Genomic DNA, 72089 nt, shown 5'->3' on the forward strand with positions numbered 1-72089 from the left:
CCAGCTGTACAGTTGTGTCAGCTGATTGTGACATCACAGCCATTGTCTGTTGACTCACACACTCCTTCATGATTTTTCACCACACTTTCACACATTGTGATTCACACGGTCATATGTAGTCATAGTGTGTGTGTGTGTGTGTGTGTGTGTGTGTGTGTGTGTGTGTGTGTGTGTGTGTGTGTGTTTGAGGTGTATGTGCTGATGGAGAGGATGGTGGATTCTCTGTGATTCAATCGATGACACTCAACACAGTCCTCATTATATTATATACTCATTATATACTTATATTAAACTTATTAATACTTCCATCTGTCTTCAGTTATCTAGTTACATGTTGTCTAAAGTGTCAGTAAAAGTAATTTTGCTGTCCAGAAGAACCTTTGATATGTTTCTAGAGTGTAAGGTAAGTTTTAAACTAGTTTAATAGTAAAATAGTATGAAAAGACTGAAATCCTTACATATAACTATGAAATTATTCATTTTTTGATTTGTGAGTTGGTTTTGCCTGAATGTTTAGCTGGTTATCATTACTATAGTCTTTTGGGGTATATATCCATTCGCGCACTTTCCACTAACCATTTTTCTTACACTAATTTGTCCTGTTTCGAAAATCTGGCCCATAGTTTATATACAAAATATGCAATATGCAGAAAGTTACGTAATTAAAATAAAGATATTTTCTGTTAGACCTAATCTTTAAATATATTTGCTGTAACCCCAACCATTGGCTATGCTGGGTAATTATATATATAAATATAAATATTTACAGGTGCTGGTCATATAATTAAAATATTGTCAAAAGGTTGATTTATTTCACTAATTCCATTCAAAAATGAAACTTGAATATTATATGGATTCATTGCACACAGACTGATATATTTCATATGTTTATTTATTTTAAATTTGATGATTATAACTGACAACTAAGGAAAATCTCAAATTCAGTTTCTCAGAAAATTAGAATATTGTGAAAAGGTTCAATATTTAAGACACCTGATGCCACACTTTAATCAGTTAATTAACTCAAAACACCTGCAAAGCCTTTACATTGTCTCTCAGTCTAGTTCTGTAGGACACACAATCATAGGGAAGACTGCTGACTTTACAGTTGTCCAAAAGACGACCACTGACACCTTGCACGGGGAGGGCAATACACAAAAGGTCATTGCAAAAGAGGCTGGCTGTTGACAGAGCTCTGTGTCCAAGCACATTAATAGAGAGGAGAAGGGAAGGAAAAGATGTGGTAGAAAAAAGTGTACAAGCAATAGGGATAACTGTACCCTGGAGAGGATTGTGAAACAAAACCCATTCAAAGATGTGGGGGAGATTCACAAAGAGTGGACTGCAGCTGGAGTCAGTGCTTCAAGAACCACTACACACAGATGTATGCAAGACATGGGTTTCAGCTTCGCATTCCTTGTGTCAAGCCACTCTTGAACAACAGACAGCGTCAGGAGCGTCTCGCTTCAGAAAGGACTGGACTGCTGCTGAGTGGTCCAAAGTTATGTTCTCTGATGAAAGTCAATTTTGCATTTCCTTTAGAAATCAGGGTCCCAGAGTCTGGAGGAAGAGAGGAGAGGCACACAATCCACGTTGCTTGAGGTCCAGTGTAAAGTTTCCACAGTCAGTGATGGTTTGGGGTGCCATGTCATCTGCTGGTGTTGGTCCACTGTGTTTTCTGAGGTCCAAGGTCAACGCAGCCGTATACCAGGAAGTTTTAGTTAAGTAATATTCAAATTTTCTGAGATACTGAATTTGGGATTTTCCTTAGTTGTCAGTAATAATCATCAAAATTAAAATAAATAAACATTTGAAATATATCAGTCTGTGTGTGCATGAGTATATTATACAAGTTTCACTTTTTAAACAGAATTAGTGAAATAAATCGACTTTTTGATTATATTCTAATTATATGACCAGCACCTGTATGCATGTATGTATGTGTATGTTTATACTTTAGATTTACTTTTCTCCAGAGAATGAGTTAACTCGCTAACATTCAGAGACACCTTTGCATACACGGTCACAATATTTAGTCATGGATTTCTATTTTTTGTATTATCAATGTACTAGTTTATGATTTGTTAATTTACGTAATTCTGAAATGTATGGGACATCAGTGTGATAACTCAATAATATAAATAAAATAAATAAGATAAACTGATAAACTGATATTTTGGGCTTGTCGAGAGACGATCCGGCAGTGATGCGGTTAAATGCTGAGCATCTCTCTCTTTCTCTCTCTCTCTCTCTCTCTCTCTCTCTCTCTCTCTCTCTCCGCATGTGTGAGAGTGTAGTAGATGGATCATCTCACCCACATCACTGCAGCATTCTCCTGATTATTCTCGCGCAAATCGACATTAGGGCGGACAGAGATCTGTCTGTCCGTGTTTCTCGGTGCGTGTCAGTCCGTCTCGGTGGATTGGTGTCGGTGTAGAGGATCGCGGCTGCTCGGTAAGATGCTGCAGGTAACGTAAGCGCGTTCATTATCTAGCGTTACCTCATTGACCCCGCAGATGATACGCGCGGATCTGTCACTTTGTCGTGTGTGTGTGTGTGTGTGTGTGTGTGTGTGTGTGTGTGTGTGTGTGTGTGTGTTTTAAGTCAGAACTGTGATCTGTGTCAGAAGCGTTTCTGGGATGCTGAACACAGCAGCTGAAGGCCCAGTCTCAGTCCAGCTCTGTGTGGGAGCTGCATGTTGGATATATGGTTCTCTGGAGATTCAGAAATGTTCCTGAGGTTACATTATTGGCCATATTAGTGCATTAGCTGTAGACGTCATCCTTAGAGCATCAACAAATAGATGCATTGTAAAGAACCACTGAACATCAAAAATGTTCTTTTGTGATATATCTTAAAAACCCAGAAGGGTTCTGCTATGATTTTATTAGGATGATATGATGGGAACTTAATGGTACATTAGCAACATAACAACTTTAAAATGTTTCCACTATGACTTTTTTAGAACTTAATATGTTCTTGACACCGTGGAATCAAAAAATGACAGTGGCGTAATTAACATTTTAAATGGTTCTATTAGAAATTGGTAAGTGTAACTAAAAACATGTATATAATGTGATGTTTTAGGTCTGCTGAGTTGTAATGTTGCAGTAGTACACCATATTGTTTAATATACATACACACAGCTTCCTCTATAGATTGTCCATGTTATTTAATCAATGATAACAACTTTGGGGAAGAAAACATGGTTTCCGCATTTCTGAGGTGTTCTAACGTGTAGTGCACAGAATATTGCAAGAGCTCCACAACTGTCTTTAACAAATGTTCAAACAATGTTAATAATGTTAACATAAATAACAGCACATTTTTTATAACATTGTGGAATTCAAAACAGTTCAATGACATCACAAGAACTCAAATCTCTCCTATAGGCCCCATCATACAGTAATACCAGTAAGTTATCATAAAATTACCCTAACAGCTGTACCAGTAAATTAAAAAAAATGTGTTCACACCAGCAACGACGTTGTGGTTTTTTTTTACTGGCTAAGCACCATCCACACATCCATATCAAAATACCAGTAAATTCTGTGACATCACTGACCAGAGATGACCTCTAAACGGCTGTGCCTCCCGGTGTTGTGTTTGTAAACATTAGGGGTAAATACAGTCAGTGTTTCTGTCGATGTTTTCACTTTTGCGTCAATTGTTCAAATACATGCAGCTATTGCTGGGATGTCGTATTACACAAGTTTACATATTTCTGTGTCCAGTAAACAGTGCAGAGTAAATGCATCATCTGCGGATGAATGTCATGATTGGCCCTGAGTAGACGTCTTACGTCAGCGCCTTCTGAACTCGTATGTGCTCGTACGGTAATCTTGTGCTGCGTTCACACAGAGTGCATTACAGCAATTTACTGGTAATATTACAACATCACATACCAGTAAATTTTCAGTACAAGTTTATCGGTATTTTTGAAAAGGTCCTGTTCACACATGATCTCTTAACGGTAAATTAGCAGTAATTTACCAGGAAAGACTGTGTGTGTGTGTGTGTGTGTGTGTGTGTGTGCGAAGAAGCTTATGACTTTATTAGGATGTGTTCTGTAATAATAAAACACAAAAATGTGAAATAGTTGTATAGAAACTTCAGGTTTTCTTAAAGCATCTTGCATGCTTTAAAATATTCTGTGACATCACTGGAGACCTTTTTTAAGTTCCCATCACATCAGAGGTTGTTCTGTGGCACCAGGCCGCACCACTATATTTGGCTGTTTAATAGCACTGTGAGTGAGATGAATGTGTGATCACCGCTGGAACATGGAGTGGAATAATTCAATAAGGACAGCATAAAAGGCCATTGACAGAATTAAACGTCTCTGTGGGGATCTGCTTGATGAAAGTGTGTCGTGTTGCGGAGCAGATGTCTCCGCTGACATCACACTCATCAGAGACTCGTCCCGGACTCACACACGGCTTCACAGTCACGGTGGGTCTGCTGTTTTCTTCTCATGACCACAGCAGATGAACCAGGCCTGCGTTTCATGGTTAGTAGAAAAGCGCCAGTGCTCTCTATGATCATCTCAGGTCATTTATGTTCCAGAAATGTTTCATTTTGGTTGTGAGAACGTTAAAATGTGAATCTAGTAGCAGGTTATTTAAAGCATTAATGGTTGACCATTATGTAGAGAGCAGGGTGACTGATGATCACGCTGGTATGACACAATTTAAAGGGACCGGTCACCCAAAATTTTTAATTCTGTAATCATTTACTCACTCTCATGTTTTTCCAAACCTGTAGGATTTTTTTTTAAAAAACCCTAACCCTAACCCTAACACAAAAGAAGATATTTTAAAGAATGTTGGTAACCAAACAATTGCTGGTAGCTGTTGACTTTAAAAGTATGGGAGGAAAATACTATGAAAGTCAATGGCTACTAGTAATATATCTGTGTTCAGCAGAAGAAAAAAATCACACAGGTTTGGAATAACTTGAGATCTGCGTCTCTTTAAGGATGTTTGTCCAAACATTTACTCATTTGAACATTTTTGAAATGTTCCCTGAAGGTTACATACCTAAAGTTATTTAAATACACATTGAATTAATGAGTGATAATTTAGTTTCAGGTGCATCAAACTAAAGGAGTATTTGATTTCTTCACATCTTCATTAATTCTGTTGAGAGTGATCTACTTTTGTTGTGTTGGTCTAGTTTTCAAAGTGATAGTGAAAGTGCTGATGTTAGCGGCTCCTGGTTGAAAGCCAGCAGGTTTAGGGACAGACGCAGATCGGATCTAAACTCATTGAGTTTCGCCATGTTTTGGAGCAGATGAACCCTGAAGCGTGGGATTTCCAGCGCTGTGTTTAGAGAGGCTCTGTGAAAGATGTGTAGGATTGAGTTCTGACACACACAGAGATACAGAGACGAAGAGCACAGCCGTGTGAAGGACAGAGATGTTCAGACAGATCAGCTGATGCTGCAGTTTAACAGTTAAAGACTGTGAATATGCTAACGCTAAAGTCTGTTAAGTGCTTAACAGGAAGTTCTCTTAACATACATGATTAAAAACTAATAGGTTCATCAAATTCACAGTAAACTACTTTTATATTTAGTTTTTGGAAGTAAAATAGAATAAACCACCCTCTGTATATTATCATCAGTGCTGGGGGTAATGCATTACAAGGAATGTGAGTTAAGTAATCAGATTACTTCTGAACTTTTGGGTCTTTTCTTATTAAAAACAAACACAACAAATAAGCAAGTCCAGCCCACGGCGAAAAGTAATGCTTTACTTTTCATAAAGAATAAGAAAGAAATGCAATTAGTTACTTTGTAATGGAGTAACACGATATAACGCACCGCTTTCAAAGGTAACTTCCCTAACACTGATTAGCATTCGCTTCAGTTTGTGGATACGCTTCTTCTGTTCATCCAGTGGTTTTCTCATTATCATCTGTGTTGTGGCTGCTGGTGTTTAGAAACAGATTTTAGTACTTAAGTACTTATTAGCTAATGAAGTACTGATTTTTTTTTACTGTAAACTTAAATTCAATCTAATTACTACTGTATTTTTTTAATGGTGAGGTTCTGCTTCCAGCTTTGTGCCATTGATTTGACAGAACGTAAATGTGTTTATATTGTTTTCCTGTGTAGCTGTCCTATAAACACAGTTTGATGGCTTCTAGTGAATGAACTCGTGAGCTCGGCTGCTGCTGTGAAGTGTGATTAGCAGCTCCTCCAGATGAAGCCGAGTTAACCCTTCGTCCTCCAGCGCTGTGTGACTGATACACACACGGCGAGGGTTCACACGTGCCGCTGTGATTCAGTGTGATCTGCTGGGCTCTGTGTCTGTGGGCTGATGGGTAACAGCGTGAGCTGAGTCAGTGATGCATGGGTTTTCTGACTCACAGCTGAGTCAAAGATGCATTTATTAATTTAGCAGGTGGTTTGAGCAGCGTTTCAGATGCATCAATCATTGGGGATCGAACCCATCACCTTGATGTTGCGAGCGCAGGAACGGTGTCCTTCTGAAGGGTGTTTGTGTTTGAGATAATGCATGGCTCTCTCTCTCTCTCCACCGACCCACTTCTTGCGGCTGTGTTTTTTTGAGATAAGTGCAAACTGGAGCCGATCTGAATTATTGATGATGCTGGAAACGGTCACCGCTCTCCTCTCGAAGAGGGAGGGGGGCGTTTTAATTAGAACTGCATCTGTTTATGCGTTCAGAAGCTTGTTAACTCTCTACAGACCGCAGAAATGACGGGAAATGATGTTTAGTAAATGACCTTTGACCTCTTCAGTGTCTCTTCTGCTCACCAAGGCTGCATTTATTATTATTATGATTTACTAGTCACGAAAAAATTCTGTAAATGTTGAAAACATTTGTGCTGCTGAATATTTCTGAATATTTGTCACTTATCTTACTTGTGTATGTGTGTGTGTGTGTGTATATATACTGACACCTTTGGACTGTTTAAGTACAAAGGTGTCAATGACAGCTTTTGTTCCTTTCTTTCTGAGAGTGTACATATACAAACTGTGATTGCATAAAACTGTGTTTGTGTGCGTGTCTGACACTGAGAAGCGTGTACTAACAGGTGTTTGCGGTGTGAATGTGTTCCTCTCAGCTCTGGCTGTTGTTAGCTTGAGCGTCTGTCTCGTTGCCGCGGGAGGCCAGAGCTCCGCCCCCTCACTCACACTCGCTGTCGCCATGACGACCTCGGCCCTGCGGCGGCAGGTGAAGAACCTGGTGCACAACTACTCTGATGCGGAGATCAAGGTGCGCGAGGCGACCTCTAACGACCCCTGGGGCCCGTCCAGCTCGCTGATGTCAGAGATCGCCGAGCTGACCTTCAGCGTGGTGGCCTTCAGCGAGGTCATGGCCATGGTGTGGAAGCGGCTCAACGACCACGGCAAGAACTGGAGACACGTCTACAAGGTGTGTGTGAAGACTGGACGTCCCTCCTCACCTAACACTGATACACTGAGAAACACTAGACCGGTTCACTTCAAGCTATTAGTGAAAAGTGAATTATGATTTATTTATAGACTAACTAGGGATTTTTATCTTATTGTTTTAACCAGCATTGGTTTTAGTTTATTTATAGTCTAAATAGTGATTCCTAGCCTAAGTTTACAAAAAGTAAAAAATAAGATTTTTTTTTTTTTCTAGTCTGATTAGATTTCTAGCCTCTAGGACTTTAAAATCATATTTTCAGATAATTTTTAGTTTGTCTAACCTAAGTAATTATTTCTGGCTAAATGTTTTATAAATTATTAATTTAGTTTATTTCTACTCTAATTAAGGATTTTATGTGATTTCTAGGCTAATTACTTTTAATTTATTTTTTAGCCTTGTGATTTCACATTTGAGTGTATTTCTTATAAATAATTAATATTTTTAATTATAATGTCTAATTTGTGATTTCAATATATTTCTAGACTAATTAAAAAATTATATTTTTAGTTTATTTCTAGTATAATTAGTGATTGCAGTGTGATTTTCTGGCATAAATTAAAAAATGTGTGATTTCTAGTTTACTTCTAGTCTAATTACAGTTTTCAAGTTATTTCAGGACTAATTTAATGCAGTATTTTTTTAGTTTATATCTAGTCTATTCAGTAATTTAGTCAGTCCTTTTTTTTCATTATTTTCATTTTTATTATTATTATTATTATGATTATTATTATTTTAATTAAATTTTCATTTAAATGATTGCAAAGTGATTTTTAGCCTAATTAAAAAATATGTATAATTTCTAGACCTTAAGAAAAGTCATGTAAATGAATGAAATTTGATAAATAATATGCATTTAGTAAAATGTTTTTTTTTTCCAGTAGAAATTTTGATTTTTTTTTTTTTCTGTCCTTAACTTTATTCCTGTAAACCAAATGAATCGAAAGTCATGTAAATTCACTGGTTAAAAAAGCAGCAAAAATATATATTAATTTACCTGTGAAAATTCCTGGTTTCTGTAAATTACAGCAGATGAACCAGAGGAAATCTTTTGGCTGTTAATTTCATTTGTTCTTTGTGGACAGCAGTGTCCAGGAGGCTGAGAGTTGAATGCTGAGCTCTGGTGTGTGTGTGTGTGTGTGTCATGTGTGTGTGTGTGCGTGTGTGTGCTCAGGCTCTGACGCTGCTGGACTATCTGGCCAAGACGGGTTCGGAGCGGGTGGCTCAGCAGTGCCGTGAGAACGCCTTCACCATCCAGACGCTGCGTGACTTCCAGTACGTGGACCGGGACGGGCGCGACCAGGGCGTGAACGTGCGTGAGAAAGCCAAGCAGCTGGTGGCGCTGCTGCGGGACGAGGAGCGTCTGAGACAGGAGCGAGCGCAGGCACTCAAGACCAAAGAGAGGATGGCGGGCGGCGGCGGGGTGAGCAGCGTCCCTCCGGCGTGTCCCAGCAGACGCAGCAGTCAGCCCAGCATGGCCGCGCTGTACGGAGAAGAGTTCACCCACTCCAGAGGATCGCCCGCTTCCTTCAACTGTGAGAGTCTTTACCTCACGCTAGCAATTCACCACACAATACAACACAAGACCAGTCAATTACACAGCAGATCAACAAACAGTCTGCTACAAATACAAGCTTTTGGTTTGCATTGGAACAAAAATTTGATTTGTATCATTTCATTTCATTGACAAACATTTTTATACTTTCTAGAAAACTTTGATGCTGCAATTAGCTAAAACTACAAGCTTATTTATATTACTCATAATTTATTTTCAATTTAAATTACATTTAAGCTATTTAAGAGCAATGTCTCTTCAAATATAGATCTATAAATTATTTATATTCTGGCATTACAATGAAGGAGATCTGTTAGGATGACCAAATTTGAATAATAACAAAAAAATCAGTGAATGAATGAAATAAATGGAATAAGATAAAAAAAATAAAAAAACTTAATTGTATAATAAACATTTTTTAAATGATTTTGCATGATGTCACTTGCAGACTCTTTCTCTCTGTATAAATATATGTGTGTTATTTTTTGTCAGAAAGTACCATCCTGATATTCCTCATAGCTAATAATAATGAGACATGGTTAGTGGTTTCTCCTCACAGCTGCTGCTGCCATGTGCTCGTGTGTTTGTAGTCTAATGAGGACGTGTCACACACACACACACACACACACACACAGAGCGACACTATAACCAGATCTGAAGTGAGATGATGATGCTGATGGATTAGGACAGTATTCGAGAGATGAATGATGCTCTGTCTGTCCGTCAGCGTCCTCCTCGTCTCCTCGAGCGTCTGATCTGGAACAGACTCGACCGCAGACGAGTGGAGAAGAAGAGCTTCAGCTGCAGCTCGCGCTGGCCATGAGCAGAGAGGTACACTTTATCTCTGAGTGGGGACGCGTGGAGAAGTTATGCTTCATTACAGTTTATTTATTCATTTTTATTTATAAAAAAAAAACTTTATTTAAGTTTCTTAAAATATTTTCATATATCGTTAATATTTTTAATGATTGTAATATTTATTTAGAATTTCTCCTTTTTTAAAGATATCTTTTTAACCTTTTTTTTTTAAAGTTGTAGTTTTCATTATTTGAATTATAATTATATATTTGTTTTAATGCTTTATATTTTATTATATTACCAATTATTTTGTTTGGTTAATATTTATATTTAGTCCTTTTTTTATTTATTTTTTTATTTTATATTTCCTTTATTATTATTATTATTATATATGTTTCTATCCATTCATTATCCAAACTACTTGTCCTTGATTTTTGTTTGATATACTGGAATATTTTAAACCATTTTAGGTTTCTGAATATATGTACATACATTTAAAATATGTGTGTAATTTTAGTATCTTCTTTATATTATATTTTATTATATTAGTCATTTTAGGTCATTTTTAGTTTTTTTTAAAAAAAAGTATATACATTTTACATTTACATCTTACATTGTACATTTTACAATGATTATGTCTTTCATAATTTTATATTGTATTTATTAATATGTTATGGCAGTAAGAATACTTGTTCAGCCATTTTAGGTTTATTAGTGTCTCTTTCTTTTCTTTTCTTTTCTTTCGTTTGCAGTCACAGTTTCTGTGTGTTTGAGTGTTTTTTCATTCCCAGCATGCAGCAGCCGGAGTGTTTCCATCTTTGAATCCCCCAGGCACGAGCCGGTCGAGTGTGTGTGTGTGTGTGTGTGTGTGAGCACAGAGGAGGTAACGTGAGGAGAAAGACGAGCAGGAGGAGTTTTCCTGTTGACCTTTCCTGCTGTTTCAGGAATGTTTGCGTTCTCACAGGAAGTGGAGGAAGAGCAGAACCACGATCGCTGCTGAAAATAACCTTGATTAACCCAAATCCAGCGCAGCGTCCGGCTCCGGTGCGAGCGCTGACACGCCCCTCCACAGCAGCCAATCACGGCCTGCCGTCCGTGTGTCCTTCAGCTGTTGTCATGGAGACGCAGCAGCACGTCCAGTGTCTCTGTGCAGGTATCTGAGGAACCGCGGCGTGTTTCAGGGTTCTCAGGATGAGTCCGAAAAACATGTCAAATATTCAGGCTATGCATTGAAAAAAGTCAATTTCAATTATTACAATGTATGTATTTCCAAATTTCCACTCAATAACTGTTGTTTCTAATTGATAAACACAGATGTTGAAACTTATTAAGTCACAAAATGAACCACAGTTAGTATAATATGACATAATACATCAATAGTCCAAGTTTCTATTGATGAAAAGGTTTGAAAACAAGGCATCATGGGGGACGAAGAGCTTGAGAACCACTGGTTTAAACCATTAACAGGGCCTTTTGAGTTGTTGTCTTCATTTCCCACACGTCGTCACTTCTGTGTTTAACACGTACTAACTGATCTTCCTTCTCCTGTGATGAGACGTTCCTCCTGCAGTGTTTTCTGTGGACCTCCTCTTCTGTGAATGTGACGGCGCTCATTAACCTCCTAATGAATGCTTCCACTAACGCACAGCATCAGCTCCTGTTCTCGCACTGAGCTTGTTTTGTCTCCTGAAGGAGCAGCGCAGCCGTCAGGGGGACGACGCTCATCTGAAGATGGTTCGGGAGGAGAGTGAGGGCGAGCGAGACCCGCGGCCTTCAGAGGTGAGAGAGAATCTCAACATCTGCATGATCTGCTGAGCTTCTGACCGGCTGACACTCGCTTTCCTCCCACAGTCGGCCATGATCGATCTGGTGGATATATTCTGTCCCACGCCTGCTGCGCCGGTGAGCGATGACCCCTGGGACGCCCCGCCCACCTGCCCTGTGAACTCTGACCCCTGGGAGTCTGTCGGTCAGTGATGAGCACATCAGTACTGTGATTCACAGTCGTAACACTAACCCTAGTCGTACATTTCAACGTTGACAGAATTTCGTTAACCTTTTAAAACTGTTTAACATTAGACGTTGTTTCTGTGTTTTTATCAACAATGAAACTGACGTTATTTCAGTCACATTTCAGTGCAGAAGGATGGTCATTTAAAATATCTCAATACATCTTGTTTTGAGGACTTTTAGACACATTTATAACTGAAAAGCAATAAAAATATATATATATATATTTTTGATCTGAATGTGTTGATATGGTAATGTTGTTTAAATCTCTTATTTATCATACAGATTTTGATTTATCAGTATTCTGTTAAACATTTAAAACCATTAACCATAAAACATGATTTCAACCACATCTCAAAGTAGAAACAAATCGATCAAATTATTATTATTTTTTGTATTATTATTATCTTGTGGACACAGTGTGAATGCTTCATTAGGTGTCATTAAACTGTAAAAAACAAATACAATTTCAACATTTATTTATAATAATTTGTTAACTTTAAAACTATTAAAAATTGTTTCAGCCTTGTTTCAATGTTTTATCAACATTGAACAACAACGACATTATTTCAATCACATTTCAAGGTGGAACGTAAGAATAATATGATTATTAATAAATGTTGTTTATTAAATTTCCACTTAACGATTCCTGTGATCACATTCTAATGAATTTAAACCATTTAAGTGCAAGAAGGGAAAGACCTTGTGCATTGTTTTGTATGTCACAAATACAGAAACAGTATGTTTGACATCTGTTTGACTTTTTTTAATACCTTATTGGAATCATCACTAGGAATCGATAGGAATCAGAAATGATAAAGTTTAAATGACATTCACATTAATTTGATGGTTCTTAACTTTGTGCGGCTGTATTTAGATCTGGTCTGTCTCTTTCAGCTGTAGTTAAGTCTAGTAACCCGGGAGCTGATGGTCCCTGGACAGCCCGCCCTTCCTCCAGTAGCCCCGCCCACCCTTGGGGAACCCACCAATCACCTCCTGAGCCCTGGGATGCCCCTCCTTCAAACTTCATCTCTAATATGGATGAAGAAGCCTGGGGGAGCCCAGCACGACCAGGTACAACACCTCTTGTTACAAACCAAAGTGAAATACATTTTTGAAGTTTTTGTTGCACCAATTCTTTTAATTGAATAAATAAAGCATTCATTTACAGTTTGCATAAAAGTGCAAAAAAGGCTTTTCCTGCCTCATAAATTTAATCTATGATAGCTTAAATCTATGATAGGAATAAAAATATTTAAAAGGCATAATTTATTGCATAATTGTCGATTCATATCTTATAGCTATTATTTGTGAGATAAACTCGCAATTGCAAGAAACAATGGTTGTAAGATAGAAAATTACAGTTTTATACTTTTATTCACTTTTAAATATGTAAATGATGGTTGCTTATGAGATCCATCTCTGTATTATTTGCCCTTCCTTCTAGTGTCGCATGTGAAGGACCCATTTAGAGTTCGAGAGGAGGAGGAGCTTAGAGTGGAAGGGGAGGAGCCTAACGCTGAGCAGGCGGGGCCAATCCAAGTGTTCAGCCCTCGCTGTGAGAGTCCTGCAGGTCCTCATCACACCAAACCAAACCCTCTTCACATTGGTTTTCCTCTCAGAGCCGACATGAAGCTCATTCACATCTTTCATTTCAGATGCTGATCAGTTTGGTGAGTTGGTGACTGGTGTTCAAGTGAACGGTCAGGCAAATTACAGTCCAGAGCCCTTTGACCTCTCTCGCCTTGGGCCTCCTTTGGACGTGGTGACCCCCAGACAGTGCCGGACCCCCGAGGCATTCCTCGGCCCCACCGCTGCATCCCTCGTCAACCTGGACACGCTTATTCCAAGCAATGCACCGGTCAAGAGCAAAAACCCCTTCCTGTCAGGTAGGAAAACATTCACATTCATGCATACTTATTGTTTGGGGGAGTGCTTTTGGAGTGCTTTTGGAGTTTTTTGAGTGCTTTTGAATACTTAAAACCAAATAATGTTATTTAATTACATTTACAGTGCTAAATATTTTACTTATTACTTTTTTGTTTATCCATCAAAATTTTGTTCAGACATTTGGAATATAATTTTGATCTTTCATTTAGAAAGTACTAAGAACATGATTCATGGGTCATCTGATTTAAATTATTTTTTATAAAAAGGTTTCAAATACTTATTGTATTTGTTTCATTTTTTTATTACAGTTAATTAATTTATATTTTCAGTAAATATTAATAAAAAGTTGTTTTATAAAGTTGCTTTAACTGACCAAACACACCAAACTGATCAGCATCTGAAATGCAACATGTGAATGAGATTCATCCAGTTTACACAAACATTCAGCAACTGTTTTCGACATTGATAATAATCAGTTTTAATATAAGGTAAGTTTCATGAGCATTACATCAGCATATTAGATTTATTTCTGAAGACCATGTGACACTGAAGACTGGAGTAATGAGGATGAAAATTCTGATTTTAAAATATATGCACACAGAAAAACAATTAGGTTTAACTGTAACAATATTTCACAATTTTACTGATGTTATACTGTATTTATGCTGCCTTGGTGAGCATAAGAAACTATAATGATATTTTTCATTGGTTGTCTTTTGCAGGTCTGAGCACACCATCTCCCACAAACCCCTTTCACTGTGAGCAGCCCAGACTTACTCTGAATCAGATGCGTCCTCACTCCACGTCACCGCTGCCGGCTCACGCTCTGTCCTACAGCGCCTCCCTCCCGCTGCCCGTCCTGCAGCAGAAGCCCCAGACTCTGCCCTCTTCCTACACGCAGCCACACCACGGCCTCCTGGACATGCCCAGCAACCTGCCGCAGCCGCTGCTGCCCCTCACGGCCTCCACCCAACAAACACATCACCACGGCCAAAGCCACAACCCCTTCCTCTGAGGAACTGCACTTACACCTGGGAAACAGATACTGAAACCAGATTACGGCGATTCAGTTTCAGAGTGAACAGACTGAACAGCTGACCTAAAACCTAAAGATTAGGAAACGGAGAGTGAAACCGGATTACAGTGATTGGTTTCAGTCTGACCACACTAAAGAGCTTATCTGAACCCTGAATAATGGGAAGCAGAACAGAGACTGGAAGTGGATTACAGTTATTTGTTTTTAGTGTGAATGGACTAAAGAGCTAATCTGAAGCCTAAATAATGGGAAACAGAGACTGAAACCAGATTACAGTGATTCGTTTCAGTGTGAACACACTAATGAGCTGATCTGAAGCCTGAATAATGGGAAACAGAGACTGGAAGTGGATTAAAGTTATTTGTTTTCAGTGTGGATGTACTAAAGAGCTAATCTGAAGCCTAAATAATGGAAAACAGAGACTGAAACCGGATTACAGTGATTCGGTTTCAGTGTGAACACACTAAAGAGCTGATCTGAAGCCTGAATAATGGGAAACAGAGACTGGAAGTGGATTAAAGTTATTTGTTTTCATTCTGGATGTACTAAAGAGCTAATCTGAAGCTTAAATGATGGTAAACAGAGACTGAAACCGGATTACAGTGATTTGGTTTCAGTGTGAACACACTAATGAGCTGATCTGAAGCCTGAATAATGGGAAACAGAGACTGGAAGTAGATTCAAGTTATTTGTTTTCAGTGTGAATGCACTAAAGAACAAATCTGAAGCCTAAATAATGGGAAACGGAGACTGAAACCAGATAACAGTGATTTGTTTTCATTGTGAATGGACTAAAGAGCAGATCTGAAGCCTGAGTAATGGGAAACGGAGACTGAAACCGGATTACAGTAATTTGGTTTCAGTATAAACACACTAGAGCTGATCTGAAGCCTGGATAATGGGAAACCAAGACTGGAAGTGTATTACAGTTATTTGTTTTCAGTGTGAATGTACTAAAGAACAAATCTGAAGCCTAAATAATAGGAAACGGAGACTGAAACCAGATAACAGTGATTTGTTTTCAGTGGGAATGTACTAAAGAACAAATCTGAAGCCTAAATAATAGGAAATGGAGACGGAAACCAGATAACAGTGATTTGTTTTCAGTGTGAATGGACTAAAGAGCAGATCTGAAGCCTGAGTAATGGGAAACGGAGACTGAAACCAGATTACAGTAATTTGGTTTCAGTAAAAACACAATAGATCTGATCTGAAGCCTGGATAATGGAAAACCGAGACTGGAAGTGTATTACAGTAATTAGTTTTCAGTGTGAATGGACTAAAGATCTAATCTGAAGCCTGAATAATGGGAAACGGAGACTGAAACCGGATTACAGTGATTTGGTTTCAATATAAACACACACTAGAGCTGATCTGAAGCCTGAATACTGGAAAACCGAGACTGGAAGTGTATTACAGTTATTTGTTTTCAGTGTGAATGGACTAGAGATCTAATCTGAAGCCTAAATAATGGGAAACGGAGACTGAAACCGGATAACAGTCATTTGTTTTCAGTGTGAATGGACTAAAGAGCAAATATTAAACCTGAATGATGGGAAACAGAATCTGGAACTGGATTACAGTGGTTTGGTTTCATTGTAAACAGACTGAAGTGCTGATCTGAAGTCTAAAGAACTATTTATGGTTGGTTTTTAGCAAAAGTACTTTTTCAATAAGACGATACACATTTAATGCTGGCTGACTTTACTCGTTTACATGCGTTTGTCTGTATTCTATGTGAAAATATCTCAACCTGGATTATCACATTTATTGCGAGCTTAAAGTCAACATGAAATCCTGTTTTTATTGTGCACTTATAGGGTTCCCACTCTTTTTCAGTGATCCTTTTCCAGGAGATTTTTTATGTAATAAGAAATAGGGGTTAACTAAAAGGAACACAGTCTCAACATATTCATATCTCCAAAATGCTTTAAAACATAGAGTTAATGGCAATGACTTAACTAGTATCTGCTCTTTGATATGAGTTCTTAATTATACATTACAAAAAATATATATATTTTCAGAACCAATTTCGGTAACATAGCAAAATAAAAGTATTTAAGTATTTATTTATTCATTCAAAATATTGTTTTATTTTAATCTGATGTATTTGTTTACTCTAAATTTTATTCCCAGTATTTACCCTATTTTTTCTGTAAATATTTGCAGTCTTTTCCAAAACTCTCTTATGGGCCCCTGGGATAAAAAATACATGTAATAAATAAATAATAACTATATAGTTGCATGGGCATTTTTAAGGCTACTCATTTAGGTAGTTTTACGCAAATAGTAAATGTAGTAACTTAATGCTGGTTAATAAAATGCAAATGACAGCAATAATAGCCATTCTGGTATGTAATGTCAACTTTTTACCATATCAACTCCTGATGGATAAAATCCTATCTGAAAATCCAAAATCACGTCATATTTTGGGTTGTGATCGTCGTTTCATGTTGACTTTATGATGTTGGCTCGACGCTTTGCTCTTCTGCTGCACAGGTACAGCATGCTGCTAATGAACTTATGGAGGGGTTAAATGTAAATGTTTCAGTCAAAAGCACCCCGTATGCCGGATAAACGGAGGGAAATTTCAGGAACACAACAGAACTAATGAATCTCCACCAGGATCAAACTCATCATCCTCCCCTCATTCCTCGTTTCCTTTCTGTTGCCTTCAATAGATGGATCTCCTGCAATGAGATCCGGCACTGACTGTAACCGAGCTCCTCCACGTGCCTGTCTCACCGACAGTCCCACAATGCACTGGGGCTGGCGCCTCACTTCCTGTTCAGATCTCAGGAGCGCCACCCACAGGAACCTGTATAGCCTATTAAAACTCACTGACACTGTCTGTCTGAGAGGATTGCTATAGACTCTATATACGTCAATGCTGAATTATCCGATGCTGTTATTTCCTCAGCTCAGAAAAGTGATTGAAGAACAAGTACCAGCTTTACTGTTCATCACTGCTCTTGAGTATGCCATCCAGTTTGTTCTAGTAAAGGAGAAACAGGTTAATCATTTAATCCACTACGAGTTAAATGGTGTATATTAAAGACACAAATAAATGAATGTTATTCACTTTTAACACTGATTTTTCTTTCCCTCAGCTCTCATCCGTGCATTACATGTCCAGCAGAGGTCACTCTTTCTTAATCAGCTATTTTCAGTATTTGGATTATGAATATAGAGCAACATTGTTGTGACCTACAATTAAAAAAAGGAGTTTGATAGTCAGATATTTAACTTCTCCTTTTCACTGTCTCTGACAAATGACATACTGAAAGTTATTTGTTTTTAATGAAAAATAGTGCGGGAGCTGCATGTATCATGCAGAATTTTCACATCTGATTTGACCTTTGGATAAAATGTATTTAGAAATACAGAGACATTGCACTCTTAGACGCTCCATTTGCTATAGAAACAGTCACTTTGGTAGACATGTTGAGCTAGTTTATCAATGCAGAAATGTTTTCTGTAAACACCTGCAACTGCTAAAGTTGCAATTAAAAGAAGCAACTCAACAAAAGTTAAGGGTCAAGAGCACAATTAATGCAAACACTTAATTAAATTAATCAAACCAAAAATCAGCATCTGAACCTCTGTAAATCTTAATAAGAGCTTCGGTAGTCATCTGACAGGATTAAAGTCAGTCTGGTTAGTAATGAGTGAAGCTGCTGCTGTTTTGTGGAGTTGTTTAATCAGATCTTCAGAGATTTTATGTGTTTTCTGTTGATTTCATCTATGGCTGTGACAAACTAACCTTTAAATAACATTCTATTAATGTTAAGGAAACAGGACATTTTCATGTTCTTGGAACGTTACAAATCAACGTTTTTAGAATGCTGAATTTAAAATCTAATTTAAGTTGAAATAATGTTTGATGAACATCAGACCCTTTAGAATGTTTCTCTGATGTCAGAGAAGTCGGAGAAAGTAGTGTATTTGTAAAGGCCTTGACTGAGTCATTCTGACCTGTAAGACCTCTAAAATGTGTCCGGCAGTCTCTCTCTCTCTGTGTGTGTGTGTGTGTGTGTGTGTGTGTGTGTGTGAGAGAGAGAGAGAGAGAAAGAGAGACAGGTTTAACCGTCTTGCTGAAGTCACATGTCTGAACCTGCAGATTTTTTTGCTGTATAGCTGCAGTTTTTCAGCGGTTTATCAGATTTCAGATGCACCTGCTTCATTTGATGTGCATCGCTGGCATGAAAAGTCACACATTTGTGTGCAGATACTGACAAAGTTGAGGCCTGTGTTTAACTGATCTTTGAGCAGGTTTGCATGACTAAGATCTTAATTGTTTATGTAACCAAAAGAGTAATTTCAGACCAGTTTGACCATTTAGTTTATTTTACTTTATTTTACAAGTATGAAAACTTCATACCAATGTGAGAAAAATCATGGTAACAGTGTTTTAAAAAATATTTTAAAAATGATGATTCTCTGCTTCACATGAAAGTTGAGCTGATCTTCCCTGAAACATTTAAACTTCATACTGTAGGTTATAAGAAGATCGTCTGACATTATCTGCGAATTCTCTTCCTCAGGTTGTGTTTGCTGCGGCTGCTCGTCAGTTTTCTCTTCATGTTGTGTCTTCTGTGTTTTTTTGTCTGTGTTTGATGTGGAATATTTGATGAGGGGGCGGGGTCTTCTGCAGCTTCACCGGAAGGGGCGGAGCTTTCCACAGATACACCTGATTTCACATCTGCGGTTGTTTTAGAGTCAGTGGAAGCTGTTTCTGTGAAGTCTCTGTGTTCACTTGCATCAGATGCTGGACTTCGCGCTGAACTCAGAAGGTTTGTTTCTTGCTCATGACAGACATTTGCATCCGGGTTCCTGCTGAGGTCTGAAGCGCTGGACTGAGCCAGCTGACAGAGAGCGAATGCGGCTGTTTTCTCTACAGGTAAGTGATGGTCTTGTGATGTTACGGTACCCACAATCCCCTCATTCTTCAGGCTGCTGTCTGACTGATTCAGAGGACTGTCTCTCCTGGAGAGGTTGAGAGGAACCAAAGTATCCTCATCAAATCTATCATTTCCCCCTCTTTCCATCTCTCTGGATGCAGATGATGCCCTAGGCACAGAAACAATAAATAAGTATATATATATATATATATATATATATATATATATATATATATATATATATATATATTTTTTTTTTTTTTTACCATTTTTGCATTTTAAACTTTTATGTTTATCTATTCATTTAAAAATAGTTTTCATTATAATTATATAAAATATAAGAAAATGTAAAAGGAATAATATTATTTTATTAAAGATCTGAGCTCAAATGTTTGAATTTGACTTATTTTTTATTAAATAAAATTATCAATATTAATTTGTATGATGTATTATAGAAAATTATGCATCATACATAATCTATAATTATTACATTAAATAAAAATAATTTAATAATTTGTAGAAGATCTGACCTAAGGTAGATAAATGTTTATCTAATTTTAATATAATACTTTGTAAGATTGTCAGTAGCAATTATTTTTTTTTTTTTACTTTTAAATAATAAAAAGTATAATAAAATGTAAAAGTGAAACTTTAATTCATTTTTTTTAATTATTATTATTTCTACTAATCTGAACTTTATTTATTTTTTATTATGCATTATAAATAAATGATAAAACTATTTAATAAATAATTTGTAATTTTTATAATGTCTGAGATCAGAGGGATTTTTATTATTGTAATAATTAGTCAAATTATCGATAATTATTTGTCAAATTATGGTGCCTTATTATAAATAAATGATAAAACGAATTATAAGAGTAACAATTGAATAAATAATTTGTATTAGATCTGATTTCAGGGTGTTAGTTTAATTTTTGTTATATAATTGTATTTAATAATTTGTAAAATATCAATAATGATTTGTACATATACTTTGTACATATGTTGTATATATTATCATTTATATTATATATATATATATATATATATATATATATATATATATATATATAGTATTTATTATAAGTTCTGACCTCTCTGGTAGACTCCTGTCCTCTTGTACTTGTGTGGCCCCGCCCCTCTCTTCTGATTGGCTGGCTACTAATGCACACCTCTCATCTGGTGATCCGGCCATGGAGCGTCCCATCTGGGGACTCACCTGAACCTCCTTTCCCTTCACATCTGTGAGCGTATAAAGATCATATGGCACATTCAGGGCTTCGCGTCGTGGCGGAGCTGAAAACGCAGAGGCGATGTCCATCACTGAAGACACGGAGGGGTGAGTTTGCTCCGGTGGATGGTAGCGGGTGTAGCTGGGAGCAGGGACTGTGTAGTAGTACCTGAAATACTCCGGCATCGGGGGCATCGGGAGCAACATCTGAGGAAACAGTCCGTGGACGTAAGGAAGGACCGGCTCATAGATGTAGGGCTGATAGTGAGGATAAAGCGGATGAAAAGCTGTGTGGGAAAGAAACCCCGGGTGACACTGAAAATCCTCTGTTTCCTGCAGACTGGTCTTGTTTTGGAGGTTCAGAGCGGCGGGTGTGAACATGACCGGAGGCCTCCAGACCGTCCCAGGACCGTGAGGACGGAGCACTTCTGGTTTACACACAGTTGATGTGGTTTCCTCACAGACGTCTGGAGATGTCTGTGTCTCAGGGTGGTCTGTGTCCTCCTCTGACGGCCGTCCTCTGCTGGTTTCCTCCACTGCGCCGGCGCTGGAGCTGATGGAGCTGGAGACGGAGCACAGGTTGTGCTTCATGTGGTTGAACAGGTGTGATTTCTGGTTGCAGGTGAAGGGACACTGGAAGCACTGGTATCTGAAGGGCTTGCCGGGAGGACGAGGGACGTAGTGAGGCTTCTTCGGTTTGCGTTCTTTCGCAGGGATGTTCATCACGACGGAGATTGAGCAGAAGTCGTGATAGATGGTTCTTTGTAGAGAAGGATGATAGCTTGCTATAAAGAGAAACATTTGACATTTAAACATTTAAAATTGTATTTATAGTTATGTATTATTATTATTATTGTTATGTGTGTATGTAATTTATAGTATGTTTGCAGTTTGTGGTTCCTTGGGGCAATGAAAACCACACACAATGGTTATTTCATGGACCTAACAAAAAGTTTTAGGATGTGCAAAAGTAAATTTTTCATAATCCTGCTTATCTTTTATTTATGCAGAAAATAAATGTTTTTGCTGTCTAAACATCTCTTTTAGCCATAATGTGAGGGAAATAGTCAAAAAAAAAAAAAAAAGGTCAGTAAGATTTTTAAATGTTTCTGAAATAAGTCACTAACTTTGCGTATATTTGATTAGAAATCCAGTAAAAACAGTATTATTGTGAAATAGTATTACACATTAAAATAACTGTTTTCTGTGTGAATATCTGTTAAACTGTAATTTATTGCTGTGGTCAAAGCTGTATTTTCAGCATCATTCCTCCAGTCTTCAGTGTCACATGATCATCAGAAATCATTCAGATATACTGATTTACTGCTCAAGAAACATTTCTGATTATTATAGTTATGTATTATACATTTTATTTTTCAGGATTCACAGATGAATAGAAAGTTCACTTGTCCATTTTGATCAAATGAATGATCCCTGATGAATAAAAGTATAAAATCTGACCACAGACTTTAAATATCATCAAAAAATAAAAAAATAAAAATGTAGGCCTACACAAATCAATATTTTGATGTGATCCTACAGATCTCTACAGATCTGAAAATATTTCATTCAGCGGATTGTTGTTGTTATAGCTGTCTCGTCTTTAATGCTGAGTCTGTCGTCTAAATGAAGTCTTTCTGCGGTCGTCTAACTCTTCTGTTCTCCAGAAGCCTCCGGTCTGTGTCTCTGACCCACAGCACGTTCCTCTTCCAAACCTGTGCTTCAGCTCACACCCGTGTGTCGCAACACAGCTCGTCCTGCAGGTTCCTCTGGTCGCGTGGGTCTCGGATGTGTGAAAGGAGACTTGCTTTAATTCGTTCTTCTAGCTGATGATGGTACACTTGTAAAAGTGTGTGTGTTTGCCAAAAAATGGCACTGTTTATAAAGAAGATCCGTTTAATTCACACCAGAGTTATTGCTGTAGACTCCAGAAGTGATATCTTCATCAAACAGAGACTAAATATTTCAGAATCTGAATTTTATTTAGGCTACTTTACAATTTGCCAGTTCATTTCTGTGTAAGACATAACACACTCCGTGTCTAAAATTATTATTATTATTATTATTATTACTTTTGTGAATAAAACGAATAACATTACATTTGTTTACTTAAAAAGTGTATGTTTCATTTTGATCCCTGCCTTTATGATATTTACAGGCAATTTCTGATTGAAAGAGTACAATTTTAATGTATTTTAGCAGATAATAGTTGCTCATTTCGATTTCTTGCATTGCATTGTCGTGCAAAAATAAACACCTGAACCGACCAGTTTTGCTCAGTGAGTCGTATAAGGATATACACATCTGTTTTAGCCCTGTTTTTCGTCTCATAAATGCTCAGGGTTTGAGTTTGTCATTCTTACCTTTCACTGTGTCCTGGAGCAGGAGCACCGTCGCCCTCGGTCTGTTCTCGGTCTGTAACAGGTGTCGGGACGTCTGGAGAGCTCTACCTGTCTGCGCGAGTCACACCTGTGAAGGGGGCGGAGCTCCGGATCCATTTGTGGCGCCCTGAGGATACACAACCTTCGCGCGCCCGCGGGTACATCACACTCACATGCTCTGAGATGCAGTGTGTTGTATATGTTATTAACTCCTTGACAGCTCTACAGTGCACGTGGAGCCGCTCAGATCATTTGATAAGGAATATTTGGGATTGAATGAGATCTCTTTGCAGATTTTGGTATCTTGTGCAAATTTGAGAAGCTGCAAACTCCTTGTGCAAAAGTCTCCATTGCAGACAAATACATACATACATACATACATACATACATACATACATACATACATACATACATATATATATATATATATATATTCTTCAGTGGTAATCTCAACCGATCATATTTTAATAGAAATAAATGCATATGTAGTGTGTCTGGAATGATCGGAATGCACTTGATCGAGATGTTTCTCTGTCCGGAGGGCACAGACATCCCAGCACAGACATCCCAGCGTGACTCTCTCTCTCTCTCTCTCTCTCTCTCTCTCTCTCTCTCTCTCTCTGTGTGTGTGTGTGTGTGTGTGTCTGATGGAGGGTTCGAGGCGTGGCAGTTTGACTGAATCAGCTGGAGTGTAACAGGAGTGTTGGGAGGTGAGCAGGTGAGGACAGACACAGACAGGTCTGCGCAGGTGAGCAGCTCAACAGTTCTCGAGTACAACAGAGAAGCAGTATTATTACTAAAATAATAGATCCAGTTCACACACACACACACACACACACACAGTTTTTATTCCTTTATTTTTATATATATAAATGATACAGTTTAACTAATTATATCTTCCGTTTTGAATCTTATTTTTTATTTATTTGTTAATTTTTTAAGGTAATGCTATATTATTATGTATTGATTTTAGTTTTTTTTATCTAAAGTAATGTCTTTAAAAATTTATCTTTTTAAATCATATAGATTTTGTTCATTTATATTCGTTGTTTTGAGTAATTGCTAACTATTACTTTAAGGTAGGTTACGTCACGTGTGACGTTGAAGGAATGTCCGTCCAATCACAACAGCTCGTGCTGACTGACAGCGGTCCAGACGAAACAGATGCACGTCCGCGTTTTCTCTCGTCCAATCATCGCGCCGCTCCCGCCTTGACGCGGAAGTGACCTGGAGGTGAAGGAAGAGCCAAAACCGGTTTTTATGCAGTCTATGGCTAAAACACACTCGATCTCAAACTTTACACTGGCGTCTTTAACACTCGGAGAGCGGGACGAGCTCAGGTCTGATCCTCCTCTGATCGTGTTTGAGAGATGCGCGGCGCGCGCGTGCACGCGTCCAGCTGGAGCGCGCTGAAGCAGCAGAGGGCGTCAGTGCTCTCAGTCCTCACAATATCACACGCATCTGAAAACAAATATCAGTGACTGTAAGGAAAGTCAGCACAAACACATTGCTAGCGAAGCATTAGACAAATAGACGTTTGTTAGGTATTAAATGAACCTGTGAAGAATTAAACGATACATCTGTTTTTGAAAATAATTATATAATAATTAATAACTAGCACTTTGTGTTTGTGACACGTTAGTGGGATATACCCACACTTGTGATCATTATGCTAATGTGTCAGAATCATGGTTCAGACATGGAATTCCATTCCACTGATCTCTGTTCTGTTCTTTGGTACTCTATTCTGCACTATTCTATTCCATTGTGCTTTATTCTGTCCCATTCTGTTGAGCTCTATTCTATATATTTTCTATTTGTTTTCTGTGGTGCTCTATTTTGTTCAATTTTGTTGTTCTCTTTTCTATTCTATTCTATTCTATTCTATTCTATTCTGTCATTGTGCTATATTCTGTCCCATTCTGTTGTGATGATATTATAATTTTTGTACTCTTCTCTTCCATTCCATTGTACTCCATGCTATTTTATTCAGTTGTGCTCTATTCTATTCACTTAACTTTTCTCTATTATGTTCTATTAAGTTGCTATATATTTTAATCTATTGTACTTTGTTCTGTTCTATTCTCTTCTATTCTGTAGTTTCAGCCGGTGGTCATGGCGTGTTAAATGGGTCTGATTGGCTGGACGAGTGTGCCTGTGCGCGTGTGTGCATGTATGTGTGTGCGTGTGCGTGTGTGTGTGTGTGTGTGTGTGTGTGTGCGTGTGTGTGTGTGTGTGTGAGTGTTTGTGTGTGTGTGTGTGTGTGTGTATGAGTGTTTGTGTGTGTGTGTGTGTGTGTGTGTGTGTGTGTGTGTATGTGTGTGTGTGTGTGTTTGTGTGTGTGTGTGTGTTGAAGGTCCTGAGCGTCTGGCTCTCAGTCTGAACACACAGCCAAAGTAAACTCTTCAGAGTGCTGTGTGTGTGATTGGAGCGAGTTGAGAACATAATGGTAATGGTAATGGTTTTTCTTCACCAGACGCTGTGTGATGTGTCTGTCTGAACACAATAGATCACCGACGGTCAGAACATATCTGATGCTTTAGACAGTGATTTCTGACCAATGAGATAACTAGACACATTAGTGTGGAATAGAAACACAATGACAGGCTTGTTGGACAAAAACCAATGCGTTTATAACCTTTGATGACTTTACTTCATGGTTCGTCATCTTATGCCATGTGTTTTTATCTTAACTGATGCAATAAATCCTGTCTTTTCCAATAAAGAAGCTGCTAATGTGTTGTTTTTGGACATCATCTTGTCGATGGCTTGGTTTCTGTTTTATACACAGTGTGCTGTGTAGCTCCGCCCACAGAGAAAACCTCACTGGTTCAAAATCACACTCCACATCAAATATGATCTGATCGGCTCTGATTATTAAAGTTTAAAGCCTTTAAATGAGGAAAGTAAAATGACCTGATGCTGCTTTGCCTGTTTACACTAGCATTCAGAAGAATTTTGAGTCTCTTCTGCTCAACAAAGATGCATTAATTTAATCGGGAATATAGTAAAAATTTGAAATATGTGACCTGTCATGGAAACCAGTGACACAAGTCGGCAGCACAACTTTCGAGCAAAATGAGAAAGAAGCGTTTTTTTTTTTTTTTCAAAATTGGTGATTTTCGTTTTTTTGCAGAATCTGTTAGTTGATATCACAAAGAAGCCTCTCCGTGTTTGAGATAGCAGTATTGGTATATTTAAAAATGTACATTTTGAGGTTGAAATCATTTAGTTTGTCGGAGATTCTAGCACGCAGTAGGGGCGTTTCATTGTCTGTGTATTTCCACACTGGATAAGCCGGCTTTTGTTTCTTTTGTTATTGCCCCCGCCCTCCGAGGGAAGCGTGGCTACTTAATATGCAGCGATCTGACCGGCTCTAGCTGATATCAAAATTCAGTGAAGATGGACCCCGCAAAGATGAACGCAGACGAGCTGAACCGTGGCCGTTACACCGAAAATGTTTTGAAGTACTTGAAGACAAGCCGGATGCTTATAAACAACACTCACTGATTCTGAAGATGATCTGAGCAAAGATGAAAGCGGCATAATAAGACTGTAATATCCCTAATCTACAGCTGAGCGAAGATGATGACGAGGAAGAATGTGTTGGACTGGCGTCAGACGAGTTGGACCGTAAGATATCAGAGGCTATATCGATAGTAACATTTGATGGGGATAAAGACAGAGAAATGGGGAAAATCCGTAACATTTAGAGGCAAACAGACGCACAGTGCAAACTTCGGATCTGGGAGAATACTTTTCTGTTTCTTATGGGGTGAGTTTCCATAAACATCAAAGTTTGTTGTTTTGTGTTCATTCTAAGAACACACGTTATCTCATGTTTAGTCCATGTTCAGACCTTCCCATATCTACCTATTGTTATTAGCTAGCTCATCGGTTATCACAGAATCCTGTTAAAAAAGTCCTAATGCTACACAAAGAAATCAATTCACCAAGTTTTATGTAGAAAACCAGCAAATAACAAATAAAATTAGCATCAATATGTACTTTTTTTTACATAAACATTAAAATAATAACATTAAAAATGATGGCCACATTTTAAAGATTAAAGATTTTTTATAAAAAGATAAAACTCACATATTTCAGCTTCTAAATCATTTTTATAAAAGTCAAAAAAGATAAATTACTGACATTTACAATACACATTCTCCTTTATCATTAATAGTATGCGGTCCGATTTTTCCCGTTGTGTCTGTCGTTGCTATGCAGGGGGTATGGCTTATCTAAATGAGATGTAAATGAGCCCCATTGTCACTCGCAGCAGTGAGAACTGCACAGTCTTTTTGAGCTTTTTTGAGTGCCTACCTTCAAATGACCACAACTTCTCCAAATATTATCAGATTTCCATGTGTTAGTTGGAAAGCTTGGAGACTACACTTTCAGAATCTGTGAATAACTCAAAATGCCCCAGAACCGACTTGTGTCCCTACTTTCCGTGATTGGTCACAAATATGTAAAATTTAAAATTGTAAAAAAAAAAAAGAAAAAAAAAAAAAAACTTTTCTATGTGAATATGTGTTAAAGTGTCATTTATTCCTGTGATGTGCAGCTGTATTTTCAGCATCATTCCTCCAGTCTTCAGTGTCACATGAGTTGTGCACAGTTGTGCCGCTTAATTTATTTATTTTTGTGGAAAATGAGATATTTTATTTTTTCAGGTTTCTTTGAGGAACAGAAAGTTCAAAAGAATTTAGATGTTTTTAACTAGATATATGTTTCATAACATTAAACATGATTTAATTTATGCATTTAGCCGACGCTTTTATACAAAGCAACTTACAGTGCATTCAGGCTATCCATTTCTTTCTTTCTTTTTTTTTTTTTTTTTACCTAACATGACCCATGTCCCCATTTTTCTGATCTGTCTCAGTTTGGAATGAGTGGCATCTTCTCACTGCTCACTGTGTAGCATTCCGCAACTGGCTGTCAGTCTCATTCTGTGTGTGTGTGTGTGTGTGTGTGTGTGTGTGTGTGTGTGTGTGTGTGTGTGCGTGTGTGTGTGTGTGTGTGTGCGTGTGTGTGTGTGTGATGAGCTCTCGCCTGCACGTGTGTGTGCTGTGAGACAGTGAACGCTGCTTTTGTTTAAAGCTTTGTTAATAGTCATTGAGCGGTCAATTCTTCTGACTGACGTCTGGACTGTGTTCATGAGTGAGTTTGTTGGGAGTTTCTGTTCCCTGGACTCAGACCGAGTCTGGAATAAAACACTCCTAATGGAAACATCATGGTGTCATTTTCTGTGTTTGTGCTGCCCAGCTGTGGAGAGAACTGAGAAATGTGTGAACATGAGTGTTTTCAGATACTCAAACCTGATTTCAGTGCTAAACGTACAGTATGTTACCTGAACGACTTTATAACAGTATTTTGAGGAAACAGATCAACAGCTGTCAGCTGGTTTAATAAATGATCTCTCTATCCCTAATAAAGCAGATTAAATAAACATGTTGATATACAGTCAGCAGTAATGATAACACATCTGGTTTAAACACACAGATGTTTGACGGAAACTCTAGCTCCTTCTGCGGTTTAACATCCTCAAGTCTGAAATGAAATGTAGAACAAGCCTTGAGAAAATATGGTTAATTAATAATTCAGAATAAATCTAATAATTGATTCCCAGCTAATGCTAGAACGTTCTGTTATTGTCTGGATAAAAAAGAACCTACAGAGAATGCTGCTAACATGTTATATTATTTGGTTCCCAAAAACAGCTGTGTGAGAACGCTAGGGGAATATTCTGTGGTTGATGGCTAAATAAATACATATCTTAGCAGTTTTTCCAATTTTCCAAACAACCAAGACCAACTGACCAAGGAGAAATGTTATAAACTAAACAATTCCCTTCTTTCTGTCAGTTTCAAGATGCCAAACAGAAGACACTTCATGTTGTCCTTGGTGTTCACTTTCCCAGCTTTAGCTTCTTCTTCCAGGTTAAAGGTTACAGTATCATAAGACAGCAGCGCACTGGGTCAGTCTCATGTAATGTGTTGCATTCATTCTGAGATCGAGTTTCCAGCCTTGTGTGATTCTGAAACCACAGTTTTATTAATCCTTCATGTAAAAAATGAACCAGTCTCTAGCACTTACTGTTTTTCATGAATTTCTGCCAAGTTGGATCATTTTGAATTCTTACTGCTGTAGGCTACTTTCTCTCAAAAATTAAAAATAACACCAGGAACATGCATTACGAAAGTAAAAAGTATTTATTTATTATTATTATTTTATTTTATTTTGGCAGATCGGTGCATTCCAGTGATTATCTGGATAAGTGCCCTGGACCAGAACAGTCTGAAGTGAAAATTATTTATTTATTTATTTTCAATTTGAATATTTCTACATCATCTGAAAGCTGACAACTATTTGAAAAAATCTGGAATCTGAGGCTGCAAAAAATAAATAAATAAATAAAAATGTAATATTCTAAATAGGCCTATTGAGAAACCGCCTTTAAAGTTGTTCAAATGAAGTCATTTACAATGCATATTTGATATATTTACAAAATATCTTCATGGACCTTTATATCCTAATGATTTTTGGCATAAAACTAAAATCTATAATTTTGATCCATACTATGTATTTTGAGAAACTCTCCAGTAAAATCATTACACCTCGGACTGACTGTGCTTTAACAGACGCTGCATGATCAGCCTCAACGCAAGGAAATCCAACAACAGCTGATTGTGATTTAAAGTCATGCGTAAACTATTTCATGATGGATGTATCAGTAGGCCTATCTATCAACCTGATTGATTTATGGTCTGCTATTTTTGTATGCCAATTAAAACGCAGAGACAGTTTTAGTAACATCTATTACCGGAACAGCATACTAGGCTATATTCAATATTTCTTAACTACTGAGCTGAATTCACACATTTTCTGTATTTACGACGTACTTTAATGAACTTTTGTCAAAAAGGGCAGTATACTGCACTGCATGGAGTCCCACATCCCACAATGCCATGAATTAAACTTGAAAAGATTTCTAAAGGTCTATTGAGGCATCACTATTGGTTTGCACAATGTTTTCTGTGTGTTCTTTCTGATATCCTAATCATATACAGCATGTTATAAGCCTGACATTATTTGACCCCTATCCTCCTTACTGAAGTAAACAACAAAAAATAAATAAACAGCTAAAACCAGTCTAAGCTGGTTAGCTGGTATTAGCTGGTCGTCCAGACCTGTCCGGGGTCAGAGCCTCAGGTCAGAAACATCAGTGTGTGACTGAAGAACACAGCCACAGAGACTACAGCGCGCTCTGCTGGACTCTGCTTGGTCATAAACCTCTCTCTATTATGGGAAGTGGTGGGACAAACTAAAGTGTTATTTATTTTTTCAAATAAATTTATCCAAAGATGTTTTTTTGCCTTTGTTTTGTATTTTTATATGGTTTTCATCACGCGGATGTAAGTTTAAGTGCTCGTTTTATAAATAAGTCTGCTTTAGTTCGTCATTCCACGCTATAAAAATGGGAATGTGACGTCATTATCAATAGCTGATACAGCTGTATACAATTTATTAATGTGTTACTTTTTAAATATGATGGTTAGTAGTTGTATTTATCTTATTTTAACAAGTCTCTTCTATGACAATCAGCAGATATCAAAATCAGTCAGGCTAAATAAAACAGGGTCAGGGGTATGGAATGCCAATCATGCCATAATTAGAAATAAATTAATAAATGTACAAAGAAAAAAAAAATATTTATAATTTTATTTCCTTATGTATTTTTTCTATTTTACCACTTTTTTATACATTAATTTATTTCCACTTTTATTTATTTTCTCGTTTATGTATTTATTTAAGTATTTATTTATTTCTTCATTTATTTATTTCTACATGTATTTATTTGTAAGTGTATTTATTTCCACATTTCTTTATTTCTACATTTCTTTGCCTGTAGGGTAATGAGAGGGTGTGTTTTATCGAGTCAGATGAGGCGAGGTGTAAGCTGTGAGGCCACAGTGACCCCTTGTGGTGCCCAAACAAGAACAAGAAGTGTAGCCTATATGACGCACCTACGTAAATAAATAAATGTAAAAGTTAAATTATAAATAATTATCTATTTTTGCTTTATATATATATATATATATATATATATATATATATATATATATATATATATATATATATATATATATATATATATATATATATATATATTAGTTTTTTTTTTTACATTTATTTGTAAATGTATTTATTTATTTCTAACCATGACTGGATTCTTCATTCCATACAAGATGTCTGCAATGGAAGAGAGTGAAGGTGCATATAGTAAATCCTTTTTTTTTTTTTTTTTTTACAGTCCGGTTTGGGTGGACTATATTTTTGTCATTTTATTGGGTTAATGTTGATGCTTCATCTAGAGATTGTGCATGGGGCAGCTGTGGCTGCAGTGAATGGAGAATGGTGTTGGGTTTCTTGCTTTAGTATGACATTCATTCCTGCTACATGAGATGTCTCTGTGATGCAATGCCCTGTTACTGCATTTCTGTATACAATTTTATTGATTTCTAATATAGCCATGGTGTCATAATGATAGTATTAAAAGGTGAATTAATTCAGGTATACCTATATAGGACACGCTGAAGGCCTAGGTGTGAAGTGCATGGCCTCCATTGTTGGGATCCTTTTCCCCAAATGATGAACGATAAAAACACTGAAAGCGAATCAGAAGCCTTCTGACTCTAAAGCACACAATAAAGTTTAAGTTATTGTACTATGTAAGAACAGACCTGGGCCCGGTTCCCCAAAACGTTCTTATCGCTAAGTAGTTCTTAACCTATTCCTAAACCTCTCTCTTAGCGTTATGGCACGATTCCCGACACGTTCGAACGCTAAGTATATCTTCTGTAAGTCATACTTTCGTAAGGTTGGTCTGGACCATTCGTAAACTCTCTCTTAGCGTTGTTTGAGCTCAAGACGCTACTGTACAGCAGTCTTTAGAAATCAGCGCAGCGCAGTACAAGTCAAACTATGGTATGTTGACAATGTTGTGGCTCAACAATTTTATGTTATTTTTTAAGACTCATAATAAATTATGTTCGCAATGGATACAGGCGTATTTATGAAGTTGACTTTATGTGATATCAGAACTAATATGATGGTAATTAGCCTAGGCTTTTTCGTAATGTCATTAAAGCGAATTGACAATCAATCTTTTGATAATTAAAATCTGACAAACAATTTGGCTCTAAATGGCTAAGATCTATAAATGGGTAAACATGGTGGTGTCCAGTAAGCAACCAACTATGGCAGCGATCCAACGTGTCCTTGTATTGAATCAAAGACGGAGCCGGACGCGGAGCCGTTTAGTCCATGTCAATTTTTTTATTCGGCAAAACTTAAGCCCTTTTGACATTTTGCATGACGTGGCTATATTAAAAAAAGATTCGCCTCCCAAGACAACTCATTATGGAGCTGCTGGACCTTCTCAGACCTTCGCTTGCCAGGCTAACGCGGCGGAATTTGGTTTTAAGCCCTGAAGCCCAGCGCTACGTTTTTTTTTTTTGTTGTTGTTTTTTTTGCTACAGAGAGATTCATCGAGGTCGTGGGAGAGGGCTACGGCCTAATCAAGACCTCGGTGTGGAGGTGCGTCCACACTGTCACCAACGCCCTTCTGTGCCATGCCGGGGATTACATCCTGGTGGATGGCACACTCATCACTATCGCCAATCCATCAGTGATCGATCAGGCGTACATATTGCGAAAGGGAGACGTGGCCATAAACGTGCAGGTTATAGTGGACCACAGGGGTGTGATCTCCAACCTGGTGGCAATGTCCAGCAAAGCTTCAAGTTCCTCCGACGAGAGGCTTTTTTACGTTGCTTTCCCAGTATATTTTGTATCTAACTCTCTCTCTCTCTGTTCATTGTAGATAGGTTGCTTTTTATTAAAAACATAAACCAATTTCAATCAATACTGCATTAAACAGAAGTAACTGCAGCTGCTTGCCAGTCAATTCAGATTGTAAAGTACCTTACCATTAATATAAAGTGTATTATATAATTTTTATAAGTCGTTAAACCCATGTCAAGAAGCGACACAAGTGGCACAACGGGATAAGGAGGGTGGATGATTAGCGAGGGATACCCGGTTCTTCTAACCGTCACAACATATCGTGTGAACATATTACTGACCATTTGATAATTTAATTTATAGTCTATATTATACTGATAACTTAGACTATGTTAAATAGATGTTACTGTAATGATTTGAGGAATGTTTTATTTGCATAGAACGTGTTGTCCTTCTTAACGCTGTATTGCAACTTCGCGTGAAGTGGAAAATCGATTCCTGAGCAATCGATGGCAACTAACTTTGGAGCTAAGAAGACGTCGAAAGATAAACAACTTTGTTAAGATTTATCTTTCGAGGTCTTCTTAGCGCCCTAAGAGTGAGCGTTATCGGGAAACCGGGCCCTGGTCTTCAACATGCGCAAAAGATTATTCTCTGCTGCATAAATGTGTGCGACTACATAATGTTAGAAAAATAATAGACATCGAACATTCCTTTATTTCCTGTTAAAATGCATAAAATTATATAAAAGTATCTCAACATCACATTGGCAATGACGTGATGAAACTGTACTGTGTCAAGCTGATGTACACATCAAAACCATATCAACAAGAATTCACCATCAGATGTGATCTGGATGAGTAGGGATGCATCTCTACTGTCACATATCATTACAACATCACCAAACACATTTAAACTGTAATGAAATTTTAAAATATTAAACATGCATTAAAATTAGCATGACATTCTTATAGTTTGTGGTGTATATATATATACATATATATATATATATATATATATGCAATCTACCACAAACAGAAATAATTTCAGTGGTGGTTATTTAGGTCATTGTACCTAGATTTGGTGTGTATGTGAGGGAAGTTACAGCTCGACTAGCTGCATTAGATTCCTGTTGAAACACTTTCTGTTAATAGCACGTTTTGTCATTTTCCATGAAGTCTCGATGTTACATCATCATTTGCCTTAGTCACTCTATGGTAAGCATCTGTTTTTGTGTTTTGTGTCTGTTTTTTATATTTCATAAAACAAGTTTGAAGATTATATATATATATATGTTACAATTTCAGTTTTACAATTTTTTTTTTTTACAGAACGTGTTTCAACATGCATTTAATGCAGACAGTCAATGCTGTAACTTCCCACACAGATGCAGTCTTAAAGGTCCTGTTTTTCGTGATCCCATGTTTTAAACTTTAGTTAGTGTGTAATGTTGTTGTTAGAGTATAAATAATATCTGTAAAATTCTAAAGCTCAAACTTCAATGCCAAGAGAGATATTTGATTTAACAGAATTGGCCTACAACGAACGACCCGTTTGGACTACATCCCTCTAGTTCCTGCAGTAATGACGTCACTAAAACAGTGTTTTGACTAAACTTCGCCCACATGAATTCACAAACGGGGGGCGTGGCATGGTCTTGTTGCACTCCAATGGAGAAGAGGAAGAGTTGTGTTTGTGTTTGTCGCATTTAATCGAAACGCTGTTATTTTCATCTCGGAGTCCAATCATCTTTGTTTGGGCTTCCCAGGGACGCTTTACTTATAGATCAATGGTTACAATTTATGTTTAACTCGGTTCTCAAAAATTATAATCCACATGTAAAACTGTGTGCAGCACATTTTGCTGAAGACAGCTTCCTCAATCTCAATCAGTTTAATGCCGGATTTGAACAAAGATAATTCTTGAAAGATGGAGCAGTTCCCTCTTTGTCTGGAGAAGGCGTTGTTTATGGTTGTATTTGAAGTGTATTTTATTATTTAAATAAATTATTATTTTATTATTTAAGAGCGTGTGTTTAACAGTTTCTGTAACTTATTACACAAAGGGCAACGCTGTTTAGCTTTGTTAACTAGATGTTAGGGCTGTGCAAAAAATAGAATGTGAAAAACATAAAGTAAAAATGCTCCTGTGATTAGAAGTACATCTCCAGCACTTGCGTTCAGATCAGGATTGCCAGGTTTTCAAAACAAATCCTACCCACTTGCTTCTCAAAACTAGCCCAATCACGTTTCCAGGAGGGCCGCGTGCACTAAGCTGGTGGCACTAAACTCGTCACGTATTTCTGAAGGAGCGACTTTATAGAACAAGGAAGACATCAGCCCGTTTTTATGACAGTGAAAACAGAGATAAGTGAATTGTGTGAAAAATACTGTGTTTTTACACGCGAAACATGAACACATGTTATATTGCACACTGTAAACACAATCAAAGCTTCAAAAACACATGAAAAACAGGACCTTTAACAAAAAATCCAGGTTCAATGATGTAAACAACCACTTCTGAAATCCTTCTAGTTTGTGTGTTGGTACGACTGACCAGCACTTTAACTACCGGCAATCAACAGAGAAGGAAAAATGTGAAGTGACTTGACACAATTAAATTACTATTATAAACATTTGATTTAAAGCTGCAGTAACTGTTTACTTTCAGCTGAAGTCCAGCTTCATTTACAATCCATTGGGCAGGTCCTGGATGATTTGACTGTGCTGTAAATCACTGATGAATCCATCATCACAATGTATCTGTGGAACGACATAATCAAATATGAAGGGAGAACTTTTTTGTAGACTGATGGAGAGCCAAAACAAGTCATTCAGGAGCTCATCAAAGTTCAGTCAGTTCAGAGGGATCATGCAAGTTGTTTTATATATATATATATATATATATATATATATATATATATATATATATATATATATATATATATGAATAAAATAAAAAAGAGAAAATGTTTCAAATCTATTTAGTTTCTCACCCCACCGCTGAATCAGGATGGTCCATTCTCAGATTCTCATAATCGCTTTCATTGTTTCTGATGTGTTGGATGTTTGAGTAATTTGTCTGTCCTGCGGTCTGATCTGATCTGTTGGCAGAAACTCTGTCATACAGACCATCATCAAAGTGGTTTCTGTCTGAGCTGGAAGGCAGGCGAAGCTGGAGAAAGAAGCCAAGACATTTCAGAAAAATAAACTATAAAACTAAAATCACCTGCATGAGATTCCTGTTCCTGCAAACATTAGATCCCTATAAGAAGATTTAATAAAACGCACTGATTTCTCATTCTTTGACATGCTGGATTCAGATACCAAAGTCAAAAATATATTGTACATCACTGCACCGCATGTAATTTAACTTAAGATGGATGATATTTCTACACTGTATGTTCTGACCTGAATCTGCCTTGCGTCTGACACTGCACTTCCTTGTCTCTTCCTGTAGAGCAGAGATAAACATAATTAATAATTATGAATGAGTACACCAATGTGAAATATGAAACCAAAGATCTCACCTCATGAACATGATGATGCAGATAAGAAATAAAACTCCACATCCGACTGCAATCACTACAGCTGTGTACAGGACTCTATTATGTCCACCTAAAACAGAAAATATTAATACTAAAATATGACATAATGTCTACATAGGAATAGAAACCATGATTTTTTTTATCTGCAAGATTGAACATGCTTGATGTGAATCTTGCACTAACATATATTTTGCTTTTTGCTCTTTATATGTTGCATATAGCATATTTCAGTTCATTAAATATAATTGTTTAAACAATTATACACAAACCATTAAAAAAAATACTTTAATCTAATTTGTTTTATATTTAGATTCTGATATCTCTGTGTGCAGCAAATGTTCCTCTACTCTAATAATTATGAAAAAAACAAACAAACAGACAAAACAGAGTTTGAGTAGATGTAAGAGTAGATGTAAACAAGTTGTCTTGTTAAGTCTACCGGACAGTCATAAACATCTGCACAACACATTTGTTCTGAGTCATAAACAATAATAATAATTGGAAGCATTTTACACGAATGGCCTGTTCAAGATGGTTGTCTAGAAACCTTAGCAGAAAATGATTTATATAAATGAGCTTCAACACTTGCTCTATCATTATTTTTCTGTCAAACTGCTCTACCTTCACCAGTGACAGTAACAGCGTCTGATCTCTGAGATCCGTGTTGATTGTGAGCCTCACAGTAGAAGCGTCCACTCTGTAGTGCACTGAAACTCTGTCCAGATCCAACAGCTGAGCTTTGATTCTCCTTAAACCAGCTGAAGTTCAGAGCAGGAGGGTTTGAATCACTGCTGCAGATCAGAGTCACTGAATCTCCCTCCATTATTACACCAGATCCAGTTATAGACACTGAGACGTTCCTGGGAGGATCTGATAACAATCACCACACTATTAAAGACCTCTTATACATTAAAAAAATATTAATGTGAGCTAAAATTATAAAAACAATCTAATATACGCACATGTGACGTTTAAAGTCACACTAGCAGAGTATTTCTCTCCATGTTTATTTCTGGACTTGCACTTGTATTCTTCACTGTGATCAGATCTGATCTTTGAGATGCTGTAGATTCTTCCAGATCCTACAAACATTCTTCCTTTAAACCAGCTGATTTCTGCAGGAGGGTTTGAATCACTGCTGCAGTTCAGAGTCACTGAATCTCCCTCCAATATTACACCTGATCCACTTACAGACACCACTACATTTCTTGGAGCATCTGAAATAGAAATAATTAAACATATCATCAATAATTACAAAACACACTGGAACTAGAGAACTATTTTCAGTTATTGCACCAGAATTCACTTACACATCACATTCAGCATCACAGCATCAGAGTATTTCTCTCCATGTTTATTTCTGGACTTGCACTTGTATTCTTCACTGTGATCAGAGCTGATCTTTGAGATGCTGTAGATTCTTCCAGATCCTACAAACATTCCTCCTTTAAACCAGCTGATTTCTGCAGGAGGGTTTGCATCACTGCTGCAGATCAGAGTCACTGAATCTCCCTCCAATATTACAGATGGACTGATGGACACTGAGACATTTTTTGGTGGATCTATAAAGGATACATATTCAATCCTTATATCATCCCATTCAAACACAATATTCAGGTTTTGAAAAAGTACTAATGAGTCTCACAGGAGACATTGAGCTGAGCAGCAGGAGAGATGTAAGTGTGTCCATGTAGAGCACAGCTGTATCTGCCTGCATCCTCTCTTCTGACTGACTGCAGCAGGAGTTGATTGTTTCTGTCTCTTCTCTCAGTTAATGGCTGTGAGTTTCTGTACCAGATGAATGTTGCTCTGTCAGTCAGAGTGCAGCTGCTTTTACATGTCAGACTGACATTATGACCCTCTGTCACTCTCTCAGGAGCCTCCACCTGAAGATCTGAACACAACACAGACATTATATCTAGTGCTGCTGTCATACACTGATTATTATTCAACATAATGCACAGAAGAAGAGCTCAGCCTCATGAAAGTCACCTGTGACAGTAAGAATCACTCCTGGATCACCAGTCCATTTCATATTAGGTCGAACAGTGATGAATCTGAAATAGTACATGTGTTGGTCGTTCTGTGTCACATGACTCAGTCTGATGGTGCAGTTCTGCTGTTTGTCTCCCAGATACTGAAGCCTCTGACTGTATTCAGGATCATCAGACAGATCTGGAGACTCTTCACCCTTTACAGGGTTTTTGGTCCAGAACACTTTCTCAATCTTATGTCCAGTAGGGTATGTATAAGTGCAGCTCATTATCACTGATGAGTTCTTTAGTGCACAGATGTGTGAAGGACTGTAACTCACACCCCAACCTTCACTGAAAACATCTGAAATGAGTTTTGTTTTATTATTTAAACATATCAATATTTGTTAAGTAAAACAACATTAATATAATTTTGGCATTACATTAATAAGGAAATCACTGGATAGACATATCAAAGACACACTTCATGTGGGACTTCATGCAGGTATTATGACAATTTATTTTGTCATTCCTTTTTTTAATATAATTAATGGAACTATATTAATATGATAAATACTCTTGAGCCATCAACAACATGCTAAACTAAGACAGAATGACAAAAATAAAAGCACATACAAGTGTCTGAAAACTCACTGTGAATCATGAGGAGAAAGATCACAGGAAGAGGAGGAGCCATTCTGACTGACATCACCATAGCAACAACTACAACACAGCAATTACAACATCACAGCATGATTGAGATGAAACTGTGAGATGGATATTTTACAAGAAAAATTATTTTCATTCTTTCTAACTCAGATTCCCATGTTTTGTGTAATTATTTGTGAAATATACAGCAAGTTCTGGGTGAAAATTGTTTCACATGAAATTCTACCCTGTTTTATTCAGTCTCGTAACATTAATAATCAACCTTAATAAGAAATAGTTCATACCTTAGCGCAGGACACCTCATCAGCTGAAAGCAAATGATAAATGAGACATAAGGAAGGTTTACAAGCCTCATTTATAACCAGAGCTGCATCATTTCCTCCTCATTTCCTGTCTTTGTCTTTTTTTAAATTTCTTTCTTTTCTTTTTTTTTGACCTCAAGTAACATAAAATACAACATTAAATACATATATATTTTATAGCTTTGCAACTCCCCCCCCCCCCAAGATTTATATATAGATCATAAATACATACATTGTAAATGAAAGCCAGGAATAAATACATATCACATGTAAGCTGGACCTTCATGACACATACTAAACACAAAAGTGAAAAAGTACCCAAAGTCTAAAAATACAAACATCTGAAACTGACATGTGAGGGACATTCAGGGCTGGACTGAAAAAAAAAAAAAAAAAAAAAAAAAAAAAAATATATATATATATATATATATATATATATATATATATATATATATATATATATATATATATATATATATATATATTCTGAAATTTCTTCCATTATTTCCAGCATTACAAACAGAGCGCTTGATCTGCCTGTACAGTCTTCTCTCTGCTGATGCGTTTGTTCTCTCCTCTTTGCGTCTGTCTTTATGTCTGTGGCTATGGTTTTCTGTTACACATACACACATCTGACCAGCAAGTCTCCAGTGTGTCGAAATACATCTACAAACATGTTATGGCTTGTGGCTTTTTTTGTTGTTATGATTTTCCATATTTAAGATGTTTTTGTTTGTGTAATCTTATTTAGATCAAATATAACATTTCTTATTTAATTCAAATCAATTGAAATTTTGCAACATATTATCAGGTTAAGATTTTATTCAGTGCTTGCATGTGTCCATGTCTGAGTAGAAAGCAGATGGGCAAGCAGAGGTTTCAGTTCCTCGACGTAACCAGCAGAAGCTATAGACTTGTAGTCACTCACACTAAAGATAAAGTACCAACCAACACCAATCTTATTTATATATCTGAATGACGGAAATGGACTTTAAGAGTTTGAAGAAAACTTCAAGTCATTTGCATTCCCACATAGCAACATTGTGTCTGCCCAGATCTGGCCCTCATCTGTTACTAACCAGAATTACTGTATTTCTGTTAGACATCTACAAAAGTTTTTTTTTTTTTTTATTGAGAATTAACAGAGGTTTAACTCTAATGTGTGTCACCATAACAGTGATTAGTGTTTCCATTAGTTGGGCTCTTAACTCTTATTATATATTTTGTCTTTTTTTGGCTGTTGTGACCGTGTGTTTGTTAAACACATTTGCAGCTTCAAAAAAAGCTAGAGTTACATGATTTCAAGTGACGGCTGTTATCTGTTGATGGTTTTATAATCATCATGAAGTACACTGGTTCACTGATGTCTTTTTTAAATCTAACTATTATGTTGTTCCAATGATACGTTCATATTACAAACCCTGTGGTTCTGCCAAAAGAGATCCAGCAGTATTATAACAATCAGTTAATATATTTTAACAAACACAGATATAAACAATCAGCACATGAATCTCAATAATGGTGACAATCAAAAATATTTAGATAAAATGATAAATTCAAAACTTCACTGAAAAGCTACTAAGTCACAACAAAAACATCATAAATATATATAAATATATAAGCAGATATTTAGAATTAAACAAATAGGACAATTCAGCTGCAATGCATGCTGGGAGTTTTGTACTATGCTAGTACCCAGCATGCATTGCTGCAAGGTACATTTGATTGTCACCATTGTTGAGATTCATGTGCTGATTGTTGATGTCTGTGTGTGTGTCATCATAGACTGACCTTTTCATACTTGTTAAAGGCTTTTACCTGATTGTTGTAATATTGCTGGATCTCATGCTGCAGAAACACAGGGATTTTGATTTGAACATATTAAGGAAACTATTGTTAGATAAAAAAGCAACTGTAACTTTCTTTGATGTCATAAATGTGTTTAACAAACACACCGTCACAACAGCCAAAAAAAAAAGACAAAATATATAATAAGAGTTAAGAGTGCAACTAATGGAAACACTAATCACTGTTATGGTGACACACATTAGAGTTAAACCTCTGTTAATTATCAATAAAAACTTGTGTAGATGTCTAACAGATATAAAGTCAGTCTGGTTAGTAATAAGTGAAGCTGGTAAAGCTGTTTGTGGAGTTGTTTAATCCTCCTCTGGTGAGATCTCCAGAGATGTAATGTCTTCTTTTATCTTCAATTGATTTCATCTAAGGTTGTGGCTGAAGTTAGTTGTAGTTCTTGTGTTTCTGCTCATCTCTTCTTTCCTTCAGTGATTCTGCTTGTTAACAAGCTTATTAAGGCTGAAATGACTTAATATTTAATATACACAGATTTTGTGGCTCAGATAAGGTCCAGTTCTGGTTAATTTATTTACTCTTGGCTGACATGTGGCATTGCTATGGCCTGCTTGTGGCTCAAATCTGGCAAACAGGAGCGGTCCGCCCAAGTGCCATCATTCCACGCTGCATGTGGGCCAGATCATCTTTCCACGGGTGACAGATGTGGGCCGGATCTGGGCCGAAACAATGTTGCTATGTGGGCCACTTTCGGTTAGCAATCAAAAAAAAAAAAAAAAAACTACAGTGTCCCTCCCTCAAAAAGTGAACAACATTTCTGGACGGAAACACACATATTCACATTAGTGTTGATGTCAGGAGCAGGAGATGGTAAGCTCTGGTAGTAGTTTGCGGATTTGAAAGTGAAGTGACAAACAGCCAAGTATTGTGACCCATACTCGAAATTCGTGCTCTGCATTTGACCCATTCAAAGTGCACACACACACCGTGAACACACACCCGGAGCAGTGTTCATCATTTATGCTGCGGCACCCCAGGAGTAGTTGGGGGTTCGGTGTCTTTCTCATGGGCACCTCAGTCCATTTTCACCAAGTACCATTTTTGTGTCCTGCAGTTTCACTGGGACAATTGTTTGAACTCTAAACTTCTGAAAAAACACATTATTCTCAATATAATCACCAGCTCATTGTGCCTATATGTTTATTGTATTCCACTGATCTCTCGTCTCTACAACACCACATATAGGGCTACAGATAGAGACCTAGCACAACCAATCAAGGGTCAAGAGCACAACTAATCCAAACATTGATCTCCATGATGGTGGAATCATTTTAACCAATAAAAAATCAACATCTGATCCTCTGTAATTCTCAATAATACCAGGTGTAAATCATTAATGCACAATTATCATTTAATTAGTAACTTAATTATCTCATTGACTTTTTACTCTTTGAGGACTCGGGATGTGACTCAAGACTCGTTTGTGACTTGAAAGGTATAACTTGGTTCCTCCTCTGATGAAATCAGCTGCTGAGTTCATGGGTGGAAAAAAATATGGCTGGAATTTTACTTTCTGGCTCCTGGAATGTCCACCTCTGGTCAGTTGTTGTTCCTTTCTCTCTTTTCTTCATTAATTCTGTTTGTTAACAGCAGGTGTTCATCACTAATGCTCAATTATCACTCAATTAATCACTTAATTATTTAATTGCAATATAAATCTTCTTTCAGTGAACTCAACTGAATTAAGTTCAGAGTACTTAAATAGTTTAAGCCAGGCAATCGGTTTCCTCAAACGGTTTGAGTAAACCTAATTTGTCAGGTTTTTAAGGATATATGTTTACTCAAACGGTTTGAGTTAAGTTACTTGTCGGGTTTTACAGTATTTCCGTCCATCAATTATGAGCATTCCACACAAACATGAGGTGCGAGCGGTCGCGAGCTCTGGGAGTTGGTCCCATACGTAAACTGCGTACTCTGCATATAGGGAGCGGCAGTAGTGCTGATATAGAACACCGCATCAAACTTGTGTAATGTAATTTACAAAATGTAAATAAATCAGTAGACTTCAAGTGATGAAGGGCTCAGGCAGGGACTGACTGACCATCTGGACCTTCATCTTCCTTCATCTTCAAAGAAAACGTGTCAGATTTAATGACATTGCAGCCAGCTAATTAAATATTTTTTGCTTGTAATAAACAGAAACTGATACGAAAGAGAGTGGACTCGTGATGGCAAGCCAAAAACATAAAGATAAAGTCCTTAAAGACCGGAAAAAAAAAAATTGTACATTATGTGGACAATCTTAACATCATTAGTCTGCAGAAAGACATTTTAAGATGAATTTGATACTTGATAAATTACCATTTAAAGCATGAATATGCTGTAAAATAAGAGAACAGTGAGCTTGTATCTCACCACTGAACATCACTTGTTTTGTTCTGCTGAATTAATTGTAACATTATATATTTACACAACCAGCTTTTAACTTTCATTTTTTCCGCTGTTACATCATGTATTTAATAAAATGCTTCAGTGACTCTTCACTAATGACAGCTGTCAATCATATGTGGCTCCACCCACAGAGCTAAGGATTGGTTCCTCTGTGCTCCGCCTCTCACTGCAGCGTCTTCCTGTTGATCTGAACAAACAAAAAGAACGATTGACTGAAGTTCATCAACAACATTATAAACCTCCCACAAGCTTGATAAAACAATCAAACTAGAACTGGAGAGAGTTTTCTGGATTATCTTGAGAGGAGCTGCAGATCAGACACTTACTGATGGATTCTCATGTTTAGGATCAAGAGTCTTCAGGAGGTCTGGGACGAACGGTCTGTGAGGAAGAGAGCGAGAGATGGTCATGTGATCATCTGTGATGATGATCTAACTTTGACGTCTCACTTACTGTGAGTGTGTCGTAGAGGTCAGAGGTCGTGGACTTGAGCTCAAGAGCTGTATATGTGTCAGGATCAGAGATCTACAGAGACAGAGGAAGAAAATACGCACATATAATATAAGCAAAAATGTATAGCACAATATTAAATATAGAATATTTTTAGAAGGGAAAATCAACTTTCAGACTGATTCACATCAGTTAATCATGAGCTCATCAGGCTTTTAAATGATTCTTTCAAACAACAGACTCATGAGTCATTTGATTTTTGAATCAGACTCAGCTGCTCATGGTTTATGTTTGTTTTGTGTTCAAGTTATGAGAACAGTTCAACAAGTAAAAAAAAAAAAAAAAAAAACATTTAAATAGATGATTCAAAGGGTTAGTTCACCCAAAAATCAAAATTATGTTATTAATAACTCACCCTCATGTCGTTCCAAACCCGTGAAACCTCCGTTTATCTTTGGAACACAGTTTAATATATTTTAGATTTAGTCCGAGAGCTCTCTGTCCCTCCATTGAAGCTGTGTTTACGGCAGGGATAAGCAACTCCGGTCATGGAGGGCCACTATCCTGCAGAGTTTAGCTTCAGCCCTCATAAAAACTCACCTGCCTGTATCTATCTAGTAATCCTGAAAACATTGATTGCCTTGTTCAGGTGTGTTTAATTAGGGTTGGAGCTAAACTCTGCAGGATAGTGGCCCTCCAGGACCGGAGTTGCCTATCCCTGGTGTACAGTATACTGTCCATGTCCAGAAAAGTAAGAAAAACATAATCAAAGTAGTCCATGTGACATCAGAGGGTCAGTTAAAAAATTTTGAAGCATCGAAAATACATTTTGGTCCAAAAATAGCAAAAACTACGACTTTATTCAACATTATCTTCTCTTCCATGTCTGTTGTGAGAGAGAGTTCAAAACAAAGCAGTCTGGATATCCGGTTTGCGAACGAATCATTCGATGTAACCGGATCTTATTGAACGAGTTCACCAAATTGAACAGAATCGTTTGAAACGGTTCGCATCTCCAATACGCATTAATCCACAAATGACTTAAGCTGTTAACTTTTTTAATGTGGCTGACACTCCCTCTGAGTTTAAACAAACCAATATCCTGGAGTAATTCATTTTCTCAAACAGTACACTGACTGAACTGATGTGAAGAGGGAACTGAAGATGAACACCGAGCCGAGCGAGATAACGAATAACAGACTGATTCGTTCACGAGTCAAGAACCGTTTCTGTCAGACGCGTCCGATTCAAGAACCGAGGAGCTGATGATACTGCGCATGTGTGATTCAGTGTGAAGCAGACGACACACAGAGCGTCTGAACCGAACTAATTCTTTTGGTGATTGATTCTGAACTGATTCTGTGCTAATGTTATGAGCCCAGGTAAACCGAAGGCTTGAATGAAGGGCAATCATCGCCAATGATGCCATTACATCGAGTGCAAATGAACACGTGAACCGTTTTCTTCAACCAGTTTATTGAATCAAACTGTCCGAAATAACTATTGGTGATCCGAAAACCGATGCAACCGGTTCTTGACTCGTGAACGAGTCATTATCTGGCTCGGCTCGGTGTTCATCTTCAGTTCTCTCTTCACAGCAGTTCAGTCAGTGTACTGTTTGAGTACATGAATTACTCCGGGATATTGGTTTGTTTTAAAGGTCCCGTTCTTCGTGATCCCATGTTTTAAACTTTAGTTAGTGTGTAATGTTGTTGTTAGAGTATAAATAATATCTGTAAAATTCTAAAGCTCAAAGTTCAATGCTAAACGAGGTATTTTATTTAACAGAATTTGCCTACAAAATATGACCCGTTTGGACTACATCCCTCTAGTTCCTGCAGTAATGACGTCACTAAAACCGTTTTTTGACTAACCTCCGCCCACATGAATACACAAATAGGGGGGCGTGGTCTTGTTGCGCTCCGACGGAGAAGAGGAAGAGCTGCGTTTGTGTTCGCCATGTCATTGAAATGCTGTTATTTTCATCCTGGCGTCCATTCACCTTTGTTTGGCCTTCCCAGGGACGCTGTGCTTGGAGATTAATGGTTACAATTTATGTTTAACTCGGTTCGAAAATTATAATGCACATGTAAAACTATGTGCTGCACATTTTGCTGAGGACAGCTTGCTGAGGACAGCTTGCTGAGGACAACTTCCTCAATCTCAATCAGTTTAATGCCAGATTCGCACAAAGATTATTCTTGAAAGATGAAGCAGTTCCCTCTTTGTCTGGAGAAGGTGTTGTTTATGGACCACGACCGGTAAGTGTATTTTATTATTTAAGTTGGTGCGTTTAACAGTTTCTGTAACTTATTACTTAAAGGGCAACGCTGTTTATCGTTGTTAACTAGATGTTAGGGCTGTGCAAATAAATCAAATTCAATTTTCATGCGCATCTCGTCAGTAAATACGCTCCTGTGATTATAAGTAGAGTTGTGATGTTCGCGAACGAACCGATTCTTTTGAACAGCTCATAAACATGAACGATGGGAGCCGAGTCGCGGCTGGAGGGGAGCAGTTCTTTCTGTCGTTCTATTTTCCTATGCGTGTTTCACACAGATGCACACAAATGAGCTCCTCCGTGAGACAGAACAGTTATAGGGGGAGGGGCGCACCCAGCGCAGACCAACCCTTTATAGTGTGATGATATTAGTTGTTAGTTGAGCACGCATCCTTTACGTGAGTACTCCAGTGGAAAAAAAAAATCCTGCGTGCCTCTGTCATTGGGTAGGAGCGGAATTTTATCTACCTTAAATATTTTTTGTTTTCTATCAAAATGTTCTTGTGTGATAACAATGTTCTTGGGTGGAAGTGTTTGTAGTAAAAGCTTTTTTGCACAGAAATTCATTGCAGCCGGCTTTGTTTTTGATGTTTATTTGTGAGTAGGTATTCAAAAAACAAGAAAAATGGGACCTTTAACTCAGAGGGAGTGTCAGCCACATTAAAAAAGTTAACAGCTTAAGTCATTTTTTGATTAATGCGTATTGGAGACGCGAACCGTTTAAAAAGATTCAGTTCAATTTGGTGAACTGGTTCAAAAAGATCCGGTTACAACGAGTGATTCGTTCGCAAACTGGATATCACTAAACTGCTGTGAACGCGCTCACAACAGACACGGAAGAGAAGACAATGATGAATAAAGTAATAATTTTTGGTATATTTGGACCAAAATGTATTTTCGATGATTCAACAAATCTAACTGACCCTCTAATGTCACATGGATGTTTTTCTTACCTTTCTGGACATGGACAGTAGACCGTACACACAGCTTCAATGGAGGGACTGAGCAGTGGTGGACGAAGTACACAAATCAAGTACCTGAGTAAAAGTACAGATACATATAATAAAATAATACTCCAGTAAGAGTACTCCAGGCTCTTTTAGCTGTATAAAACATAAGAAAAATATAACATTTTTACACGTATTTGTTTTGATTGGTTTAAGGTCACTATAACATGTTATAATTATATAATGTTCATTATAATTTAACATTCAATATTATTAAAAAAAAAAAAAAAACTCTTTTTTAGGGCTCTAACCTAACATAACCGTATCTGAAGTAGTTCACATGACATGGGACATAATTATCATGAGAACTTTGATGTTTCCCATGCCATGGGGAAGGGGAAAACATAATTTTAGCGAGAAGTTTGATATTTCCTGTGCTGTGGGGAGGGGAAAACCTAATTTTCATGGTTTACCAAACAAAGGGCCGGAGCAAACATTATAAAAGCATGAACAGAAGCATTCTAAGCCATTTCTGTGTGCTCTCTATGTTCTCCATCTCTCTCATTTGAAAATTACATCTAAGCAAAGATTTTCTGACAATAAAATTTTTTCACAGGTTTTTGACAGTGAAAATGACATAGAGGAGAATGTGTCTGAGACCGATGATAGTATTGAGGACCCTGATTATGAGGCATCCTCCTCAGATGAGAATGAGTCTCCTAATGTTGACCCTACTGTTGTCTCTCAACCACCCACAAACCCATTACCTTCCAAGAATGGAAAGTTATCATGGTCCCACTCACCACCTGAACAACAGGGTAGACTTATTGCTGCTGATGTCATCAAAATGGTTCCAGGGCCCACTAGATATGCTGTCAGTCATGTCCAAGATATAAAATCAGCATTTCATGTTTTCATCACACCATCAATTGAAAAGGATGTACTTGAAATGACTTCGAGGGTATGCGTGTGTATGGGGATGGTTGGAAAGACTTCGATGTAACTGACTTGAAAGCCTACATTGGATTGCTCATTTTGAAAGTAGTCTACAAGGCAAAAGGAGAAGCAACAGCAAGCCTTTGGAATGCTGACACTGGAAGGGCAAATGCAATATGCCCCTGAGGGGGCACATCTTGTAGCTTTTGGTCTCTCAACCGAGGTTGCTGAGATCATCCTTCAATACTGCGCCCCTCTTGGTGGCCATTCAGTGGGCAGACACCGAAGTATGGCAGCATCCAAGGCCTTCTTGTCAGGTGTGTCTATACAGGACATCTGCAATGCAGCTGGACGGTCCATGCCCCTCACATTCATCAGATATTATGGTTTAGATATGCGAGCCACTCACAGCTCTTCTTTCTCTTGCCTTAATTGTGCTCTTTGTATGCACACTAGGCAGGGACTTGCAAGTCTGGCGGTGTGGGCATTAACGTTTCCATAGCGTTTCGGACGCAGCTTGAGTACCTGAAGGGGAACGTCCCAGGTTATGTATGTAACCATGGTCCCCCGAAGGGAATGAGACGCTGCGTCTCAAAGCCATACTTCCGGCAACACTGCCAGAGTTCATTTAATTCCTAGAAGCTGACGCTTGTTCCACCTCACGTTCTTTTATAGCTTCCTGGTCGCTACGTAACCCGCCTATGACGTCACACCCATTCTTGAGACTGATTTCACATACTATTCAGAGCTGGTCATGCTGAAGGGCATTCCCATAGCGTTTCGTACGCAGCGTCTCATTGCCTTCGGGGAACCATGGTTACATACGTAACCTAGGATGTTTTTCTTGGGGTCAGATTGACCCCACACATTATGTATGTTGCAATCCTTGATAACAAAAAGGACTGTTATGTGTTCCTTACTAATGTTTTGATTGTGATGATGTTCTGTTTAAATATAAATATTTAAATGTAAAAAAAAAAAAAAAAAATCCTTCAAAATGTTTGAAATTGTGTTTGTTTTTCCCGGGGTCAAATTGACCCCAAAGATAACTCGTGTTACTATCCTTGATAAAATAAATCGTAAGAATTTATGGTGATTTGTTAAATGTGTCCATAGTCGTCCAATGGGTATTCTGGATGTTTAAGGGGTGGGGAGGGGGTGGTGGGTGTATGTCAACTTAAAAGGCACAGACATTATTAAAAGAGGTTTAGATTACAACAGATGTCATCAGATTTGAGGGTAACGGGAGGGTTAAGTAAAAAAATACTGAAAGATAGATGTTTGCAATTTTATATAGGCTACTTAAATTTAATTTTATATTAGCACATATCTTTTTTATAATCCCACTGCTCAAAATACCTGGGATTTTTTCCAAAATAACCACTATATGGAGTCAAGATATATTTTTGTTGTTGATATGGACTATGTTGACGAGAGTAATGTTCACTGTGAAGCTTACACTGTGATGTACCTGAGAGAAAACAGAGATGACCATCTGATCTTCACCAGGAAGAAAAAAGTGTTTTAAAGTTTGTTGTTTTACAGAACATCACAGTTATATGTGACATGATAATAAGGCCTGAAGTTAGGAAGAACATTTTAAGGAAAATATAATTATATTTTCATAATGATTTTTTTCCGTCTCAAACCTTGCCTGTGGTTTAAAAACACCCCTGGCCAAATGGGGTGCATCTCTTCCTACTTTGAAAATCACTGTAGTTACCATGTTCTGAACATCACATCCTTTCTTTTCTCCCCAGATATAATATATATATATATATATATATATATATATATATATATATATATATATATAGGTGGTTGAATAAAAATATTGGACATTATTTATAAAAAATTACCTCAAATTAGCACCAGCAAGCTTGTTAGCTAGACAGTTAGCATCAGCTAATAATATTTACTTATTTTCAGTACAGTTATGAATAAACATTCATGTCTGTCTGCTCGTCTAGTTAATCCAAACAATATACATATATATAACGTAACTGTTGATAAACAATATAAAAACAGACGTCACATAGGACATGGATGGTAGCATTTTATTAAAACTGTTAACATTATGGCAGCGGGGAATTTGAACGTGCATGAGTTATTGTATTTAATCTGTGTTATTTTAATGTTTAATCCAATTAATCAAAAATGTTGACATTAATAACTTACTTTTAGCAACATCAGATGCACGCGCGCTCACAAGATCTCCCGGTTCTTACTCCTGGTGACTCGCACTAAACGGTTCATTTGAATCAGTGAGTGGTCGACACCAGGAACAGCTGCAATCCATAGACAGCTGCAATCGGATCATTCTAATTCGTAAACGAATCATTTGGTGCGATTCGCGATCCGATTTAAACGTTTATTTTGAAAAGACTCAGTTCGTTCATAATGAATCAGACACAGCTTCTGCCTGTCGCAGCACGTGATATATTATAGGGAGTAACGATATGTTTTATGAAATGTAGTGAAGTTAAAAGTACGATTTTATGCTTTGGAATGTAGTGAAGTAAAAGTAAAAGTTACTCGAAAATAAAACTATTCCAGTAAAGTACAGATACTTGAAAAATGTACTTAAGTACAGTAACGAAGTAAAACTACTCCATTACTGTCCACCACTGGGACTGAGAGCTCTCTGACTAAATCTAAAATATCTTAAACTGTGTTCTGAAGATAAACGGAGGTCTCACGGGTTTGGAGCGACATGAGAGTGAGTTATTACTTATGACATCATTTTGATATTTGGGTGAACTAACCCTTTAAAAAATAAAAATATACACTTGTCACATCACCTGAGGATGCAGTAGATACAGTTTTTAAAGGTTTTTCTGCTGGATTGTGTTGATAAAATACTTTTATTTTGTCATTATTCTGTACAGTTACAGTCTGAAACACATAACAGCTGATCGATTGATTTTCTACTTCTGTGAAGTTGTGTTTGAGTGTTTTACCTGTTTCACTCTGTTATCTTCAGTTTTAACACACCTTTGTTTCCTGTTAAAATCACGTTAACAACATAAAGACAACAACATTAAATGAATAGAACATATGAATGTTGAAAGATTACTATTCACACACAGCTGATCCATTTATTTCTGTTACACAAAATTAACTTATACAATATAAAAGTGCATTTATGAAGTCAATTTAGTTTATAATTGAACTCACATTATAAACCATATGATGATGATGATGATGATGGTGATGAATAATCCTCCAGATGTTGCTGCGATCACAATCATATTCCTACCAGCTCCATGATGAACTGAAAGATGAAGATCATCATAATTAACAAACTGATGAATGATGTGAAGATCAGGAGTGTGTTAATAAAAGCTTCACCTGTGACAGTAACAGCGTCTGATCTCTGAGATCCATGTTGATTGTGAGCCTCACAGTAGAAGCGTCCACTCTGTAGTGCACTGAAACTCTGTCCAGATCCAACAGCTGAGCTTTGATTCTCCTTAAACCAGCTGAAGTTCAGAGCAGGAGGGTTTGAATCACTGCTGCAGATCAGAGTCACTGAATCTCCCTCCACTATTACACCTGATCCAGTTATAGACACTGAGACGTTCCTGGGAGGATCTGAAATACATAAAATATTAACATTCACAAGAAAAAAATATTCCAATTTTTTGAATTTGTATGTGAACAGTGTGCAGATGATGATTGACTCACACGTGACGTTTAAAGTCACAGCAACAGAGTATTTCTCTCCATGTTTATTTTTGGACTTGCACTTGTATTCTTCACTGTGATCAGATCTGATGTTTGAGATGCTGTAGATTCCTCCAGATCCTACAAACATTCTTCCTTTAAACCAGCTGATTTCTGCAGGAGGGTTTGAATCACTGCTGCAGATCAGAGTCACTGAATCTCCCTCCAATATTACACCTGATCCACTTATAGACACCACTACATTTCTTGGAGCATCTGAAATAGAAATAATTAAACATATCATCAATAATTACAAAACACACTGGAACTAGAGAACTATTGTCAGTTCTTGCACCAGTATTCACTCACACATCACATTCAGCATCACAGCATCAGAGTATTTCTCTCCATGTTCATTGCTGGATCTACACTTGTATTCTTCACTGTGATCAGAGCTGATCTTTGAGATGCTGTAGATTCTTCCAGATCCTACAAACATTCCTCCTTTAAACCAGCTGATTTCTGCAGGAGGGTTTGAATCACTGCTGCAGTTCAGAGTCACTGAATCTCCCTCCAATATTACAGATGGACTGATGGACACTGAGACATTTTTTGGTGGATCTATAAAGGATACATATTCAGTCCTTATATCATCCCATTCAAACACAATTTCCAGGTTTTGAAAAAGTACTAATGAATCTGTACTCACAGGTGACATTGAGCTGAGCAGCAGGAGAGATGTAAGTGTGTCCATGTAGAGCACAGCTGTATCTGCCTGCATCCTCTCTTCTGACTGACTGCAGCAGGAGTTGATTGTTTCTGTCTCTTCTCTCAGTTAATTGCTGTGAGTTTCTGTACCAGATGAATGTTGCTCTGTCAGTCAGAGTGCAGCTGCTTTTACATGTCAGACGGACATTATGACCCTCTGTCACTCTCTCAGGAGCCTCCACCTGAAGATCTGAACACAACACACACATTATATCTAGTGTGCTGCTGTCATACACTGATTATTATTCAACATAATGCACAGAAGAAGAGCTCAGCCTCATGAAAGTCACCTGTGACAGTGAGATTCACTCCTGGTTCACCAAGCCATGTGGCATTAGGTTTATCAGTGATGAATCTGAAACAGTACATGTGTTGGTCCTTCTGTGTCACATGACTCAGTCTGATGGTGCAGTTCTGCTGTTTGTCTCCCAGATACTGAAGCCTCTGACTGTATTCAGGATCCACAGACAGATCTGGAGTCTCTTTACCCTTTACAGGGTTTTTGGTCCAGAACACTTTCTCAATCTTATGTCCAGTAGGGTATGTATAAGTGCAGCTCATTATCACTGATGAGGTCTTTAGTGAACAGATGTGTGAAGGACTGTAACTCACACCCCAACCTTCACTGAAAACATCTGACATGAGTTTTGTTTTATTTAAACAAATACTACAATTATTATCAATATTTGTTAAGTAAAACAACATTAATATAATTTTGGCATTACATTAATAAGGAAATCACTGGATAGACATAACAAAGACACACTTCATGTGGGACTTCATGCAGGTATTAGAAAATATCTTTTGTCATTCCTTTGTTAAAATATAGTCAATGTAACTAAATTAACATGTTAAACACTCTTGAGGCATGAACAGCATGCTGTACTATTACAGACTGACAGAAATAAAAGCACATACAAGTGTCTGAAAACTCACTGTGAATCATGAGGAGAAAGATCACAGGAAGAGGAGGAGCCATTCTGACTGACATCACCATAGCAACAACTACAACACAGCAATTACAACATCACAGCATGATTGAGATGAAACTGTGAGATGGATATTTTACAAGAAAAATACTTTTCATTCTTTCTACTTCAGATTTTCATGTTCTTTATAATTATTTGTGAAATAAACAGGGGCGGAGCCAGGGGGTGGGCACAACTGAGCTAGCTTGGCCATCCTGCTCTTTTTCTTGATGAGAAATGCATGTATTAAGATGCAGAACCTGGAGTATTTCTTAGCATCCACATCAAACAGGAGACTTTTCAGACGTGCACTTCGCCTCAGCGCCAGGCGTGTGTCAAATGAGCGTGGATAAAGTTCAGCAGCCAACTGAGCTTCAGAAGAACAACAGTGAACTGTGGTGTGATGAGATGTTGTTAGGCTGTATGTCAGTAAAACAAACTTTGCTGTCCTGTCCACCATCTTACTGTGCTCACAACACACACTCTTCAACAGTACGCAAATATGCGGCCCACTCTCTGATTGCGTCATCATAAATAAGTGTGAGATTTATTTTTATATTATATTATGTGTAAATTGTTATACAAATAGGATAATCTGATTGGTTTATGCATGTAACGTGACGGACAGGTTGGCTCGAAGACATGCGCAGTGGTTGTGATGTGAAAAGTGGCATTCACAGGGGAGTGTGTCGGGAAGAAAAAGCCTGTGGTGCAAGCGGTGAGTTAAAATTAATTCCTGAGCTCTGTCTAATAAAAGGCAATAAAGTTTCAGTTTATGTGTATGCCTGCATTTTTTCGACGGACCCAATTTTAAGAGACGGAAGTTTCCTCCTATGGTCTACAGCCCCTCTTACATAAGCACACAATAAACTATGAGCATACAACATAGTTCTGTTGTCAGGTAAAGGGTTACTTCAGCCCGAAATGAAAATTGTGTAATTAACCACTTACCTTCATGTTGTTCCAAACCTGTAAAAGCTCAGTTTGCCTTCGGAACGCAATTTAAGATATTTTGGATGAAAACCTAGAGGCTTGAGACTGTCCTATAGAGTGCCAAGTAAATAACAGTGTCAAGGTCCAGAAAAGGTATGAAAGTCGTTGTCAGAATACTCCATCTGCCATCAGATGTGGATCTTTAATCTGGGTTATATAAAGTGACAGGACACTTTTTATAAGTTAAGAAAAAAACAAACAAACTGTAAATAACTACTTAATTCAACAATTCCTTTGTCAACAGTCTCCTCTGTGTCTCTCCATATCACCGTATGCTGCTGACATGGGGATAAGTGATTAATAACACAATTTTCATTTTGGGGTGTAGTATCCCTTTAAGTTATGAAATTACCAAAAAGGTGATTATTGCTGCAAACTGCATGCACGTGTGTATGCGTTGCATTTCAGAACATCTCTCAAATACATGTAGTAAGTATATATTCTGCAATTCCAGATCAAAATATAAGGCGGAAGCTGATTTCTTTTTTTTTTTTTTTTTTTCATAATTTAATGTAGGAAACGTAAAAAAAAAAAGTAAATGTAAGCACAGTGCAATTATACTAGAAAATATGCACCATATTTTTCTCCATTCATTTGAAAAGTACAAATGAAATTAAAGCATTTAATACATACATGACTTATTTTACATTCTGGCATTTATGTGCTGTTGACTTTTCACATTCTTATCACTATCTGCATGTGTCATCCACGAGTAAGCAGTGTAGTAGAACAAGCCTTTGTGGGTTTTGAGAACCAGAACCAAGCTGACTGAGCAATAAAGCTATAGTGAGCCCCTTTATTTAAATACCTGGAGGTGTGGAATAATACAAAGATTGTCATATTCACTCAGTATTACTTGATACAATAATTCACAAATATCTCAACTACAATTAAGTAGAAACTAATTGTAAATTAATTAAATATTGAATTTCTGTTCCACTCCAGACTGGTTTGCTGGCCCCTCCCTTCCACCTCTATGAAAACACCCTGGCTCCGCCACTGGAAATATACTAGCAACTTATCAGTGAAAATAGTTTCAAAGGAAACCCTACACCATTTTTTTCAGTCTAGTAACATTAATAATCAACCTTGATAAGAAAAAATACCATCCTTACCTTAGCGCAGGACACCTCATCAGCTGAAAGGTAATGATACATGAGACATAAGGAAGGTTCACCAGCCTCATTTATAACCAGAGCTGCATCATTTCCTCCTCATTTCCTGCCTTTGTTTATTTTACTTTTTATATTATTTTTACAGCTACTAATGTAAAATACTACATTCAAAAATATTATCTCTCTCTTTAATAGTTTTACGAAAAAATAAAGAAAATTACAAGAAACATTCTGTTTATTTCCAAGTTTATTTTGCAGATTTAAAGCCAGGAATAAACACATGCATATGGCATGTAAGCTAGACTTTCATGACACATACTAAATACAAAAGTGAAAAGTACCCAATGTCTTCAAATACAAACATCTGACATGTTAGGGCCTACATCAAGGGCTGCACTGGGTAAAAATAATCAGGTCTGGCAATTTTTGGGTCCAAACTGCCCACCACTACCATGAGAATCTGCCCCATTGGACAGCACACGTAAAAGTGTCATTTAACACACACACACATTTGAACCCAATAATGTTGGTAATACCAGGTACAAACAAGCTGAATTGGCTTTAAAAAGAAACAAACTGTAGCCATTTGTAATTAAAGGGAACCACTGCATTTTAATCAAAGTCCAAACAAAGATGCTGCATATATAATAAGTGGCGGATTAACTGGGTGAAGAATAGAGTGAACTTTATAGTTACTTAAACTATGTTTATATGATATGTAAAAACATCTGCTAATTAAATTTCGAATGGATTGTTATTGTTATTTCCATAGACACATGCATGTATTTTTTCAAACTCCAAATGCATTGTTTTACTAGTATTTATGTGTATTTAAATGTCTGAAACCTAAAATATGGATAATTACATTACATTTTACATTTTGCTGACACTTTTATCCAAAGCGACTTACAATTGCTACATATGTCGCCTCTGGAGCAACTAGGGGTTAAGTGTCTTGCTCAGGGACACATTGTGTCTCACAGTGGATTCAAACACAGGTCTCTCACACCAAAGTCATGTTTCTTATCCACTGCGCCAAAACCACCCCACTCGACCCCACCCTCATTATGTGGTTAAGAACACTGCATAGTTGTGATAATATGACAAGAGCAGTGCACATCTCTCTCTGGCTCAGCGACAGCCAACGCGCAAAAACGCAGTTTGAATTTGACAGTTATGTGAAGTCACCGAAAGTTCACACCGTACTCCCAGGGGCACGGAAATAAGGATTCCATATGTGGGGCCGTACCACTCAAAAAGTTAAGGCAAACAGAGTGGTCTGACTTGAGCTTTGTGAAATTATGCTAAAAATGCTAATTAAATCTCTGACAGCAGGTGGCACTCATGAAACAGCTGCACATAGCATTACCTTGGTTACCACTGTAAACAAAGTAGTGCTGCGCTTATAAACAGTGCTTTAATATGATTAATCTAAATTTAATCTGATGAAAAAGCCTAAGCTGGTTTGCTGGTTTTAGCTGGCCGGCCAGCCTGGTCATAGCTGGTCAGCAGACTTGATTTAGAGTGGTTTTGCTGATCAGGCTGGCTGGGAGACCAGCTAAAACCAGCAACTTCCCAGCGTGAACTTCTTATCGTGAAGGACACCACCCATCCTTCACACAGTCTTTTCCAGCTCCTACCATCAGGAAGATGCTGCAGGAGCATCAGAGACCCCTCCGCCAGACTGCTCAACAGCTATATCCCCCAGGCTGTGAGAGTCCTGAACTCAAATCACCCTGCCCTCCACTGAAACCCCACACAAAACCCATACCTCCTGAAACATGGACCATCTCATATCTCACCATATTTAGTTTATGTATAGGTAAACATTTATATATAGTATATTTATAGTCAGAATCTGTCAGTAAGTTAGTTTTGTATAGGTTTATACTGTTTCACTTCATTGTTGTATGTCTGTATTTATCAGGGCCGGCCCTGACCAATTTGCTGCCTAGGCAAGGTTTTACCTGGCGCCCCATGCATCACAGCCCACTTCACCCTGTCATTGTGTTCATGATTTAGCATATATATATATATTAGAGGTGGGCATAGATTTTTTTTTTTAAATCTAGATTAATTCCACTGTGATCTTGAAATTAATCTAGATTAAAATGGCTCATTCGAATTCAGCCGAAGCCATTCAGAATATGTGTGTTACCCAAATAAAATTGACAAACAGTAAGTCTTTGAGAAGGGGTTTATCAAGCTAGCAAAAAGTGCTTGAAAAAGCTGTAAACTAATTCCACATTGCACAAGGAGCAAACAACAAATCTCCTGTTTCACACCAATGTTTACGTTTTTTTTTTTTTTTTTTTTTTTTTTTTTAATTTGTAGGTGTCAAGGAACCAAATAATAGCACTGGATAGTCATCAATGTAAAAATGAAATATACAATCAAACCTACATTTATTCAACACCTTCAACATTTCTTACATTATTACAGTTTTGCTATATATATCAAAAATTATATCTGGTTTCTGAATAATTTTTGGTTTGACTGTTAAAACTACAAAGAAATTCAGTCAAGAGCAGTGAGTGATTTTCATTTTCTTGGATTAACATTACAGCAGCCAGTAGCTAAATTAGGCGCGGTCACTTTAAGAGTCGATGAACGCATCCAATACAATACACATCCCATTTTTTCATCAACTGTTTACTTTCACTTGAGAAATAACTGACAGTTTTTTCAAGCATAATTTCCAAGGTGGATATTTTGATATATTTTGTATGTATTTGTCGGCACAAGAGCAAAAATAAACAAATTCGATGTTCATGTGTTTTGAGACGCCTTTCTCTGCGCGAGTCCTGAATACCAGAACACCGCGGTACTGAATTGGGCTCTTTCACATCTTTTTGTTTGTTCAAACTGCGATTTGTATTTGTTCGTTCGGCTCTCTCTCTGGTGCGCACCGAAAACAGTGCGCGAGTAACCAGCTGCTCTGTTCAGCTTTTCCGCGTCTTGTGTTTGGATGATTTAATGTTTAAATCGAGAAGCGGTACAGCTTAACAACACGTGAAAAAGATAAGCTTTCGTGACGATGCACAGCAGTGGCTCGTCAACTGTCCTGAGCATCTTTTTAGGCTGTCCTCAGCCAGTCGGTTATATAAAATATCAAGGTGAAAGTCATCATAGCTTGCTTAGTATAGACCCAGCTCCCAACCCAACTTTGAGAATAGATTAACGGCGATATTTTTTTTATCGCCCGATAAGAGTCTCGCGTTTAACGCAGCACGTTAACGGCGATAACGGCCCACCACTAATATATATATATATATATAACACACACACACACACACATTACAGCAGTTTCCAACACTCATAATAAATCATCATATTAGAATGATTTCTAAAGGATCATGTGATAGACTGGATGTCACATGTGACTCTGAAGAATGGAGTAATGATGCTGAAAATTCAGCTTTGCATCACAGAAATAAATGATAATTTAAAGTATAATAAATTGAAAACAAATTATTTTAAATTGTAATAATATATCACAATATTACATTTTTTCTGTATTTTTGATCAAATAAATGCAGGCTTGATGAGCAGAAGGAACTTCTTTCAAAAACATTAAAAATAGTAATGTTTCCAAACTTTTGGCCTGTACTGTATCCCCCCAAAACTGCACAACTGTAGAGTAAAACATTACTAAAAAAGTGATAATAAAAAATGCGTCTTAAAACTGACATGATTGTACAAAATCACAGTCTGGGGACTCAGAACTCAGAACAACTGCTAACATTAAGTTTAAGGTAAAAATAACTGCCATGAAATTATAGTATCTTACTCCTATGCAATAAATTGTTCTTTCACTACATCTCTTTACCTCTGTCTTTATCCTCTTCTCTTCTTTTTGGCACTGTATCTATCGCAGACTATGCTCACATATAATGTGTCATGTAAATTCGGCCTTCCGTCACAATCAGGAAACTTTCACCGTGTCTAGAACTGGCGCGAGCTGCCAGGCCCGTTTCTACGAGCTGTGTGTTATCAAAAGCAGTGCTGTCTACATTGGATGCGGCGTCGGGCACGCTACACAACAAAATACCAACAACTGATCATGCGCGCGCTCTGTTTCTGACGCACTTCAAGGACTCGATTTTTTTTTTTTTTTTTTGCTTTATTTGGTAGTATTTCGAATTAGTGTTTTTTAAATAGTAGCCTATTATTAAAAAAAAAAAAATGTAAAAAAAAAAACAAAACAAAACAAACAAACAAACAAAAAAAAAAATTCACTGGTTCACTCATTCTGGCGCCCATTCATTTGCCTATACCGCCTATGCTGCGGGCCGGCCCTGGTATGTATGTAGCACCCTGGTCCTGTGAGACATGACATTTTGTTCCACTGTATGTTCACACATGTAGCGGAATGACAATAAAGCTCAACTTGAACTTGAGCTTCCAGCTTAAACCAGCTAAGACCAGCTTAGGTTGTATTTGTTTGTTTTTTCAGCAGGGCTGCGATTCCTCTTTGGCTGTGTCCTGAACCAATATACATACTGCTTAAAAAGTCACCATTCACCACTGCTACATATCTGTTGTTATATTTTGTGTCAATCTATTAATAGGCAAAACATGACAGGGACTGTGTAGATGTTTCCTGTTACACACACACATGACCAGCAGATCAGGAAAGGTTTTTTTTTTTTTTTTTTTTTTTTTCATGTATATTTAAGATGTGTGTGTGGGTGTGTGTGTGTGTGGGTGGGGGGGGGTTAATTCACACAATTAAAATCGGTATCATGTGGATGTAACCCTTAAATTAGTTTTTGTTGGTGTAACCTTATTTGTATCTGATATAAAATTTCAGATTTAAATTAAATCAATTGAGATGTTGCAACATTAAACATTATTAGGTTAGAGTTTATTCAGTGCTTGTATGTGTCCACGTCTGAGTAGAAAGGAGATGGTTAAGCAGAGGTTTCAGTTCCTTGACGTAACCAGCAGAAGCTATAGTTAGACTTGTAGTCACTCACACTAAAGATAAAGTACCAGTCCAACACCAGTCTTATTTATATATCTGAATGACGGAAATTGACTTTAAGAGTTTGAAGAAAACTTCAAGTCATCTGCATTGTTCTCGGTAAATGAGACATTTCTACACTTTCTAATAGAAGCTAAAAGAGATTTGTGTGTTTGATCATGAGTTGGACCTTCACTATAATGTGCTGTTTCAAACAAACATACTAATACAATGATCCGTGTGATATGAAACACATCCTTATTCACTCAATTAGGTAAATTAGGAAAAGATATTGCATGCATTGCAACATGTACCCCAAGATAAATTTCTACTAAATGCTTTGACAAATCATTTCTCTTGACAAGTTTTTGTCAGGAGTCTCTCTTGACGAAACATGCAAATTTTTTTTTTTTTTTTTTTTTTTTTTTTAAAGGGGTCATATGATACAATTTAAAATTGCCCTTTCTCTTTAGAGTTTTTCAAGCTATTGGTGCATGAAGATTCAAATCAAAAGATATATTCTGTATTATAGTTAATACTGTTCCACTCTCTCGGAAAATGTCTCGTTCTAACACGCCCCCACATGTCTACATCACTGTTTGGGAAGATTTGCATATGTAGCAAGGGAAAAGTGGTATGGCCCATTTAAGAGCGTTTCTTCAGGGGACGGAGTTGTGCACGTGATTAGATTACCGTGTGCTTTATAAGACCGGAGGAGCAGTTGTTTGCATGGGCTACAGGCTTTGCTTGCTGGTTGAGACTTCAAAGGTAATCATTGTTGATACTTTCACTCATTTTGTATTTATTGCCCCTGAAGTGACGTGCACATAGTAATATTTTTTAGGGGATTTCTGTTAGCGTTGTTTGTAGGCTGTTTCCCTTAATGCTTGTGTATAGGTGCTGATTTTGAGTGAGAGGTAGGTCAGAATGACTTTAGTTTAAAGGTTGTAACCTGCTTTTAACCTGATGGTCGTGGGGCTGGTGGACGTACGTTAGTGACCATTGAAAGTGATACTGTTCAACCCTTTTAGAGCATCGGTAGGGTTTTATGTGTGTTTGGAGTGATTCGGCTGGGGGAGTGGCAATATTTGTGTAGTTGATGTTTATTTGATCTGATATTTATTTGATGTAACATTTTGTTTATTTTGTTCTCCTTAGGATTTCCAGTTCTGGAATGCCATTGCTGTCTTTTCTCCCCCTTGTTTTGCCTTTTTGGGATATGTAAACTGTTTCTTTTGTTTGTTTGGTTGGTTAAGATCTGTTTATTAATGTTATTTTATATTGTGACATGTCTAGTAAGGTTGGGTATTGCTACTGTTTTTAGTCCGCACCAGGGCTAGTATGGTCAGTTTTCTGAGCATGAGTTTTACTCCGAGAACCAGCTAATTTGTTTTATTTTATTTTTTTTCTTTGGTTTTAGTGGATCACTGAGGGGTGCTGGTAGGATCGCGGGTGTGGCCTCTTTGGTGGATACTCTCCTGTGGTGCTGCATGTACACTGTGTTGTGCACATTTATTTGTGTGTGTGTGTGTGTGTGTGTGTGTGTGTGTGTGTGTGTGTGTTTTCTTTATTTAGGCACGAGTACTGGTGAATGTCACAGGTGTGATAGTGTGGGCTCACGCCAACGGTCGGTCAGTCCTCCTCGAGTGTCTGTTAGTTAGTTTTTTTCTTTTGGGTTTGTTTTTGTTTCTTGAAGTTGGTGTTCTCTATTTTAACATTACAACTCCAAGTGTGATTGCCCTGACTAAAAATTCAGGCCCATAATTGGGTGTGTCATTTTCTATATCATGTCTTGTCAATAAATTGTGGATTTTGTTATATTTGAGAAACACGTCTCTGTTCCTTCTGTTGATAATGTACACAATTAACCTGTGTCTATAATTTAACTTAACTCTCCCTGAGCAAGATTCAGGGTGGCGTAGTCAGGCTATGTTGATCGGGCATTTTAATTTCCCATATAATTTCTATTGCCCTCTCGCGCTACACATAACACAGCCCAAATGATCACACAAAGAAAAAAGGTGTAACTTTTATTCTCTCTTTTGCCACCGGTGCAATGTCAAGGACATGCTGGGTATTTAATTGTGAAATTGAAACTATTTTGTTTGGGCTTCCAAAAGAGGACACAACTAGGAATCAGTGGTTACATTGTATTTCAACACTGTTCTAGAACAGTGCAACCCAAAATATTCAAATGTGTGCAGGACGATGATGATGAGAGTAGGCTATATTACCGGTATGTTTCAATAAAGGGGGGCAATTCAAACTTTGCAAGGACAGTCTGGCGCTTCTGACTCATAGAATTTGCCAATTATGATTCAAACGTGAATTTTGAGTAGTATAGAGTAGAGCTTGTTTTAATGGTTTTATGTTTATGCAGTGCAATAAACTGGTCTGGTCGTGGAGGGACATCCATCCAGAGATGTATAGTAACGAAGTAGAACTACTTCACTACTGTACTTAAGTACTAAAATGCGGTATCTGTACTTTACTAGAGTATTATTTTTCCCCCTACTTCCACTTTTACTTCAGTACATATTTTCGATGAGTTTAATACTTTTACACCGATATTTTTTGATGTGCTGCATCGTTAGTCGTTACAATTATAAAAATTACGAATCATTCCATTACAAACCCACATTACCACTGCCAGAACTGTAGATGGCAAGTTTGATGAAGCTGGCACATCATTGAGCGAATCAAGTGATTAAGAAGACTGCGCGTGCTGACTGAACTGCTGTGAAGAGAGAGATGAACACAGAGCCGAGCCAGATAATGACTCGTTCACGAGTGAAGAACCGGTTGCATCGGTGTTCGGATCACCAGTAGTTCTTTCTGACAGTTTGATTCAATAAACCGGTTGAAGAAAACAGTTCACTGGTTCTTTTGCGCTCGACATAATGACGTCATTGGCGATGATTGCAAGCCTTCGGTTTACCTGCGTTCATAACACTAGCACAGAATCAGTTCAGAATCAATCACCAAAAGAATCAGTTCAGTTCAGACGCTCTGTGTGTCGGCTTGCTTCACGCTGAATCACACATGCGCAGTACCATCAGCTCCTCGGTTCTCGAGTCGGACACGAATTCGTAAACGGTTCTTGACTCGTGAACGAGTCAGTCTGTTATTCGTTATCTCGCTCGGCTCGGTGTTCATCTCCAGTTCTCTCTTCACATTAGAGGTGTGCGATACCGCTAGATTTGGTATCGATCCGATACCAAGTAAATACAGGGCCAGTATCGCCGATACCGATACCAATATCGATACTTTTTAATAATTAAGGTGGATGTGTCTTCAACCTAAATCTAAATTAATTTTCATGACTTTTAATTTGTTTATGTGATTTGCATTTTGGGTTATTAATCAGTACTACAAAAGCTTTTGTTCAGAAACAACTTTTGGTTACTTCTGATTTATTTAAATAAACAAAGTTACAAAATGATTACTTCACAAATATAAAAAATGTAAAAACAAATTCTCTTTTCAAGTAGCATGTTAATAAAAAAAAAAAATTCTCCTCTTTAGTGCACTTCTTTTCAGTATTTTTTTCTTAAAGTCACAAAGTTTTACTTCACAATAATACAAATTCTCCTTATACAAAATTCCTGAAGCCGACATCTTCCACTATGGAAAGAGGCTGCAGGTCCTTCACAATCATTTCTGATAGGCGCCTTGTAATATCCACTGCTCTTGGAGAATCAGCTATTGATAAAATAATAAAAATAATTAAGTCTGGTACACATCTAGGTGAAGTTTAAATATAGAAACTAGTATCCCTTTCACAGCTAACACAAAAAGGGTAGATCGGCCTGAAAATACAGCCATACAACGCTCCTCTTTCTCTCCGCCTCTGACTGACTGCTGTTAGAAATGCGCGGCTGAGCGGTGCGCGCGCCTGACTGCTGGTGGTAGCGCTAGTGGTGAGTCACGTGACGGTACAACACAGGAGAGGGGGAGGAGAGCAGTGTCGAGCACGAGCAGCACTCTTAAGAGCTTGCTCTGCTCTGTGACAGCAGCAGCATTTTGACAAACACGGCCAGGTCGCAAAACGAGAGAAACTGAAACTTAAGTATCGATATTTTCCCGTTGGTATCGATCAATACCGATACCAACGTTGGTATCGATATTATCGATATTAGTATCGATCTGCCCACCTCTACTTCACATCAGTTCAGTCAGTGTACTGTTTGAGTAAATGCATTACTCCGGGATATTGGTTTGTTTGAACGCAGAGGGAGTGTCAGCCACATTGAACAAGTTAACAGTTTAAGTCATTTGTGGATTAATGCGTTTTGTAGACGCGAACCTGTAATGTTTCTTATTTCAATGAAGAAACTGTTTGTAATTAAACTTATCTTTTAATTCACTTTCAGGTTGCAAGCAACAACACACATGTCCTGGTCTAACTCTCTGTCAGTCTATATCACAGGTAAGTATAATAATACTGACACCTAGTGGTTAGTTTCTATATATACAACTATACTATCACTACATCCCCTTTCCATTAGACATAAATAACAAGTTATTACAACTAATGACTTCTAGATTATCTAACCACTAAGTAAGCACGGTACACATTATACAGGATGTATAGTATTAAATAACAATCTCCAGAATTATTTGCTTTACAATCACAGTAACAATAATCAACTGATTACATTTTCTTTTATCTTTTCTTTTATGAACATTCTAATGATTCTGATCGGTTAAGCAATATTCAGAGGTTCAGTCTATCAGGAGGCTTTGCTGTGTGATTGGATCTTCTCAGCACAGGTGAATGCATTTCTTTAGCTTGCTCATGTGATGCAGTACTGGAAGTGTTTCAGATTAGAGCTGAAGATCTTTGCCCGACGGGTTCGGTCGGGTTCGGGCTTAATTTCTATCATTTTACGCGGGCTCGGGCCGGGCTCGGGCCGGGCTCGGGCTTGCGCTCCGGTTTGCGAGGTAAACGAGCGGTCATGTGATGTGTTTCGATTAGCGCGAGAAAGATGCGAAAATGAATGCTGAGCAGGTGTAACGGAGGCTTGCCTCTGGTGATTACGTTTTGGTGTCACCAGCAACTAAAGCAAACTCTGAGGTGTGGAAAAGTTTTGACCGTGTTTATAATGAGAATAATGAGTGAATAATGACGCACCATCAGTGAGCGCAGGACCGCGCTGAAGACATCTACAGTGGATTCATTCATTTTCCTCCACAAAAACATGTAGGCCTAGCCTAATCTCTGTGAGTAAAGGTTTTTCAAATGATAACTAAATATTCATTGAGTCTTAAATGCATAATTTTGACAGAGTATTCGCGCTAATGTTGGCATTATTCTTTAATTAAATAAATCAAATCCGTCGGAGCCTTTATCTTAATTTTGTTATTGCCAAATACCCATCTTAATTTAAAATTTATCTTAATTTAATTTTTTTAAAAGACTCGTTTTTATTGGTGCATTGGTCTATTTATAGGCTAAATGAGCCTATGTCTAGAAAGCTGAGATGTTACGATGTGACACAGGACTTATTTTATTTCTTTATTCCAACTTCCATGTTGTCTAGTCTACGTTAGTTATGAGTAAATTATGTTAAAACATGAATATTTTACTCATTGTTGACAAAAGGCAAAAGAGCTGTGTGCATGCGCACATTTGAATAATGTCGGGCTGTAAACGGGTTCGGGCTTTAAAAAAGCTGTCAATCAAAATGTACTTGTCTGGCTCGGGCCGAAGCCTTTTAAGGCCCGATTACAGCTCTATTTCAGATGTTGACGCCTGTATGTGTATTCTCTACTGTCTCTTTTGTTTTTAGCAGACTTCTCCGGTTTCTCCTCAGGATCTGACCATCTTCTGTCCTGACAGTGTAAGACCTTGGCTTCACCTCCTCCAGGACTGTGGCTCTTTTAGTCCAGGTATTGGAATCCTCAAGTCTTACTGTGTCATTATTGGAGAGTGGTTCTAGGCTTTTTGATGCCTTGTCATAGTTCGCTTTGTGTCTCAGTTTCAGGTGCTTTTGTTTTCTTTTCAGGTACTTTCTCTTGTTTTGTGTTGCTATGCACAGAAGTGTGGTTTGTAATCTGCGCCCCATCAGTATTTCAGCAGGAGACACACCGTGTTCTAGTGGAGAAGCACGGTAATTCAGCAGAGCTAAATAAGGATTGACTGTCCACTGCTTTCTTGAGTAGTAGTTTCACAATGTGAACTCCTTTCTCTGCCTTTCCATTTGACTGCGGATATAATGGGCTGGATGTCACATGTTGAAACCCATATTCCTCAGCAAACTTCTGGAAGTCCCTTCCACTGTAGCATGGCCCATTATCACTGCAAAACGCCTGCGGAATGCCGTGTCTCGCAAATATGGATTTCATGTGTGTTATCACACAAGCAGAAAATGTACTGGATAGCAACGCAATCTCTGAGTAATTTGACAGATAGTCTATCACCAGCAAATAGTTTCTTCCCTCCAGAAAGAATAAGTTAGTCCCAACCTTCTGCCATGGTTCATCCGGTGGGTCAGTGATGATCATTGGCTCCTTTTGTTGCTTAGCATGATACTTCAAGCACGTATCACAGGTTGACACCATCTTGTCAATGTCTGCATTTATTCCGGGCCAGTAGATTGCAGTTCTAGCCCTTCTTTTACATTTCTCGGCCCCAAGGTGTCCCTCGTGCAGTTGTTTTAACATCTCCTGTCGCAGTGACTGAGGGATAATGATCCTGTCTTTTCTCGGCAGAAATCCCTTAACGACACTCAACTCTGTTCTGATGTTGTAGTGCTGAGCACATTTTCCTCTAGGCCAACCTTCATTCAGATGTTTGATGACCAATTGCAGACATGTATCTTTTCCAGTCTCCACTGCAATCTGTTTGAGTTTTGTGTCTGTGACTGGAAGAGCTTCAGTTACCATGTTCACATGCTGAGTCACATCAGCCTCTGTGGAACTTTCACATTTTCCACTCTGTTCCACAGCTCTGGACAGAGCGTCTGCCAGAACTAGATACTTCCCTTGAGTTTACATTAGCTCCATATTATACCTCTGCAGTCGCATCATCAGTCGCTGGATTCTTGGAGACATTTGGTTCAAGTTCTTTTTAATGATGGCAATTAATGGTTTGTGAACTGTCTCTGCCACAAATGTTGGTAAGCCGTACACATAGCCGTGAAATTTCTCTAATCCATACACTAAGCCCAGGCACTCTTTTCTTCAATCAGTGCATAGCGACGTTCCATCGGTGTCATCGTTCTCGAGGCATATGCGACTGGCCTCCAATTCTCTCCATCTGCCTGCAGTAGAACTGCACCCATTCCTTCTTTGGATGCATCCGTCGAGATCTTTGTCTTCTTTGTTGGGTCAAAGAACGTCAGAACAGGCTCTGTGGTAAGGAGAGTCTTCAGTCGTCCCCATTCTTGTTCATGATCAGCTGTCCATCTGAACTCGCCTTTATCACACAACAGTTCTCTCAAATAAACAGTTTTTGAAGACAGGTTTGGTATGAACTTCCAGATAAAATTGATCATCCCCATCACTCTCAATACAGCTTTTCTGTCTGTGGGTCTGGGCATTTTGAGTATTGCTTGTATCTTACTCTTGTCTGGTTCCACACCCCTTTCTGGGTCGGAATCTGATAATGTTCTCTCTGTATGTTTGCATTTAAGTCCTTTGGATCCATACAAATACGTAGATCACCATTGGCCTTCTTCACACACACCATTGAATTAACCCACTCTGTAGGCTCTTCCACTTTTTCTATGACTCCCATTGTTGTCATTTTATCCAGCTCTTGCCTCAGCTTTTCACGAAGTGGTGCTGGAACCCGTCGTGGTACGTGAACTACTGGCTGTGCATCTTTTTTCAACTGTATTTTGTAGGTGAATGGTAATACTCCAAACCCTTCAAAGATGTCTGGAAACTGTATCACGATTTGTTCCACACTGTTCTATGTTTCTCCATTATTTATGGTGCATATTCTTCTTACCAGACCCAGATCTTCACATGCCTTATCTCCCAACACAGACAATCTGGAACAACCACAAACATGAGGTAATGTTCTCTGTTTTTAACTTTTACTCTGAGAGTACATATTCCTTTTGTTGGAATGTTCTGGCCGTTGAGTTGCACAGTTTTCTGACTTACGCGCGACTTGATTTTCATTGCTCTGACATCATACACTGAAATCAGATTAGCTTTTGCTCCTGTGTCTAGCTTAAGTGATACTGTTACTCCATTTTTTTCCAGAGCAGTCATCCACTTGTCCCGTGCAACACTATTCACATCAGCCTGTTCTGTTCTTTCTTGACTGATATCGGCCTTCTGCACCATTCCAACGAAGAATGTGTCACTGAGGGATGTTTCTTCCACTGCATGCATATGCTCTCTTTGACTTTGTCCACCTTTTGAAAAGCATTGTTTTGCAAAATGATTCTGCCATTTGCATTTAGCACAGACTTTGCCATAAGCTGGGCACTGCTTTGGCAGGTGACTTTTGCCACATCTCTTACAGTTAAACAGTTCTTTCTGCTGTTTCAGTTTACTCATTCCCCTTTTCTGCATCTTCTCTCTTACTGCAGCTATGGCTGAATTGTCATTCCCGCTCATCTTTGTGTGTTCACTAAAGGTTTTAGCATGCTGAATAGCTATCTCACTGGAATGACATATCCGCACTGCTTCATTTAAGGTTAGCTCTGTCTCTCTCAAAAGCCTCTCTCTCACTTTTGTATCATTGATGCCGAACACAATTTGGTCACGGACCATTGAATCTTGCAACAGTCCGAATTTGCATGTTTTAGCTTTCAACTTTAAATCAATTAAGAAACTGTCAAACGTCTCTCCTTGTTGTTGTAGACGAGAGCGAAAAACATACCTCTCAAAAGTCTCGTTTTTTTCTTGGTGTGCAGTGCACATCAAACTTTTCCATCACCACGTCATATTTGCCTTTGTCCTCGGCCTGTGCAAACACGAGTGTGTTAAACACTTCTATTGACTGTGGTCCCGCGACGGTGAGAAGCAATGCAATCTTGCGTGCATCCGATGCTTCATCCAAGCCCACTGCTTGCAAGTACAGCGTGAATCTCTGTTTGAACATACGCCATTCGTGATCAATGTTTCCAGTCCAGTTTACAGCGTCAGGCGGTTTAACACTTTCCATGACGATCGTCCACTCCTGGTACCATGTAATGTTTCTTATTTCAATGAAGAAACTGTTTGCAATTAAACTTATCTTTTAATTCACTTTCAGGTTGCGAGCAGGAACAGCAACAAACACACATGTCCTGGTCTAACTCTCTGTCAGTCTATATCACAGGTAAGTATAATAATACTGACACCTGGTGGTTAGTTCTATATATACAACTATACTATCACTACAGAACCGTTTAAAACGATTCAGTTCGATTTATCAACATGTAATGGTTGAGTTTCTCACCTCATGGCAGCTTTAGACTGGTATTTTCTAATGTTGTCATACTGACTTTCATTCTCTTCCAGTTGGTTCATCCCTTTGTTTCTATGGTACAGGACCGTTACATACTGGATTTCTTCTGTATCTTCGGAATCAGACACTTTTTCTTCAGTCTGATTTCTGCTGATATTGTTGAGAGTAATTAAAGAATAGAGGACATCGTTTTGATTCGCAGGATCAGATTCAGACAGAGGTCCATCATGAGCTGATATGTTGACATAAAGATCATCCTAAAATGAGAAAATTACTGTTACATTTTATTAGTGGCAAAAAGAACCATAAATGAATAAATTGAGTCAAACAAAGTGGTGTTTGCATTTTATCTTAATGCTTATTTGGTCTACCTGCTTTTGTGTGATGTGATCAGGTGTGTGTTGTTTCTTCCTGCAAGAAAAACATTTTTTAAATGTAGTTAGGAAATAAAAATAAGTTTGATATACTTAGAGATGGAAAGTAATTAATTACAAACACTTTCGTTACAGTACTTGAGTATGTTTTCTACTTTCTTGAGTAAAATTTGTGGCTCTTTTACTTGAGTAAAATGAAACTAAAGTATTCAGTTTCGCTACATTTATATTTCACTTGACTGGAACTCAAACTGCTGGGGTGGAGCCCAGAACTTTAGACAAAAAACACACATACCTTCGATATTACACTCAGTTGATAGAAGGATCCAGTTATTGCATTGTTGAAGCAAGAACAATGTAAGCAGGGCTCTGAACCGGTTCAAGGGACGAAAACGAAAACCAGAAACGAACGAAATTTTGACAGGAACAGAACCAGAAACAAAAACGAAATAAATTTTTACAGTACCGAACAGAATCAAAAACTTGAAATGGCCATTAACCGGTTAATAATGTTATTTTATCGTTCCATTTAATATTTGAAATTTGCTGTCAATGAATCATGATTTCCAGAAGTATGGCATGCAAATGTGACGCTGAAGCCAGCGAGTGAAATGTCTGCTCAGCTGTGAACTCATCATAGGTCAGTCTCAATGACAACGCACCGCACTTAGAGTTTATCTGAGTATAGTGTGAGATAAATTCAACAGATCACACACATCTGCAGCCTTCTGTGAATGGAGAAAACAGAACAACTAACCCCTATAGGCTTACATAAAAAGGGATATAGGCATATACACTAAATATATATTCACTTAAATCATGTTGACAGATTAACGAAACAAAAGAAAAAGTGTGCTAAATTATGGTTCATTGTGGCATGTTCCAAAGATTTCGGAAAGGAAAACAAAACTGCAGAGAGAAGTTTTCTTTATTTTGCAAAAGCTTTACATTTTTAATTATTTAGCAAAAGCTGAAGCTTTGAACAAACTAATGTCTTGCTTAAACCAATCAGCTTTGGTATGACCATCGCGCTGACACAACATAATTTTGCTTTATTAAAGCCTGTACATTAACTAAATAAAATAGATTTAAAGAAACAAATAAAAAGTTAGACTGCTCCATTGTACTATATGTTGCGTTCGGAGTGACCGCGCCTTACGGTGCTGATACAGCTGATGTGAAGGATGATGTTTTATGTAGATAAAAGTACAAACACTATAAAATAAATTATATTTTAGCATCCAGATACGTCGGGAACATGGAAACATTTGGATTCGTGCCGGATGAGAAGATGCGGGCATCAGCTTCAGTTTAAATTAATTTGTTTTTGGATTGACGTTTTTATAGCCTAAACTTGTTTTGTTTTCGAAAGAAACTAATGGCTGTTTTTATAATGTTTGTAAACATTTTGCTTTAGACTA

General features: G+C 37.7%; 4 protein-coding genes and 2 long non-coding RNA genes across 9 annotated transcripts; 2 read left to right on the forward strand and 4 right to left on the reverse strand.

The window, feature by feature from the left end:
• The first annotated feature begins 2284 nt into the window (after positions 1-2284).
• On the forward strand, positions 2285-17797 carry epn3b (epsin 3b). 4 transcript variants are annotated; one of them, XM_026284105.1, is made up of 10 exons: positions 2285-2468; positions 7092-7402; positions 8595-8955; positions 9703-9806; positions 11466-11552; positions 11625-11742; positions 12681-12857; positions 13231-13356; positions 13442-13672; positions 14396-17797. In XM_026284105.1, the coding sequence occupies exons 2-10, from the start codon at positions 7175-7177 to the stop codon at positions 14686-14688; spliced, it is 1725 nt and encodes a 574-aa protein (XP_026139890.1). In that variant the 5' UTR covers positions 2285-2468; positions 7092-7174; the 3' UTR covers positions 14689-17797. The 4 variants fall into 4 exon arrangements, with proteins under 4 accessions (XP_026139890.1, XP_026140142.1, XP_026140057.1 ...); XM_026284357.1 differs by having other exon boundaries at positions 11472-11552; XM_026284272.1 differs by having other exon boundaries at positions 2285-2454.
• A 1239-nt stretch (positions 17798-19036) lies between these two features.
• Positions 19037-23317, reverse strand: LOC113117169 (uncharacterized). The gene is made up of 3 exons (XM_026285676.1): positions 23205-23317; positions 20705-21626; positions 19037-19779 (listed from the first exon to the last, which is right to left on the reverse strand). Exons 2-3 carry the CDS (start codon positions 21562-21564, stop codon positions 19230-19232), a joined length of 1410 nt encoding a protein of 469 aa, XP_026141461.1. The 5' UTR covers positions 21565-21626; positions 23205-23317; the 3' UTR covers positions 19037-19229.
• A 12748-nt stretch (positions 23318-36065) lies between these two features.
• On the reverse strand, positions 36066-36663 carry LOC113118654 (uncharacterized). Its single transcript, XR_003294351.1, has 3 exons — positions 36568-36663; positions 36449-36491; positions 36066-36212 (listed from the first exon to the last, which is right to left on the reverse strand). It is a non-coding gene; the product is annotated as an uncharacterized LOC113118654 (long non-coding RNA).
• Positions 36664-38216: 1553 nt separating this feature from the next.
• On the reverse strand, positions 38217-39305 carry LOC113108781 (uncharacterized). Its single transcript, XM_026272099.1, has 3 exons — positions 39213-39305; positions 38578-38922; positions 38217-38479 (listed from the first exon to the last, which is right to left on the reverse strand). Exons 1-3 carry the CDS (start codon positions 39271-39273, stop codon positions 38217-38219), a joined length of 669 nt encoding a protein of 222 aa, XP_026127884.1. The 5' UTR covers positions 39274-39305.
• Positions 39306-43888: 4583 nt separating this feature from the next.
• Positions 43889-53888, reverse strand: LOC113118077 (B-cell receptor CD22-like). The gene is made up of 11 exons (XM_026287005.1): positions 53777-53888; positions 53131-53475; positions 52782-53030; positions 52442-52693; positions 52094-52348; positions 51758-52000; positions 51584-51680; positions 51367-51409; positions 44246-44317; positions 44119-44173; positions 43889-43979 (listed from the first exon to the last, which is right to left on the reverse strand). Exons 1-10 carry the CDS (start codon positions 53835-53837, stop codon positions 44141-44143), a joined length of 1650 nt encoding a protein of 549 aa, XP_026142790.1. The 5' UTR covers positions 53838-53888; the 3' UTR covers positions 43889-43979; positions 44119-44140.
• A 12784-nt stretch (positions 53889-66672) lies between these two features.
• LOC113118605 (uncharacterized) lies at positions 66673-70445 on the forward strand. Its single transcript, XR_003294348.1, has 3 exons — positions 66673-66774; positions 70100-70165; positions 70348-70445. It is a non-coding gene; the product is annotated as an uncharacterized LOC113118605 (long non-coding RNA).
• The last annotated feature ends 1644 nt before the right edge of the window (positions 70446-72089 follow it).

The sequence above is a fragment of the Carassius auratus genome, chromosome 1 (assembly GCF_003368295.1).
Source record: "Carassius auratus strain Wakin chromosome 1, ASM336829v1, whole genome shotgun sequence".
Taxonomy (NCBI): domain Eukaryota; kingdom Metazoa; phylum Chordata; class Actinopteri; order Cypriniformes; family Cyprinidae; genus Carassius; species Carassius auratus.

Coding starts and splice junctions, on each gene's coding strand:
- LOC113108781 (XM_026272099.1), bottom strand. CDS start 39,273: ATGGTGATGTCAGTCAGAATGGCTCCTCCTCTTCCTGTGATCTTTCTC. Junction 38,923..39,212: donor CTTTCTCCTCATGATTCACA/GTGAGTTTTCAG, acceptor AACTCATTTCAG/ATGTTTTCAGTGAAGGTTGG. Junction 38,480..38,577: donor AGTGATTCTTACTGTCACAG/GTGACTTTCATG, acceptor TGTTGTGTTCAG/ATCTTCAGGTGGAGGCTCCT.
- LOC113118077 (XM_026287005.1), bottom strand. CDS start 53,837: ATGGTGATGTCAGTCAGAATGGCTCCTCCTCTTCCTGTGATCTTTCTC. Junction 52,349..52,441: donor TGTGATGCTGAATGTGATGT/GTGAGTGAATAC, acceptor TTTCTATTTCAG/ATGCTCCAAGAAATGTAGTG. Junction 52,001..52,093: donor TGTGACTTTAAACGTCACGT/GTGAGTCAATCA, acceptor TATGTATTTCAG/ATCCTCCCAGGAACGTCTCA.
- epn3b (XM_026284105.1), top strand. CDS start 7,175: ATGACGACCTCGGCCCTGCGGCGGCAGGTGAAGAACCTGGTGCACAAC. Junction 12,858..13,230: donor GGGGAGCCCAGCACGACCAG/GTACAACACCTC, acceptor CCTTCCTTCTAG/TGTCGCATGTGAAGGACCCA. Junction 13,357..13,441: donor TCGCTGTGAGAGTCCTGCAG/GTCCTCATCACA, acceptor CTTTCATTTCAG/ATGCTGATCAGTTTGGTGAG.
- LOC113117169 (XM_026285676.1), bottom strand. CDS start 21,564: ATGAACATCCCTGCGAAAGAACGCAAACCGAAGAAGCCTCACTACGTC. Junction 19,780..20,704: donor GACAGGAGTCTACCAGAGAG/GTCAGAACTTAT, acceptor TTCTGTGCCTAG/GGCATCATCTGCATCCAGAG.